This window comes from Bos grunniens, chromosome 15, assembly GCF_055505025.1.
Source record: "Bos grunniens cultivar Pamir isolate PY7600 chromosome 15, Bosgru_T2T1.0, whole genome shotgun sequence".
In the NCBI taxonomy this organism is placed as follows: Eukaryota; Metazoa; Chordata; class Mammalia; order Artiodactyla; family Bovidae; genus Bos; species Bos grunniens.
Window position 1 is genome coordinate 31,289,725 of NC_141179.1, and position 70,493 is coordinate 31,360,217.

Consider the following 70,493-nt stretch of genomic DNA (forward strand, 5'->3'; position numbering starts at 1 on the left):
ATCTTACCCCCAGTAAGCCTTCCTTGAGCACTTACTCTGTGCCTGGCATGGGCAGAGCAAGTGGGAGGCACAGGGCTGGAAGAGAAGCTTTCTCTACCCTTGGGGAGCTCACCACTCAACAGCAAATGGGGCGTGGGCTGTACTGAAGCCACCAGACACCCTGCCAGGAAGGGAGATAAAGTCCAGAGGTAGGAGAGAAGGCTGCCAGCTCCCCAAGACAGGCAGGCTTCCTGAGGGAGTGGTTTGTGGGCAGGCCTCCACCTCTGGGCTGCATTTACCTCTGTCCGTGTAGGAGTAGGTCAAGAAATCTGGCCTCAATCCCAACCCACATCTCTAGCACATCATCCTGTTTACTGAATGCATAGCACTTATCTAAATTCACTGTGTGTATCTGAATATCTGTTTTTATCTGTGTCCATCCTGTAATATAAGCTAAGAGAAGGCAAATCCATTGCACTTAGGAAGGGGTCTGTGTGTGTGCATGCTAAGTCGCTTCAGTCATGTCTAACTCTTTGTGACCCCGTCGACTGTAACCTGCCAGCCTCCTCTGTCCATGGGATTCTTCAGGCAAGAATACTGGAGTGGGTTGCCATTTCCTTCTCCAGGGGATCTTCCCGACCCAGGGATTGAACCTATGTCTCTTATAGCTCCAGCATTACAGATGGATTCTTTACCACTAGCACCACCTAGGAAGCCCAGGAATGGATCTGGTGCTCTTTAAGTGAAGGAAAGTGAAAGTGAAGTTGCTCAGTTCTGTCCAACTCTTTGCGACCCCATAGACGGTAGCCTACCAGGCTCCTCAGTCCATGGAATTTTCCAGGCAAGAGTACTGGAGTGGGTTGCCATTTCCTTCTCCAGGGGATCTTCCCGACCCAGGGATCGATCCCAGGTCTCCCGAATTGCAGGCAGACACTTTACCATCTGAACCACCAGGGAAGCTAAGTGAAGGAAGGGAGATAGAAAGGGAGGGAGAGAGCTTGGTGTCCCAGTGCCAGGGGACATGGAACGCACAGTGTTGCAGGAGGAGACGGTTCTGGGCCTTGAAGGCCAAGCTGAGGAAGCTGTTAGGTTTGGAGCAGGGCATTGATAAGAACAGACCAGTGAGCCCCTGAATTACCGAAAATGGAATCCAGCTGCTCGCCACTCCAAAGCCAATAAAGAGGCAAGTTTGGAGGAAAGGAAAGTTTGCTTTATTTCAGAGGCAGGCAACCTGAGGGGGAGAGCAGACTCTTATCCAAAGACTAACTCTCCCCCACTGACAGTCAGTGGGCAAGAGCTTTTATAGGCGGAGAGAGGGAGCTACATACAGAAGCAGCACAGTCAGCTCTGACAGTCATCTTGAAATTCATCATAGGATGACTTGACCAGCATCTTCTCGATTGTCTTAAGCACAGTTAGTCCTCAGTTCCAGGGCTGGTTTTTTCCTATTTCTTTGAGACCAGTTATTAGAACTGTGGCAGCTTATTAGAATTGTGGCATGCTAATAAGTGCCCCCTGGCACTGGGACACCAATCTGCGGTCTGGTCATCATACAGTTAACTTCTTCCACCTGGTGGGGGTTTCAGTATTTACAAGACAGCCCACAGGATGTGGCTCAGAACATTATCTATAGCCCTGAACGAGGAATCAAAGGTCCTTGACTTTACTTAATGACTAAACTATTATTATTTAGTCTTGTTGGACTGTTTCCTTTGTTTCTGCATTTTCTCACTTCTCTGATTAAACTGGTTCTTTAGCTAAAGTTTTTCCATAGACATAAGGCAGGCTGAGGGCATGGCGGGGGTGGGGGGACTGCAGGGAAGGAGCATAGGGTCCTGCTCCGTTTCACCTGGGCCAGCTATTTGAGAGTGCAAAATGCTTTTGACTGGGGGGCATCAGGGTCTCAGAGGCAGCAGATTGATAGATAAACTCCACGTAGTAGCAGGATTCAAGTAGAATGGCCTTTCGCTTTATAGGGTTCTATATAAACCTATTATAGTGTTAGATTTACATTATAGGAGTGGAACAGACAAAAATAGAGCTTCAAACTAACAAGATAAAGTCAGATAAACCTTCTCTCCTTAGCTTCTCCCTCAGACCAGCCAACAGGAATCAGTCCTAGGTGGAGACGGGTTATGATGCAAAAGTTCTGTCTCTGAGAAAACACATTTCTATGGAGCAACCCTATCACTGCCTTCATCTAGAACACTGAAGGAATTTGGGCACAGTAGACCTGAGAGGTGGAGAAGGCAATGGCAAGCCACTCCAGTACTCTTGCCGAGAAAATCCCATGGATGGAGGAGCCTGGTGGGCTTCAGTCCATGGGGTCGCTACCAGTCGGACACAACTGAGCGACTTCACTTTCACTTTTCACTTTCACGCAATGGAGAAGGAAATGGCAACCCACTCCAGTGTTCTTGCCTGGAGAATCCCAGGGATGGCAGAGCCTGATGGGCTGCTGTCTATGGGGTCACACAGAGTCGGACACTGAAGCGACTTAGCAGCAGCAGCAGCAGCAGCAGACCTGAGAGGAGAGTGGCTTGGTCACTCATCCTGTCTTAGGGGCCCCCTTCCACCCTTAGAGTGTGGACCAAGCTAGTACTCAGGGTCTCACTCTCCCTGGGGAACAGTTCACTTGATTATTTTATTATTTTTTAAAAAATAGTATTTATTTGGCTCTGCTGGGTCTCAGTTGCAGCTCTCAGGATCTTTAGTTGTGGCATGTAAACTCTTCATTGCAGCATGTGGGATCTAGTTCCCTGACCAAAGATCATACCCAGGCCCCCTGCATTAGGAGCATGGAGTCTTAGCCACTGGATCATCAGAGAAGTCTCAATTTTAAGAACCAAAAAGATCAGTGGGAGCTGAAAGCAAATCCTTTTGTGAGCAACCTGCCCACTTTCCCAAGCAGGGCAGGACAAATGCTATAGGGAGGTTTCATCCTAAACATTCTCCCTTTGGAGGGAGGTTTTATCTCAGCAAACATCAGCCAGGAGGGCCTGGAGGTGCAGGAGGGGCACCCCGTGGTATCAGCATGCTGTCCTGTGTACTGAAGACTCCCCAGGCCTCCAGCTCCGCATCCTACAGCTGAGAGCTCCAGGACTGTGTGCAGAGCCGGGGCTGGGAGGGATCCTGGGTTCTGGTCTTGACTCCCAGGACAACCCTCTGAAGTGGGGCATCTCGCATCTCTGTTGGAGCCAGGTCAAGTCAGAGAAGCCAGGGTCCTGGAGGGAAGGGACAGAGCAGCAGGACAGACCTGACCAGGAGAGACAGAGTGGGTGGGGGGCACAGGCACTGGACTTGTCAGAGAAATAGAACCCCAACCCTGACTCTGCACACTGATCTGCTCCGCTCTCTTGGTCAGGTCAGTTCCACTTTCTGCACACAGTTTCCTCATCTGTAACATGGAGACAACCGTCACCACCCAGTTTGCTGAAGAGAGATGCTTGCGGATCAAAGGGACAGGAGAAGAAAGGTACTTGTGATCCTCACAGGGGGCAGATGAGGCTGCTCCCTGCTCCCTTCAGCACCAGAGGTGGTAGCAGGACAGACTAGAAGGCCCCCCACCCAGAAAGGGCAAAAGCAGAAGGGAGCCACCGAGGATGAGACGGTTAGATATCACCACTGACTCAATGGACATGAGCTTGAGCAAACTCCAGGAGATGGTGAAGGACAGGGAGGCCTGGTATGCTACAGTCAATGGGGTCCCAAAGAGCCGGATATTACTGAACACCACCACCACCCAGAATTAATTAAGAGGCTCTTGTTTCTCAACACCTGCCTGGAGACTGAGTCCCAGCACCACCACTCACTGGCTGGGGAAACTTGGACCAGACAGCTCAGCTCTCCGGACATTATCTTTGACCTGGGAGAGGGGGTGCTGCTGCTGGATGACTGCTAAGCTCTGCCTTTGTCCTCTGGTCCCTCCATCCCAGGCTCCCAGTGAAGGTGCCAGCTGGCTGGCAGCTGAGAATGGCTGCAGGTGGGACAGAGGATGGGGGGCTGAGCTAGGGGCCAAAGGGGAGCCCCATTTGTTCCCCTGGCACCTTGGCTGAGCATCCTTTCTTTTTATTTTATGTATTTATTTACTTATTGGCTGTGCTGGCCTTCATGGCTGCATGAGGGCTTTCTGTAGTTGTGGCAAGCGGGGGCGGCCCTTCATTGTGGTGCTCAAGGGCTACTCTTCTCATTGCGGTGGCTTCTATCATCGCAGAGCACGGGCTCTAGGCGTGTGGGCTCAGTAGCTGTGGCACAGGCATAGATGCCCCACGGCATGTGGAATCTTCCCAGACCAGGGATCAAACCCGTGTCCCCTGTGTTGGCAGGTGGATTCCTAATCACTGGATTACAGGGAAGTCCCCATTCTTCCTATTTTCAGCCTTCCATGTTCGTTCATTCACCTGCTTCTGCAGCAAACATTTATACAACGTGCCAGGCACCATCCTGGGTGTGGGGAAACAGAAGTGAGTTTGTTCACAGCCTGGTGGAAGACCACACGAGATGTAAACAGATGGTTCCCAGCCAGCCTGGAGCATGGGGAGGGCCCCCATCCGGGAGGGCCCCTATCCACGAGGGACAGCTCTCTCTCAGACACTCAGTCAGCTTGCTGCAATGATGGGAAAACACAGAAATTCCTCGGCACCGAACAGCTTAGGAGTGGTAAAAAAGAAAAAACAAAACAAAAAACATGCCAGAAAGGTTACTGGGTGGGATAATTAATGTTTTGCTGAGAAGAAAAATATTAGTGTGTGTTTCTCGGCATGCAAACACCTCAGCCAACAAGACGACTCAAAGAAAACAAGTGGAACCATGGGGTTTTTCTCACAAAGGCTTAAAAAATAAAAGGGAAAAGAAACAGACAGTAGCCACAGACACACCTCCTCTGGTGGCTGAAAGAACACTCCCTACCAGGTGAGAAAACCAAGAGCCAGCGCTGGGCAGGGCAGGGCCCAGCTGCTGCTCCTTCCTGGGTGAAGCCTGACCAGCACCCACACCCCACCCTACAGCTCCTGATCCAGGCTGCCTTCTCATTTCAAGGCACTCATTTCCATTGCCGGGGCAAGGGCAGTGTCTGCCCACACTAGTCAAGCATCTTAAGGAACCAGAGATTTCTAACTCCCGAGGGGGCATTCAGGGTTTCCCAGGTGGCTCAGTGGTAAAGAATCCACTTTGCCAGTGCAGGAGACACAGGAGACATGGGTTCGATCCCTGGGCTGGGAAGATCCCCTGGAGGAGGAAATGGCAACCCACTCCAGTGTTCTTGCCTGGGGAATCCCATGGACAGAGGAGTCTAGAAGGCTACAGTCCATGGGGTCACAAAGAGCTGGACATGACTGAGCACAGCACAGCACAGAGGGGAAATTCAGCAGGGGTCACTTTCATTCACCGGGAGTCCCACCTTCGAACAAAGGATTGCCTTGTCTGCAGCTCATGTTCACAGTGGAAAGACTTGGTTAATAGGAGGGGATAAACTATTTTTATTTCTACTCACATGAACTATAAAAAAAAAGAAATGTTCAGAATCCCCAGGCAAAAGGATGGGCCCAAATGAGCCTCTCTCTAGTTTGATGCCAAAGCTGACAAGGGCTGCCAATAAGTGCCAAGAAAATCCTCCAGAACCAAGGTGCCTGTTCTCTTCCCCAAGTGCAATTCCAGAGCTGTGGACCCTCAGGAGGATGGCTGTAGAGGGACCCCTTTAGGGGATCCTCTAGATCTAGCTTTAGGCCTCCCTCTAGAATCCAGAAACTTCCCTGGTGGTCCAGCGGCTAAGACTCCATGCTCCCAATGCAGGCGACCAGGTTCAGTCCCTGGTTGGGAAGCTAGATCCCACATGCCGCAACTATGACCCAGCACAGCCAAATCAATAAATCAATCAATAAAATACTACTACTACTACTAATAAACAAGTAGAATCAAGTCCAGGCCTCAAGAAACACGAGTTCAGGAAGGGTCCTCTTCCCACTGTGTCTCCAAGATGCCCAGGGACTACGGCTCGAAGGGAAATTTGTAAGACAGGGTTGTTGCTGCAACTCCCTCTTCTGCCCCTGCCTACAACCAGATTGGCCCCAGAGTCCAGGCAAGAGTGAGCTCTCGGCCATGTGTGGGCCAGGGAGAGCAATGAACAGCCAGAGAAGCCCAGGGCACCCCCGCCTTCCACTGGGACAGGATCAGGCCTGGGTCTTGCCATCCAGTTTGGGCATCAGTGACCCCTTTCTGTAAGCCCAGGGCAGATGCAGAGCCGGTGGCCCCTACCACACCCAGCCACTGGCAGGGGCTTGCTGAAGTCTGTGGCTCGGCTCTGGGACCAATGGTCAGCCTGAGGTCGTCCTCCACCGGGGTGCCTGCTGCCCCCTTGGCCATCAGAGACTCTCACATACGGTCACTGTTCTCCCTCCCTTACTTCCCCCCAACCACTACGTTTAAAATGGATAATGGACAAGGACTTGCTGTATAACACACAGCTGCTGCTAAGCTACTTCAGTTATGTCTGACTCTTTGAGACGCTTTGGACTGTAGCCCACCAGAATCCTCTGTCCATGGGATTCTCCAGGCAAGAATACTGGAGTGGGTTGCCATGTCCTCCTCCAGGGGATCTTCCACACCCAGGGATCGAACCCACGTCTCTTATGTCTCCTGCGTTGGCAGGAAGGTTCTTTACCACTAGCACCACATGGGCAGCCCATAACACATAGACCGCTGCTCAGTATTATGTAATGACCTAAATGGGGACAGAGTTTGAAAAAACAACAGATATTTTGAATCACTTTGCTGTATATCTGAAACTATCACAACATTGTTAATCAATTCTACTCCAATATAAAATGAAAAGTTTAAAAAGAAAAAAAAGAAGACTGGTTGTAATGCTTTTCCTTTCCAGTGATTGTACTTGTACTGGACTCCTCCATCTAAACCATTTTACTGAATTTAGTTCCTACATTTTTTCTCTCTTCATCCCCTTTTTCTTTAACTCTTTTTGGTGGGGAGAAGTGATGAGGACCCTGCAAGGACACCGAATTTCCAATGCCAGTGCCCTCTGTGGCTGCGGGGCTTGTTAAAGGTACAGAATGGCTGTCCCACTAAGCACTCCACACCTGCTCTTTGCATCTGTGAAGACTGGCCTCAGAGGGGCCCAGGTGACTCTGAAAGCCTGCACACTGGCATCCAGAGTCTGCCTAAGTTGCCAGTTTGCTTCAGCTGCAGGTCTGCAAGAAGAGAGGAAAGGGGAACTTCCCCGGTGGTCCGGTGGCTGAGAGGGCTTCCCAGGTGGTACTAGCAGCAAAGAACCTGCCTGCCAATGCAGGAGACATAAGAGACATGGGTTCGATCTCTGGGTCCGGAAGATCCCCTGGAGAAGGAAATGGCAACCCACTCCAGTATTCTTGCCTGGAGAATCCCATGGACCGAGAAGCCTGGTGGGCTACAGTCCACAGGGTCACAGAGTCAGACATGACTGAAGCGACTTAGCATGCACACGCACAATTGGTTGGGAATCAGTCTGCCAATGCAGAGGGCATGGGTTCGATCCCTGGTCTAGGATGATCCCACGTGCCCTGGGGCAACCAAGCCTGTGCATCACGACTCCTGAAGCCCGCACACCTAGAGCTCATGCTCAGCAAGAAGAGAAGCCTGCATGCTGCAAAGAAGAGTAGCCCCTGCTCACCGCGACTGGAGAGAGTCCATGCGCAGCGTCAGAAACCCAGCACAGCCTTAAATAAATAAATAAGTTTTTAAAAAGAGAGAGAGAGAGGAAAGGTATTCTGAATTCTGGCACGACCACTCTAATTAGCAACAGCAGCAGCTCACCTGAGAACTTGTTAAAATTCTCAGGCCCCACCTGAAACCTGCTGAAACAAAACCTGGGTAGGGGGACCCCACCACCTGTCACTGACGTGGCGGCCCTCCAGGTGACTCTGACGGCGTCAGCCTCCAGAGAGCCTGGCTGGCCTTGATCCTTCCTGAGAATAGGCCTGCCACCAGCACTGGAGAGCAAAGGTGGATGCGGCTTCCTAGAAGACAGCCTGAGGTTCCTGATGCAGGTGGTGAGGCGGGAGCCTAGGGGAAGGTTCTGGAAAGCAGCCCGACATTCATAAGGACCTGGAGACCTGGGCCATTCCACAGATCCCCAAGGTAGCATCATCCACCGAAGAGTCAGTCTCCTAAATCCCTTTCACTTCCCAGGAAAAAAACCCAAACCTTAGAAAGTTAGGTCATTTGCTCAAAGTCTTTCAGAAAACCAGTGGCTGAACCCATACTCAAGCAAGAAGGAAACTGACCTGAAAGCCAAACCCAGCATCTGAGGCTACAAGGATTTGCTGGTTCATTGAGACATTTGATAAACAGCACAGACTGCCTGACACAGTACAAGCTTATTTACATCCAAGCCTGTGTGGTAGGGGTGACCACTTTCATTTTTCTGATGGAGGGAAATTGAGGCTTCCAAGGGCAAAGCCACTCTTGGAAGCAAGGAGCTGAGTCAAACTAGAACCCAGATGGCCAGCTACAAGCCCAGAGCTTGACTCTGGACTGATTTCTCCCTTAAAAAAACCCTAATGGCCAATGCCAGCAGCTCGTCTTGTCCCTGAGAAAGCCCATGAACAGTGATGGGTCCCCAGCAGTTCTGCCAGGAACACACGCCAACTCTGCTCCCAGCACCAGCCTGGTGTCTCCGAAGATAGAGAATCCGCCTGCAACACCAGCGACTTGGGTTCAATCCCTCTGTCGGGAAGATCCCCTGGAGAAGGGAATGGTTGCATATTTCAGTATTCTTATCTGGAGAATCCCATAGACAGGGGAGCCTGGCGGGCTACAGTCCACAGGGTCCCAAAGAGTCGGACACGACTGAGCGACTAAGCACACACATATCACACTTCGCAAGGCTGAGCACCCACCTCATGACCCCCACCCCTTCCTTGGGCCCCAAAGTCTCTCCCCATCCCCAGGTGTGCACAGCCTTGGGCAGGGAGGGCCCCACCATTAGGTCCAGACATCACGTCTCCTCTATTTCTTTGCTCCTGCGGTTCTCCCTGGATGAATGCCCCCTTTCCCTGGATTTACAGCATCCTCCTGCGGTGGGGTTGATGTCACTTTAATGAGAGTTACAGCTGCCTTCAACTGTGACTGCTGCATTCCAATTTATGGCCAGGCCTCCGGGAGCCCAGCAGGACTTCTCCCTGGCAGGGAGGGGCGGTGTCCTGGACTGGGGTGGAGAGTGGAGGACTGCAGTCTCCTGCTTGAGCCTGGGGACAGCCAGCCCAGCTCTGAACTAGGGCCCCAGGCTCGAACTGGGGCAGCAGGGAACACTAAGAATGGGGGGGCGAAGGAAGAGGAGTCATGTGCCTCAGCTTTTCTGGCCTCTCTCCTGCCATGCCTGTGAGAAGCACAGCTCTGAACTGGAGGACCCAGGGCAGAGGAAGGTAGAGGCATTCACAGAAAGCCTGTTGTTCTCTAGTTGAATCCAGATGTGGAGGGAGGGAGGGGGAGAGAGGGAGGGACCCTGGAGCAACCCTGGAGGGAGGAGGGGAGGGGAGAAGGGGAACTGGGAAAGCAGACCGCCTGGCAGGAGTGCCAGAGATGTCCTGGGATTATTTCCGGATCTCAGTGTCCTCTGACGAGGGTCTAAGAGTGTTGCCCCAAATCGGTCTCCGTTGTCTCCAGAAAATGGATAAGAGGCGACATTGCCAGTGGGCTCGAGCACCTGTTGAAAACCCGCTGCCATGTATGGAGAACATGTGGACTTGCCCTCTGCCCAGCATCTCTCTGCTACGGGCCCAAGGGTGGAGGTGAATGCCTAGGCATTGAACACAGTGCTTCATTTAATTATCACAACAACTGATGAGATGGTAATTATCACTTCCTTTTTTATTATTGCCTTATTTTTGGCTGCCTTGGGTCTTTCGTTGCTGTGCGCAGGCCTTCTCTAGTTGAGGTGAGTGGGGGCTGCTCTCTAGTTGCTGCTGGAGTGCTTAGGCCGCAGCTCAGGCTCGGGGCTGTCTGATTCCACTGCTCACGCTCTACCACCCATTTTGGAACCACTGCATTTGCCCAAGACCCACCTGTTTCTAGAAATCTGAAGTTGGCTCAAAGTTGTCCTAAAGCCATGCTGGAGACAGGCTCCTGGGGGCAAGACCTTGGCCATGCGTTTATAATACTGCAGCCAGCTATGCCTGCCTCTGCGCCCTCCTGGGAGGAGGAGTCTGCTCTTCAGCGGCCTTAGAGAGGGAGGCTGCGGTGCCTGAGAAGGCCCAGGGTGCAGAGTCCCCTAGAGGCCACTGATCCCTGGGAGAGGAAGGGCCTGTCCCCCACCCCACCACACCTGCCGGTGGCCTCATCCTCCCCAGGAACAGGAAATCCGTGATCAGGTCCAAAGGCTCAGCTGGGAGTGGGAGCCAAGAGCAGCATCAGCGAGGACATCACCCCTGCCCGCCCCATGTGGGACCAAGCACAGAGGCAACATCTGAGCCCTGAGTGAGAGGCCGTGGCTTGGACGGGACCCAGGACTGTGCGGCACAGAAGGCCCTGGGGAACAGGCATGGGAGCCCAGACTTTGGAGTCAGGTGGTCTGCGTGTGGCCCTGGTCCTGCTGCACTGGCTGCATGACTTTGACAGAGCACTGTGTCTCATTGTACCCTCCTGTAAAGTGGCGGGCATCATAGCTCCTATCTCCTAGGGTGCAAGTGGGTATTAAGTGAGAAGTGAGTAAAGTGAGTCACTCAGTCATATCCAACTCTTTGTGACACCATGGACTATACAGTCCGTGGAATTCTCCAGGCCAGAATGCTGGAGTGGGTAGCCTTTCCCTTCTCCAGGGGATCTTCCCAACCCAGGGATCGAATCCAGGTCTCCCGCATTGCAGGTGGTTTCTTTACCAGCTGAGTCACAAGGGAAGCCCAAGAATACTGGAGTGGATAGCCTATCCCTTCTCCAGGGGATCTTCCCAACCCAGGAATCGAACCAGGGTCTCCTGCATGGCAGGCAGATTCTTTACTAACAGGGGAAGCCCTGTTAAGTGGGAAGCTGACTTTTATTTCACTTTGTGTATTTATTTATTTAGTTAATTAGTTAGTTAGTTAGTTATTTTTTGGCCACATGGTATGGCTTGCAGGATCTCAGTTCCCCGACCAGGGATTGAACCCAGAGCACGACAGTGAAAGCCCGGAATCCTAACAGGAGGCCATTGGGGAGCTCCCTGTGCACTTTTAGCATTTATAGTGAGTGCTCCCGAAATGTTCGCTGGTACATTTCTAGATTCCATTTCTTATACCACTGCTGACTCCCGTCTCAGTCTCCTTATGCTTATTATAGGTAGGACGATCCTTTTGGATGAAACCATTTAGTTTCCCCAGTATCCCCAAACGTCTCATCCCAGGGACCCAAGGGCCTATCAAGGTACTAATTAGCAAAGCCTCAGGACAGGCCCAGGCGGGGAGGGAGCCTTATTGACGTTAACTGGTACTATCAGATCTTTGCCCAGTCAGGATGGAGCAGCGCAGGCTGTGACAGTGTCTCTGCCCTTGGGGTTCACAATCTGTCCAAGACTGCACCGCCCCCGGTGGCTGTGGTGGGTGGCTGGGTAGGCAGCTCCTCCCCTCTCTCCCCTTCACAGGGCCCAGCATGTGAGAAGGGCAGGGGTGAAGCAGGGATAGAACTACCGTCTACCATACCGTCTCCTACGAAAGGGTAGGGACCAGGGTCTCAGACCAGCCAACACTCCAAGTGCAACCATGATGTCTACCCTGTGAGAGACGCCAGCCTCTGCCAATGGCTCCCAGCTAATTTAATGAACCCAGGGAGCTTGTTTGAAGTCCAGAGTCCCAGGCCATGCCCGCTATGGTTGAGGTCCCGGCACCTGTATTTTTAATTTTCTTTCTTTTTTTTTATTGGCTGCACCTTGAGGCCAGAACTTCCCAGACCAGGGATGGAACCTGTGCCCCTTGCTGTGGAAGCACAGAGTTTTAACCCCTGAACCACCAGGGAAGTCCCGGGGACCTATATTTTCAACAAGCATCCAGGGGATTCTAATAAGGCTGGTCTGCAGGACCTCATTTTAGAGAAGACTGGTCTGATGTTCGTGTGTCCAATATTACTTAGTGCAAAGTCAGGTGCACAGTACTCAACAACAATAAATGCTGATTGATGAAAAAAATGAATGAGTGAGCAAGTGGGCAGAATAGAGACTGAATAACTGTAGGGTCTAAATCAAAGATCCACCTTCCTTTAGGAATTCCCTTCCTTGGGGAAACTTAAGCCCTTCCTCCCTGGCTCACTCTTTTGTGGTTGGGACCAGATTTCTTCTGCTGAAATTGCAAGTGGCTGTCTAAGTGCTAAGGAAAGTTCTAGGCCACGCAGAAGAAACCCCACAGAGTCCCTTTCTCCACTTCATATCTAACCAGAGAGGTCAGGGATCCCTGAGGTTTCTATTTCCAGAAAAACTGCAAGTGCACACAAAGGTTTGCCTTTCGTTTCCAGAGTTCTGGGCCCTGAAGCTATTTGTGATTAAGGATCCTTGATGAAGTGTCCTTTGATCTGTGAGTCATCTTAACTGCGGGAAGCTGGGCAAAGGTGAAGGGAGGACCCAGAGGAGTGTCTGGGCAGAGGGAGAGGCAGCCAGGGCTCCATGGGCACCCCCCAACCTAGGAGAAGAGGGGCCTGGAAGCCGAGGTTAGGCCTGGATTTCTTTGCTCCTTTCTCCGTCTCTCTAGAAGAGTGAGGGGAACAGGGGACAGGGCTGGGGGTCTGACAGACATGGGGCAAGAAGCACTGATCTGACCAAGGAGTACCACCGGGAAGGCAGTGAGGGAAGGAGAAGAAAAGAAGTTTTTCCTTCTTTTTTTTTTTAAATCTTTTTCCCTTCCCAATTTTTTCTTTTCTCTTTTCTGTCACCACCATGCATTTGGAGCTGATGCGATGAGTCTGTGAATACACTCACTATACCATTTTCCTTTTTTGACCATACTACAAGGCATGCAGGATGCTCTTTCCTCAACCAGGGATTGAACCTGTGCCCCCTGCATTGGAGCCTGGGAAGTCCCAAGAAGCTTTCCTAAACTCCATTTGCTGCAGGCATCAAGCTAATTGTGCATCTCATCACATTTAGTCCTCGGTATAACCCGCCTGCAGGAATTCACATCTGCTTTTCACACAGGGCACGGAGCCTCACTGGGCGGGGGAGGGGTGTCACCCACTCAGCTTCTCACAGCCAGTAAAAGGCAGGGCCAAGATTTCAAAACCGGGATCCTCCCTAAACTATGAGACTGGGACGGGTTCAAACTGCAAACTCAAGGGACAGTTTTTACTCTATCCTCCTCGGGCACCACGACAGCTCTTTCTCCGCTTCCCTTCTGTTATTTGCAGGGAATGAGAGGGAGGTTCCAAGTGAACGGTGAGAATCGGATGCCTTTCCCTCTGCCTTCACCCTGAGGGCCCTGACCCCCACCCCCACCCAGGCAAGGTCTAGCATTTGAAAGCTGGCTTGGTCTGATTTGTTCAAGGGCATCAGGGCAACCACACACACGGGGGCGGGGTGGGGGGCGACTTTCAGATCCCTGATTTCCAGGAGGAAGCAAAAAGTTACAAACAAAATGGAGAGCTAGTCCCTGTGTAGATGAGACAGACGCTGGGGCATTTAGGTAGAACTTGAAGCCCAAGGCCTTGGAGCTGGACTTGGCTTCCAGGTGGAGCCCCACTCCTTTCTGGTGTGACCTTGGGCAAGTACTTTGACTTCTCTGAGCATCCATTTCCTCACCTATTAAATTAGTAGTAACACCTGCCTCCCAGAAATACCCTAAGAATTAAGTAAGAAAATGAACCCAAAGTTCCCAGGCTCACAGTAAGCACTCCATGGATAGTCACAGGACTTTTCACTTCATTTTTTAATAAGTGGGGTATTTGGGGGAAGTAATTTGAAATTCCAAAGAGGAGGCATTTAAAATGAGAAATTATTTGTAAAAGCTAGGAGATGATTAAATCATCTCCTTTTCTCATCTGTAAAATGGAAATCATAATAGTACTTACCTCAAAGGGTTGTTCAGGATTTAATGAAAATTCATGAAAAGTCTTTGACATTCTCCGGCAGAATATTAGCATGTATCAATGATTCCTATTACTGATCAGACTCTCCTGATTTGCACAGGGGTGCTATACGCAGGTCAGAGAAGTTGTCCACACTGAGGAAAAGGTAGAACGCTTAAATTCAAGTCAAGGAGATTTGTGTTATAAATTCGAAAGAAGTTTCTAGTTGAAAGCTGGCTAAGATCCCCTTAAGACAATATGGGATCCTCTCCCCTCACAGACATTTATAGAGAGATGGAACACTGTTTCAGAGGCTGCTAGACATGGCCCTGGCTGGAAGTGTGAATTAAAGTTTATGTCCAGGGAGTCAATCTTTGCAAAAAGCTCTGTTATTATTCATATTATATTGATGCATCTTAGAATCATATTCATGTCTTCTTGTAAATCTTTTCTATAAGATCATATAGGAGAAAATGATAACAAATGAATAATGAGAGTGAGCTATCAACTATTTAGACACAGTATGCTCCATAACTACTAAGAATGACATGAACGGCATTAATATATGGAAATATATGTATGAAATAATGTTGAGAAAAGCAGAACAGGAAACACAGAGCTTGGTCTGAGAACTTAATTGAAGACCTAAAACTCAGAAGATAACTTGAAATAAATATTGATCAAATTTTATTTTCTCTCAAATGGCCTAAAACGACGATATGTATATATGTGTATATGCTCATTCACTCAGTTGACTCTTTGCAACCCCATGGACTGTAGCCTGTCAGGCTCCTCTGTCCATGGAATTTTCCAGGCTAGAATACTGTTTGTTTCGATGCTGTTAAGCATCATGAGCTGCTTGTAAATTTTGGAGACTAATCCCTTTTAGGTCACATCATTTGCAAATATTTTCTCCCAACCTGTGGGTTGTCTTTTTGATTTGTTTATTGTTGCCTTTGCTATGCAAAAACTTTTGAGTTTAAGTAGGTCCCATTAGGGGCTTCCCTGGTGGCTCAGCTGGTAAATAATCCTCCTGCAATGAGGGAGACCTGGGTTCAGTCCCTGGGTTGGGAAGATCCCCTGGAGGAGGGCATGGCAACCTACTCCAGTATTCTTGCCTGGAGAATCCCCATGGGACAGAGGAGCCTGATGGACTACAGTCTATGGGGTTGCAAAGAGTCAGACAAGACTGAGTAACCAAGCACAGCACAGCACAGGTCCCCTTAAATGGGGAAAAAGTGAAAATAGTGGCATATTTTATTTTCTTGGGCTCCAAAATCCCTGCAGACAGTGACTGCTGCCATGAAATTAAAAGGCACTTGCTCTTTGGAAGAAAAGCTAAGATAAACTTAGCGTATGAAAAAGCAGACATCACTTTGCCTACAAAAGTCCATCAGTTCCGTACAGTCAAAGCTATGGTTTCTCCAGTAGTTATGCACAGGTCGGAGAGTTGAACCATAAAGAAGACTGAGCACTGAAGAATTGATGCTTTTGAACTGTGATGCTGGAGAGACTCGAGAGTCCCTTGGGTAGCAAAGAGATCAAACCCATCAATTGTAAAGGAAATCAGTCCTGAATATTCATCGGAAGGGCTGATGATGAAGCTGAAGCTCAAATACGTTGGCCCCCTGATGGGAAGAGCGACTTATTAGAAAAGATCCTGATGTTGGGAAAGATTGAGGGCAGGAGGAGAAGGGGGCGACAGAGGAAGAGATGGTTGGATGGCATCACTGATTCAATGGACATGAGTTTAAGCAAAACTTTGGGAGATAGTTTAGGACAAGGAAGCCTGGCATGCCGCAGTCCATGGGGTTGCAAAGAGTCGGACAGGACTCAGAGAGGAAAGAGCAACAACAATTTGCAAATATTTTCTCCCAATCTGTGGATTGTCTTTTTGCATTGCTTATTGTTTCCTTTGTTGTGCAAAAACTTTTGAGTTTAAGTAGGTCCCATTTGTTAATTTTTGGATTTATGTCCATTACTCTGGGAAATGACTCGAAAAAGATATCGCTGTGATTTATGTCAGAGTGTTCTTTGCCTGTGTTTTCTCTAGGAGTTTTATAGTGTCCAGTCTCACATTTAGGTCTTTTAATCCATTTCAAGTTTATTTCTGTGTATGTTGTTAAAGAATGGTCTAATTTCTTTTTTTTTTAACATGTATCTCTCCAGTTTTCCCAACACCATTTGTTGAAGAGACTGTCTTTCCAACGTTGTATAGTCTTGCCTCCTTCATCACAGATTGATGGACCACAGGTGCATGGGTTTATTTCTGAGTTTTCTATCCTGTTCCATTGGTCTATATTTCTATTTTTGTGCCCTTGAAAAAATGAAATAATGCCATTTGCAGCAACACGGATGGACCTAGAGATTGTCATACTGAAGTCAGTAAGTCAGAGAAGAAGAAATATCGGATGACATCCCTTATACGTGAGATCTAAAAAGAAAGGATACAAATGAACAGACTTAGGGAACTTACAGTTGCCAAGGGGAAGGGGATAATAAGGGAGTTTGGGATGGACATGTGCACACTGCTAAATTTAAAACGGATAACCAACAAGGGCATACTGTCTGGCACAGGGAACTCTGCTCAATGTTATGTGGCAGCCTGGATGGGAGGGGTATTGAGGAGAGAATGGATACATGTACATGTATGGCTGAGTCTCTTCATTCTTTACCTGAAAACTATCACAACACTGTTAATTGGCTATACCCAAATGGACACGGCTGAAGTGACTTAGCAGCAGTAGCAGCAGCAAATACAAACTTAAAAGTTTAAAAAAAAATCGTGACAGTGATGGTGGTTCTGAGATCCCCAGTCTGGGGGAGGAGGAGGTTCTTCTTCTATTAGATAAGGAAGAGATGTGACTCCCTCCCTCCACATTCTGCCCCCAACTAGGACCTGACTCTCCCTTTCTCTGATCTAATAGAAGCCAGATACTATTTTTCTATTTGAAAAACAGATGCTAAAGGCCCTGAGCAGTACCTGTGATGGGAAAGCTGACGGCTGTGTTCAGTTATGGCCCCTGTCCACGCCCAATATGCTCATATTCACTCAGCTCCCTGACGAGAAAGAAGCAGGTCTTCTCATCCGAAGCCTTAATAGGTACGTTCATTCTGTGAGAGCAGTAAAAAGCCTGGCTAAAATATCTGTTTTTTTTTTCTTTTTAGTAATAAATTTCCTCAGGGTTTTGCATAAAGAAAAGGATATTTACTCCTGAAAAATGTAGTAAACATGAAGCATACCGCGTTGCTGGGGCCCCTGACTTTCCTGCAGGCTTTTTGCCTAAGGTCTCTGCTGAAACTGAGCAGGTGGCTCTGCAGGGCAGGGGCAAGACCCCTCTTCTCCAAGGTCTCCAAGCCTGCCCCACGGTGATGGGATTACTGAGGCTTGAAGGGACCAGATGCTCTCCAGGACACACATCTATTTCTTTCTCCGTCTGTGCTATATTCATCTTTTGTGGTTTTCCAGCCCTAGGGAGCCACACTAGCCTCTGCAAATGACCTGTGGGCTTCCATTTTGATGAGGTGGCCCAGCCTGTTTCCCCTGGAGACCCTGTTTTCTGTGGACCAAACAGCCAGTGAGATTCTTAAGGGCAGACTATGCCTAAGATGCTCACCCGCAAAGCACAGTGCCAGGTACACAGGGCTACAGAAAACCTCATTATTGAAACCCTCTGTGTACCAGGTGCTATGCTGGTGAATACAAAGATGAGCCCCCTACCCCCAGCCATGAAAGGAAAGCCCTATGTAGTGTCACAGAGGAGGCTAAAGACGGCTTCTAACCTGAGCAAAGCCACTAATAGCGGGGCCGGCTTCCCAGGTGGCTCAGTGGTAAAGAATCTGCCTGCCAATGCAGGAGACACAAGAGACTTGGGTTTGATCCATGGGTGAGGAAGATCCCCTAGACTAGGAAATGGCAACCCACTTTAGTATTCTTACCTGGAAAATGCCATGGACAGAGGAGCCTGGCATTCTATAGATCATGGGGTCGAACAGAGTTAGACACAACTGAACACTCATGCCTTAGCCCTTATTTATTTATTTTTTGGGGGCATGGGGAGCCTTGCCTCATGGCATATGTGATCTAGTTCCCTGACTAGGAACTGAACCCATGTCCCCTGTAGTAGCAGCATGGAGCCCTAACCACCAGACTTCACTTCCATTCTTTTATACCTTCTGGTTCAAGCACAAAGGCTATGGAATCATTAAAACAAAAGGCAGAAGGTGAAAAGTACCTGTAGAGCTACCAAAAAGTAACCTAAGGGCCTCTTCCCCAGGCTTCCCAATCTGAACCCATGGTGACGCCCAATGGCCCGAGCCAAATGTCCTTGACCCCTCCCTCTCCCTCACCCCCAAGTCCAAAGAAACGTCAAATCCTATACCCAAATTCTACTTCCAACATGCAGCTGAAGTCCAACACCTCTCACCTGCTGCTGCCACCGTGCTCCAAGCCATCATGATCTGTCCTCTGGACCTCTTCCACAGTGATCTCTTCAAAATAGAAGTCTGATCATGCCATTCCCTTATAAGATAGCTTTCAGTGACTGCCCCCTTGTACTTAGGAAGAGAAAACAAAACAATACTCACATCCTACCATTGCCTGCAAGGGCCCGCGTTATTTCCAGTAGCTCTCCTCCCCTCAGCTCACCTCAGGCACTTGGCAAAATTTCTGGGAAGTCCACCAGGCTCAGGCTGGTTCATATGTTATTTCCTTTGCCTAGAACATTATCTTTTCATATCAAGCCTGATTCATCTTTTTAAATCAACCTAGACATTGCGGGTCTAGGCTAGAGTTTCCTCCAATTCTTCACACTACCAGTTACAATGATAATCTTTAAAATATTTTTTTTTTATTTATTTTTGGCTATGCTGGGTCTTCTTTGCTGTGTGGGCTTTTCTCTAGTTGTGGCAAGTGGGAGGCTACTCTCCAGTTGCAGTATGCGGGCTTCTCATGGCTGTGGCTCCTCTGGTTGCAGAGCATGGGCTCTAGGGTGCATGAGCTTCGGTGGTTGTGGCTCCTGGCCTCTAGAGCACAAGTTCAATAGTTGCGGCACATGGGCTTAGTCGCTTTGTGGCATGTGGGATCCTCCTGGATCAGGGATCGAACCCAAGTCTCCTGCATTGGCAGACGGGTTCTTTACCACTGAGCCATCAGGGAAGCACTACAATTATCATTTAAGTATTTGTTTCTTGGAATTCCCTGGCTGTCCAGTGATTAGGACTCGGTACTCTTACTGATGAAGGCCCCAGCTCAATCCCTGGTTGGGGAACTAAGATCCTACAAGCTGCTCACAGTGCAGCATATATCTACACACATACATGCTGCTGCTGCTGCTAAGTCGTTTCAGTCGTGTCCGACTCTGTGCGACCCCATAGACGGCAGCCCACCAGGCTCCCCCCTCCCTGGGATTCTCTAGGCAAGAACACTGGAGTGGGTTGCCATTTCCTTCTCCAATGCATGAAAGTGAAATTGAAAGTGAAGTCGCTCAGTCATGTCCGACCCTCAGCGACCCCATGGACTGCAGCCTTCCATGCTCCTCCATCCATGGGATTTTCCAGGCAAGAGTACTGGAGTGGGGTGCCATTGCTTCTGCACTTCTTTTTTTTAATGCTCACTTCTCTTGCAGCTGTAGGTTCCATCTCAGGATAAGGAAATGCTGCATCTACATCACTGCTTTGACTGCAGCATCTAGCAGAGTCTCTGACTAGATGACTAACTGGTGAATGAATGGATAGATGGATGATGAACGGGTGGACAGATGGACAGATGTGTGTTGGATGTATGGATGCATGAACATCCAGTTAGGAGAGCAGGAACAGCCTCCTGAAAGAACTATCATGGAGAAGAAGAGGATTATGTTTGGGAACTTCAAGAGTCTGAGTCTGAAATCAATGAGCTGAGATGTACCTTCTCTTGCAATTCTGATCATGGAGGCTTCCTTTTCCTTCCTAAAAGTCATCAATTCAGTCCAATTCCATCTAAACTTCCCCTCAGCCCAGTTTTCTGCCGGGGAAGAATGGCTTCTCACCCAGCGGTCCCAGTATCTCTCTCCTTTCTGCTCTCTACCCTGGCCCGCTGCTTCTCCAATTCACTTTCCCACCACGCCCTTGGATTTATGTAACTGAGTAACTGTAATTTGCACTTGTGCTTGGGCAGGGAAGTGACGAGAGCTTTGCGGTGGCCTTGAGGGGCAGAAATCTCCCTCGCCCCATCTCTACACACCCTTCTCAGGCTCAAAGCGCCAGTGGCCAACTCCATCCACACAGGCCCAGCACCAAGCCAGTCACAGAAAGAAATTAAAAGAAAAATCCTTCCATTACTGCAAAGTCAAGCTCCCAATGGCATTCTCCCCATCTCCAGGCAGAGATCACTGGTTCAGTCTTTCCGCCTTCTACAGGGCTCTGTGAGCACCTGTTCCCTTGGTCACAGACTGGGAGCTGATGTGGCGTGTCTCTTCCTGCCAAATCGAGGCACACTAAGACCAAACAGCAAAGGGGAGGTGCTTGCTCGGGTTGGGCTGCCCTCTTCCCAGTTTCAGCGGTCTTCATAGCTGAAACTGGAAGACCTAAAGAGAATAAACAGAAAAGGTATTCTGGAAGGAGTTGTATGTACGTATGTGTAGAGGGTGGGCCAGGGGAAGGGGGAAGCCTGTGCAGGTCAATCAGAGACTTAATAGTTGATATAAGAGGAGTGAATAAACAGTTTAAAATATTGGGTCAGCTGAAAAGTTGGTTGGGTTTTCTGTAAAATCTTATGGAAAACCTAATGGCCAACCTAATGATAACAGCCACCATTTCTTGGGCCTCTGAAAGTGAGTGTTGGTCATTCAGTCACATCGGACTCTTTGCCACCCCATGGACTGTAGCCCACCGGGCTCCTCTGTCTGTGGAATTCTCCAGGCAAGAATACTGGAGTGGATAGCCATTCTCTTCTCCAGGGAATCTTCCCAACCCTGGAATCAAACCCAGGTCTCCCACGTTGCAGGTGGATTCTTTACCATCTGAGCCAGCAGGGAAGCCATCTTGGGCCTCTACTACCTGTCAAACATGATGTGAAGTGTTTTGTACATAATGTTCCATTTAATTTTCAAAATGACCTAGCGATGGAAGCACTTAGGCACCCATTTTATAAGTGAAGAAAAAAGCTCACTGAGTCACAATGCTCCTGAGTGGTTAAGCTCTAGGGCTGAGATGCTGATGTCTTGCTTTGAACTACAACTTATAACTGCTTTCCTAGGGCTAGAGATTATGAAGGAAACTGGTTTATAGTGTGGCAGAGGACTCAAGATTAGACGTAAAGAACATTCTGACAATGAGAGCTCTCGGTTATAGTCAGAGTAATTGGGCTCATTAGAGCTCTTCCTCCAAGGGCCTTTACATTTAGATGAATGGAGGCTTCTATGCCTGGCTGGTTTAAGGGAAGCAGTCTCCGTTCCCAGCATGGGACTGGCTTGTTTGAACTGACAGCCTCACTGGGGTACAAGATTGCCACACACAGAACCGTTAGATGAGAGGAGAAGATAGCACAGGATGTGTGCCTGAATGCGGCTGGAAGAAAGCAAGGGCTACAGGCAGGCAGATGCTATTGTGGTTAAAAGCAAGGACTTTGTGGTCAGGCGGCCTCATGTTTGAGTCCCTTCTGGTTCCCCTACTTGTGTGACCCTGGGCATGTTACTTAACCTCTGGACGCCTCGGTTTCCTAGTCAGTAAAAAGAGGCTAAGAATAGAACACACTTTGGAGTGTTGCCATGAAAATTAAATAAGATGATACATGTAAAGTGCTTGGCACAGAACTTGGACACAATAAGAACATAATGAATGGTAGCTGCTATAATCATTGTTATTGTTGGAGTTCAGAGTAGGGAGAGAATAGAGCAGAGCTATAGGTCAGTAGCCTGGGAAACTTCCTGGCAAACTTCAGCTTTTTGTCCTAGTCTTGAAGAGTTGGTCAGATAAAATCCAAAGAAAGGCGATGGACAGAAGTAGGGCTTGCAAAATGGAGTGAGACTTCAAATTCTCTATTTTAAAAGAAAAATCTAGTGTGATCTGTGGTTGAATTCAAGGACACTGATTATGCAGAAGAGGTGGCAGAAAGAGATGAGGTTTCCATAATTCAAATAGTGACATAGATTCTTTCGAATTGTGGTGCTGGAAAAGACTCTTGAGAGCCCCTTGGACAGCAAGGAGATCAAACCAGTCAACCCTAAAGGAAATCAACCCTAAATATTCATTGGAAGGACTAACGCTGAAGCTGAAGCTCCAATAATTTGGCCACCTGATTCAAAGAGCCAATTCATTGGAAGAGACCCTGATGCTGGGAAAGATTGAGGGAAAAAGGAGAAGGGGGTGGCAGAGGTTAGGTAGCACCACCGACTCAATGGATATGAGTTTGAGCAAATTCCAGGAGATAGTGAAGGACAGAGGAGCCTGGCGTGCTGCAGTTCATGGGGTCACAAAGAGTTGGACACAACTTAGTGACTGAACAAAAACAGCAAAAGACAGTCTTAAAAACCTAGAAAAGAAACCAGACACACAGGGCTTCTTTGCTTACTTCTTCCGGGATCTCACTGGGGTGAAGAGGAAGGGGCCTGGGAATATGGCTGGGGGCAGAGCCTGATGATGGATGGGGGACAGGACCTGAAACAGGAAGTTAGGAAATGTGGGTGAGGCCCTAATGACTCATGTGAGAAGACCTAATTCTAAGGCTGGATTGAGATGAGTGTCCTGTCAGGCAGGAGGCCAGTTTTGAGACCCTGGGCATCCCTCCAGCCCTGCCAGCTCAGGGTGGGAGGCCCTCGGGGGGCATTCTGTGCTACTTCACTGTTCTCTTGACAGCCCGCCTTATCTCTCTAATGGGAAGATAAACTCCTTAGGGACCAGGATGTTTCCTCAGGAAAGATGCTGTTTGTTTTAGATCCACTAAGCTTAACCCTCTGTCAGGTTGTCAGCTATCAACCCCTGAGATCAAGCATCACTGGGCGTTTGTTAAAAATGCAGATTTTCAGTTCTTTTTCTTAAGAAGTCAGGTTGACTAGATTTAGGGATCTAGGTATCTGTGTTTTTAATAGGCACCTAGGTGATTCTTTTGATAAAACAAATTTGGAAAACATCGAATTAGATAATCCTCTGAATCCCTTTCAGTCTTAAATTTATGCCGCAGAGTGTAGTAAGAAGTCCAGTTCAGATGCTCAGTCGTGTCTGACTCTTTGCGACCCCACGAACTGCAGCATGCCAGGTTTCCCTGTCCATCACCAACTCCCAGAGCTTGCTCAAACTCGTGTCCATCAAGTAGGTGATGCCATCCAACCAACTCAACCTCTATCGTCCCCTTCTCCTCCTGCCTTCAATCCTTCCCAGCATCAGGGTCTTTTTCAATGAGTCAGTTCTTCGCATCAGGTGGCCAAAGTAAACTGGAGTTTCGGCTTCAGCATCAGTCCTTCCAATGAATATTCAGGACTGATTTCCTTTAGGATGGACTGGTTGGATCTCCTTGCAGTCCAAGGGACTCTCAAGAGTCTCCTCCAGCATCACAGTTCAAAGGCATCAATTCTTCAGTGCTCAGCTTTCTTTATGGTCCAACTCTCACATTCATACATGAGTACTGGAAAAAACGTAACTTTGACTAGATGGACCTTTGTCAGCAAAGTAATGCCTCTACTTTCTAATATGCTGTCTAGGTTGGTTATAGCTTTTCTTCCAAGGAGCAAGCTTCTTTTAATTTCATGACTTCAGTAGTAAGAAGAGCTCTGGGCTAGTAGTAAGGAAGTGGTTCTGGGCACCCCCTGCAGTTCAAGACACCTAACTCTGCTGGCACCCTCACGGTCCCTGGGTGCTTGGGTACCTGTTGTCATCGTTACTAACCTGTGCTGGGGAAAACCTAGATGGGAAGAAGGCTGAAGAGAAGGGTATTCAACATCTGTGATTAAGATCTGGGAAAAAATAGGGGAACACAGAATAAAGAGAAGTGAAATGAATATCAAGGAACAATAGGTTCTGAACATCCCTCTGGCATTTTCTCTTCTGGAACTGGCAGGACTTTGTAGGTGTCAGCAAATAGGTGTCACCCACTATACCCAGGGGACACTTAGGCCCAAAGAACTTTTCAAATGTTTCCAAAGCACACAGCTAATCAGAGGAAGCAGGAATCCACATCCCTCCTGCCTTCACCAATTCACTGTTGGAGTGCATGGCAAGGCACCCATTTCTGTGGGTTTGTGGGACAGCCTCTGATGGTCAAGCGCATCTTGAGTCCCTGGACATCCTCCAGAATGGTCTGCAATCTACTGTTTTCCTGAATTTGCTCAGACTATCTGTGGGATAGTGAACAGGGGTCTGGGGAGGTGGGCAAGACTGGGGAGAAGTCGTGAACGGGGAAAGTAAGGGCGACCAGACCGAAAAGAACCTGCGCAGGGGCTCAGAAAATGTGGGCACTTCAAGGGCCATGTCCAGAGAGGCGGCCTGACTGATCAAGATTTCACACCTGACGGATGTCAATGCCAGCAGAACCTCAGCCCCTGTCTCCTGATCTATGGCAGTCAAAAGGCTGAACGCGAGGTGAGGTCCGATTTTGCAGAAGCAGCGCAGAAATTCGCCGTCTCAGAGAAACTGAAAAGACCAAACAAAACCCCTAAAACACCAAGCCCGATTCTTTCATCCACGTGGCACAAGACCGGGCCAAAAAAGAAGGACGGGGCGGGGGGAAGGGGGCGGGGGAAGAGTCAGCCGTCCCGCCCCTGCTGGGAGGAAGGGATCTGCCAGAAGAGTCAACTCCCGGGCCAGCCCGGTCGCTGCCGGGGCGCGACGGGGAGGGAGCGCGGTTGAGAAACTCAGTTCCCACCAGGCCGCCGCGCGCGGATACGCCCCGCCCGCCGCCGAGCGCTGGAAGAGCCGCGGCGGGCCCTTTAAGGGCCGAGAGGTGCGCGGTCTCTTTAAGGCAGGTCCTGGTGGTTTCTGTTTTCTGAAGGAAGTGACGGGGGGTGGGATTGAATGAAAAGTGCAAAACAGAGTCTCGGAGCTCCGGAGTCGGGGGCCGCGGGAGGCGCCGCGCTCGGACTGGGAGGTGGACGGGCCCCGGGAGCGCGGCGTCCGCCTCGGAGCCGCCGGGGGGCGCGCGGCGGAGCGCAGCCCACGTGCCTCGGCGCCACGTCGCTGGCGCCCCGCGGCTGAGCCCCCCGCCCCAGGGGGAGCCGCGCCCCCGTGCCGTGAACTAGCCTCCAAGTTCGGGCGAAGTTTGGCCCCGCAGCTCCCTGCCTGCTCGCGGCGCACCGGGACCGCGAGGGCGGCGGCGGCTCCCGGGGATGCGCCCGCCCGGCCGCTGCGGGGTCCCCCGGGCGTCCCCCGCGCTGCTGCTCCTGACGCTGCTCGTGCCACTGCTGTGGGCGCCGCGCGGCGTGGGCGCGGGGGCCGGGGCTGGCGCGCCGTCGGAGCTGCGGGTGCGGGTGCGGCTGCCTGACGGCCAGGTGACCGAGGAGAGCCTGCAAGCGGACAGCGACGCCGACAGTATCAGCCTGGAGCTGCGCAAGCCCGACGGCACTCTCATTTCCTTCACCGCAGACTTTAAGAAGGTGAGGCACCGTCCGTTGCCTGGCGGTGGGACGGAGGGGGGAAATCTGCGTGCCTGAGAGGGTCCCGTCTGCTGGCCGGAGGACTGGGCCAGGAGAGGGACAGGGACGCGACTTAGACAAGTCACGCGGGCTCTTCTCCACACCTCTTTGCCCTGCTCCCCAGCGCCCATCATTCTCCCCCACGAACTGCTCTGCTGCCCTTCAGACTCTCCCTTGCGGCCTTTCACCTTTTTACTCTGGGCGCCCAGGCGCCCTGACCAGCTAGTTCCGCACTTTCATCTTCCAGGTCTTCCAACGCCCTCCAGGCGCTGACCCTACTAGAGTCAATGTTAATAACCCCGTCTCCCTTTCTGGAGTAATTCCTTCAGGCTCTATCAGGAAAAAGTCCTGGGCCACGCATCACAGGTCCTGGGTTCTCACTGTGACCTAGGGCAAGTCCCTTTCCTTCTCTAGGCCGCCTTTCACACCTCTGTACCGGAACAAGAGGGTGACCCCAGCCCTGACTTCTTGGAGTCTATGTACCACCTCTCCTTGTTCACTTCCTTGGGCTGGGGAAGGGGGTTCCTGGGCGGAGCTACGTGTCCCCCAGGCCAAGGAGAAGCCACCTCTTCTCTTTGGAATGTAAGTCTGGGAACTTGTAGTGAAGGACCTGGGGAGAGGCCCTGGGTGAGGTCCCCAGGCTCTGGGAGAGGTGTCACCTCTTACCCTGCTTGGCAGAAGGGCTGACCAACCCTCAGTTTTGGCTCAGATTCTGGGGAAGCGGGTAAAGACCAGCCTCTCATGTGTGTGTGTGTGTGTGTGTGTGTGTGTGTGTGTACAAGTAGGTGGGAAGGGGGTAAAGACCAGCCTCTCGTGTGTGTGTGTGTGTGTGTGTGTGTGTGTGTGTGTGTGTGTGTGTACGTACAAGTAGGTGGGAAGGGGGTAAAGACCAGCCTCTCGTGTGTGTGTGTGTGTGTGTGTGTGTGTGTGTGTGTGTACAAGTGGGTGGGAAGGGGGTAAAGACCAGCCTCTCCTCTGTGTGTGTGTGTGTGTGTGTTTGGTGAAGAGAACAAGTAGGTGGGCCTGGCCCCCTGGATTGCGAGGTGGAGTAGAGAATGGAGGTGCTTGGGGTTATCAGGAAGCAGGCCTGGAAGGGCAGTGAGTAACGGTGACCCAGGGGCGGGAACCCTGGCGGGAAAGAAGGTGGGTGAGGTGTGGTACTCAAGGGAGTCTGCTGGTCAACTGAAGCATCCTCCCCACCTCCCTCTCCTGTAGAAAGAGGCCCTGGGAGGCTCTGGGGAAGGGGAGAGGGGAGGCCGATGAGTCAGCCAGCAGTGGGGAAAGCCCAGGGCTCTGGGGCAGCTATCTGAGCCTCCTCTCTCTCCTTCCTCTTGGAGACCAGAACTTGAGAGGACTCAGGGCAGAGTTTGCAGAGTCACCTAGGGACCCAGCCACATTGCCATAGATGGTATATCCAGGTTGGGGGCCAGTGATCCCATGGACAGTGGAGGTGGGGCTTGACAGCTGATCTGTCCCTGGACTATTGGGCTGTCACTGACCAGGGATGCAGAGAGACCAGTTGAGGGGGTGGGGTGGGGGTAGGGGTGCTTGAGTGTTGCAATCGGGAGGACTGTGCGATCCCTTCCTTACTCAGCAGGCCTAAGCTAGGTTCTCAATTCAGGCAGGGGCAGGTGAGTGTGTGTGTGGAGAGAGGGAAGCTGACAGGGCAGGAACATCTCCTGCCTCCCCACTTAAACTCCAGGGGAATTTTGTCAAGTCTGTTCTTTTCCTGGAAAACCCCCAAATAGGGGAAGCAGGAGGCTAAGCGTCCCCTCCAACCTTCCATTGAAACCCTTTGTCCTTGAGAGTGAGCCTCAGGCCAGCCCAGGAGTCTCCCACCTTCCTGCCCCACTGCCCATTGTTCTGTGGCCTTTCTGGAACCCTCGAGAGACTTCCCCATCCCTGGGACCACTCCAGCAGCCAAGACTGTGGGTAGGACACCGGTCAGAGAGTCAACGAGTAGGGCTCAGCTTTTATAGCCTCTCGCTGCAGCTTGGAAGGTTTTATTGCTCTATCCTGAGGGCAAGGGTAGGGGAGAGGCCAGTGGCAGTGGGGTGCAGGCCAGGGGCTTGGGGCTGAGGGTAGAGTGAGGGGCCAACTGCCCAGTTAGAGAATCCATTTGGAACTGATTGTAAGAGCCTCATTTTAATCCCCGCAGCAGTTCACACCTCCCTGCAGCAGTTAAAACCTCCACCCAGGCTTCCAAAGACTGCTTTTCAGAGTAACCTCTGACCCAGAAGCTGGCATTTCACACCTGCCCTCTGGCATCTCCAGTTTCATTAGCAAGGGAGGGAATTGCGAGTGAAAATTACCAAAGGAAACCAGCTTTCCAAGGTCCCTTCCTACTCTGGATTTCTCAGCTGGCCTGGGGTGGGGTGGAGTTGGGGAAGGCTGGGAGTGGAGTGGAATAGCCTTTAACTCCACCCTAGTCCATGGTCTGCATTGGCCAGAGCAGCTTTTATAATGGATCTTTCTGGGGTGGGTCACCTCTCTTGTTGCTCGCCCAGTCCTCAAGGTCTCCGGCAGATTTCCAAGAGAAGCTTCTATCTAGAAGTAATGACTTTTCTTGTAGGAAAAAATCCTGGACCTGGTGTTTCTTTTATACCATGTACCAAATCCGTTTGGGGGTGGTTTGGGAACAGTCCCTAGTCCATTTGAGGATAGTAACATTGGCTGTTTTGTCACCTTTGGGAAGTAGTCCAAACTGAAAGGAGACAGACGTAGTTTAACCCTGGGCAAGCTACTTGATCTCTCTAAGGCTTCATTTTTCCATCTGTAAAATGGGGATGATAATGCTACTGTTCCCATGGCCATTGTGAGAACTAAACTGAGTGACATATATGAAATACTCACTGTGTATCATCTGCCGTACCCAATGTTCCAGAAATAGAAGCCACTGACTTTCATAATTATCACTGGCTCACGTCACATCTCAGCAGGGACCCTCTGTGCTAAGCTCGGGTGCAACGATGTTGAACAACAGAGCCAAAGTCACACGGAAAGACAGCACTGAGCCTGGAAGAGCCTTAGTCCCTCATCAGAACCTTCTCTCTGAAGCTCCATGTATTAGAGTTCCCCTGCAGAACAGAAATAATAAAAGAGAAATGCACCCAGGCCCGCAGAACAGAAATAATAGGAGGGAAATACACCCAGGTGGCTCAGTGGTAAAGAACCCGCCTGCTGAGCAGGAGACACGGGTTAAATCCCTGGGCGGGGAAGATCTCCCTATGAGAAGGAAATGGCAACCCACTCTGGTTTATTCTTGCCTGGGAAATCCCTTGGACAGAGGAGCCTGGTGGGCTACAGTCCATTGGAGTTGCAAAAGAGTCGAACACGACTTAGTGACTAAACCACCACCACAGAGCTGTAGAAGAGATTTTATTTGAGGGGTGGTTGGCTCACACGATTATGAAGGCAGAGAAGTCTGTGGTCTGTCAGCTGGAGGTCCAGAAAGGCCTGTGTCGTTCCAGTGTGAGTGCAGAGGCCTGAGAACCAAGAGCATTGACGTCTAAGGGCAGGAGAAGATGGATGTCCGGCTCACGCAGAGAGAGCAAATTTGCCCTTCTCCACCCTTTTTGTTCTTATCGTGCCCTCAATGGATTGGATGATGCCCACCCACTCTGGCGAGGGCCACCTTCCACTCAGGCTCCTGTTTCACATGCTAGTATCTTCCCGAGACACCCTCACGGACACACCCAGAAAAGATGTTTTATCAGCTCTGTGGGCATCTCTTATCCCAGTGATAGGTACATGGGAAGTTACTTAAGAGTTGCTGGCCAGCCCCTCCGCAGGGAGCAGTCATTCCTGCTGTGTCCTGCTCCCCAGGGCAGCAGCAAGGCCCCCTGTGCTGGATGTAATATAGACCTCCTCCAGCCGGTCGCACCCCTGCCCCAGCGCCCTCTCCACACCCCTCCAACCCTCTGCCTCTGCCAGGAGACAGGGCTCCAGCACTGCCTGGCCCTCCCCACACTGCCACGCTGGACCTGAAGCCAGTAAAGCTGTCACAGTGATCAGCCCACTGTAGGACATGGAGCCCGGGCAAGGATCACACACTCCACAAGGCCCTCAAAGCTACCAAATCACCATCGTGCATGACTGTAAGCCCTACCCACAGGCTGCTGACCATCAGTTCAGGGCGCAGCTTTCAAAAACCATGCTGCAGCTCGGTGGCTCCCAAACTTCGCTGCACATTTGAATCGCCTGGGGAGCTTTAGAAAACCCAATGCCTCGCCTGCACTCCAGACCAATTAAGTCCAAATGTCTGAGGGTGGGAACCAGACAGCAGGGTTTTTAAAGAGCCGCTGGTGATTCCAATGAGCAGCAAAGCTTGGGAAGCCCTGGCAGACTGGCAGAGTTGCTTCAGGGATGGAGGGACTTGGAGGAGGCACAGGGTTAGACTGTGAAATGAAGGTCAAGCCCCAACTCAGTCATTTAGTTGAAACCTGTTGTTCTATCCACAATAACCCTAATGTGTTTAAACAGCATGTAGACCCGAGGCTGCGTACTTGGTGCCCTCAGCACAAGAACGCTGATTCATCATACGGTCTCAGTAGGCAGTGCCCTTCTTTATAATTCAAAGCCTATGCATGTAATCATACCCAGATGTACAGACTCACTGGGCATGTCACCGTCCTGACTCTCCAGCCTGGCTTTTGATCTGACAGTCGTCTTGGTCCCCTTCCCCCAGGTTGCTGTCCCCATCCAAGTTCTCTTTCCCTCTGAGTATCTCTTATCCTCTGAGCGTCCAGAATCTGAGGGAGGGGGATGAGTCATGTTCAAGCGGTGTGGTTTGGTGCTGACGGGGCAGGGAGGGTGGGACTGAAAGATAAGAGAAAGTCATGTGCAGCTACAAAGGGCAGGTGGGGGTGGTGGTGGGCCATGGCTGCAACAGGAGCAGGGAGAAAGGAGCCAGACTCCAAATGTGGGGAGGATGGTGGCCAAGAGGGGCCACGGGCTGGACCCAGGATGTGTGTGTGTGTGTGTGTGTTAGTTGCTCAGTCATGTTGGACTCTTTGCGACCCCATGAACTGTAGCCCACCAGGCTCCTCTGTCTGTGGAATTCCCCAGGCAAGAAACTGGAGTGGGTTGCCATGCCCTTTTCCAGGGGATCTTCCCGACCCAAGGACTGCACCTGGGTCTCCCGAATTGCAGACAGATTCTTTCCTGTTTGAGCCACCAAGGAAGCCCAGAGCCAAGATAAAGGGGTCCATATAACAGGGCGGATCAGCTCGAGGTCACTCCAAGGGACCCATGCCCTGGGGGGTGGGGGTCAGAGGAAGAAGCAGTCCAGAGAGCACAGTCATCCATGCCTTGGGGGCTCCCCGTCGGGGTAGGGGAAGCAGCTCCAGGCTGTGAGAGAGTCAGCAAAGATAGGGAATGTGCAAATGGCCAGACTGATGCCTGCGGCTGTTTGTTCTAACAGGATATCACATCATGGGGATGTCAGACATGACGGGCCTGAGGGTGCAGTGTCCGCCTCCCCAGCTTATGTTGGGTCCCTGCAGTTTGTTGGTCTGTAGTGGAGGCACGTGATGGAGAGGGTGACTTTCGGGGAACAGATTACGGTAGAGGTGCTTTCAGCAGAGGCCCAGAGCTTTGTGGTGCCCAGCACATTTCCCCACGGGAGTTCATGAGACGTCATCAGAGAGAACCACCCGGCTTGTGCCTGTGGGGCCCCGGGTTCTAACGCAGTCCCTCTGCCGTGTCTGAGGAAGCCCTCCCTGTGTTAGGGATCAGCAGCCCTGCCCCAAGGTGCAGCCTGGCCTGTACCTCCCACTCCCTGAATACCCACATCCAGGTGGAGTCCTGGGAAAGGATCCCGGGTTGTGCAGTGAGGACTGCCACCTCGGACAAGTCAGTGACCTGTTGTTGACCGGGGAGAAACGGAAGTGAGGGTCTTCCTGTGAGGCTTCCCACGGGTCACAGGGGTGGTGCCGGTGAGACCGAGGCCAGCTTTGAGGTAAGAATCACAGCTGTCTGGGTCTCACACACTGAGTGGTCACTCAGATCACACACTGACAGTGGCGTTCACACACCTGGCCTCATTTGACCCTCACCACTACATCGAATGGCGGGTATTGCATCCATTTCACAGATGTGCAAACTGAGACTCAAGCCTGTGTAGTGACTTGGACAAGATCAGTAGCTAACGATCCAGGATGGGGACCCAGGGATTCTCCCACTGTGTTCTGACTGCCTGTGCTTGCTGTGACATATAAATGGGCTCCTTCCTGGAGGCTGAAGAAACCCGAACAGGGGAGGGGAGAGGAAGAAGGAGGCTGAAAAAAGCCTTGGTGCCGAGGGACACATCTACGGAGAAACTTTCCTGCTTACAGACTTGGGCTGGACCCCTCCCCCCAAGCTCACCACATGCCCCACCATGAATTTTGAGTTTCAACCTCTTCACTGAGCCTGGGATATTCCTCTTTGCCCTTCCCCCGTGGCTCCTGGAGAGACCATGGGAGTGAGGGGACCATTTTTTAAATAGCTCATAGATACTTCTGAGCACTCACTGTACATTTTTCTGCGCTTGACCAGCCGTGTGGCTTGACAAGTCACTTAACCTCTCTGAGCCCGAGGCTCAGACACAACACAAATACCATATGACGGCTTGGAGACATGTTGTGAGGAGTGAGTGAGAGGCCTCAGCAAAGCAGAGACCAGCGGAGGCAGGTGGGAAGAGAACTAGAAGTTCCAGCCGGGGCCCCAGCCCTCCTTCCTGACCCAGCCAAACAGATTGTTCCTGTTCTGGGGACCCAGGCATCATTAGGACTCCCATCCTTTCAGTTGGCAAGTGTTGAAGTGGCTGCCCCCCCCCTGGGGGGGCAGGGGGAGATTCTGATGAAGGGCTGGGGGTGAGGGAGGGAGGCGCTGGGGCTGGGAATGGGAGTGAGCGGGAAGTGAGCTCCCATCTCAGGAGCCCTGAGTCAGCGGGACATTGGGGTGCATTTGATCCACATAAAGCCGCACATTGTTCCTGGAGCAGTTGGGACAGTGGTGACCTTTGGGATTTGGCTGACAGAACGCTGGGGGCCTGGGGGAGGGCAGGGGGCACTGCCCTCAGCACGTGGTTGCACAGATGACCTGTAACAAGAAGTCTCTGTGTAGGCGTAGCCCCTGGGGTCTGCAGGCATCTCATAAAGGGGCAGCCTGCCTCCCCAGGCACCAGCCGGGGAGTGTGCTTGGCTTGGCTTTGGGTTGATTCTGTTTGCCTCTGTGCCTCTCCAGGGGTCCGGCCAGAGCAGCCCAGGTGCTCCTGTGCCTGTCCTGGGGCGGCCAGTGCAGGGTGAGGAGGGCCCTGCTCCCTGGCTGCCCCCTAGGCTGACCTCTCACCTCCAGCACAGGGAAGCCAGCCCCTCTCTATCTATAAAGCGGCTCCAGCCAGGAGCCGAGCAGTAAATATTTGGGTTGGCTCAGGACGGTCCTCAAAACCTCATACTCTGGTGTGCCAGGAAGGAGAGCGAGATGGCAGAGGAAGCTCCCGGGAGATGGTGTGCGCCGTCCGAGGGCCAGGGGGAGAGAGGAGCAGGCACTTTGCGGGGACCTGGAGCATGGCCTCCAGCCTGGGCTGTGTAACCACGGTGGCCCAGAGGTGGGCTGGGAGAGGGCTTTTGAGGGAAGATCAGTTCCACCATGGGCTTTCCTGGTAGATTGGCTGGTAAAGAATCTACCTGCAATGCAGGAGTCCCCAGTTTGATTTCTGGGTGGAGAAGTTTCCCTGGAGAAGGGATTGGCTACCTACTCTAGTATTCTTGGATTTCCTTGGTGGCTCAGATGATAAAGAATCCGCCTGCAATGCGGGAGACCTGGATTCAATCCCTGGGTTGGGAAGATTCCCCTGGAGGAGGGCATAGCAACCCACTCCAGTATTCTTGCCTGGAAAATCCCCATGGACAGAGGAGCCTGGTGGGCTACAGTCCATGGGGTAGGTAGCAAAGAGCTGGACATGACTGAGCAGCCCAGCACAGCACAGCAGCTCCACCATCTGACCCTCTTCGTTTTCAGTTCCCCCGTGGTCCAGGGCTGGGTGGGCAGCGAGGTCTGAGATCAGAGAGCCTCCCCGCACTTCCCCATGGTGGGCTTTCTGGAAAAGGGGGCTGAGGAAGGGCGCTTGGAGTCAGGGGCAGGGGGGCAGTTGGAGCTGGGAGCTGGTGGTGGGAAGGAGGGCAGAGGAGGAGGTGGGGTTGGCCAGGCTAGGCTGGGGAGGTGAACTGGGAGAGGCGGGTGTAAGTGCCTGGATGTAGGTGAGTGTAACAGCCTGTGTGCGGTGGGTGCAGAGACTGGTGTGTGAGAAGGCATGGAAGACACTGTGTGTGTGTGTGTGTGTGTATGTGTGAGAGAGACTTTGGGGGAAGAAGGGAGGGCGGGAGAAGAGTGTGGAGAGACTGTCGGGAGAAGATGGGTGTGTGTGACTACACGCGAGGGGTGCTGCGGTGATCAAGAGAAAGCGGGTGACGTGGAGACTCCTGGGAGAGGCCACGAGGGCAGAAACGTGCTCCTAGGAGCAGGGGTGCGAGAAAGGAGGGGCCCACGGCCGAGCGGAAGTGTGGGCCTCAGCACAAGGGGCATGGGGGGCCTGGGTGCCACTGGGTGAAGGGTGGGAGATCGTTCAAGAATCAGCACCTCTGGATGAAAGCTTGGCCACGTGGCCCCTGAATGGGGGCAAGCAGGTGTCTGTCTGTGTGTACAGTTACGATTCGACTTGGCTGTAATATAAAACCCCACAGCAGTTAAAACAAGAGAGGTTTGTTTCCCCCTTTCATTCTGGAAGCTGGCAGTTGGGCTTGTGTGACAGCGCTAGGGTCATGGGTGCTCCTGTGGCCTGTCTCCGGGGTCTCCTCCTGTCCCCAACACCGAGCTTTCCCTGGAGCCTCTCCCCCGGAAGGCAGCCATAGGGGCCTGGCACAGGCTGTCTGCTCTTGTAAGTGCGGAGGGCTACCCCCTGCTTTTCCCAGAACAGCCTTCTATGAGATACAGAGGGTCTAGGGCAGGGAGTGAACGCAGAGAAGAATAGAATATCTGGGAGAGGGCTCAGCGGGGAGCTGGGAAGAGCAGAAAGATCTCGGGAGTTGAGTTAGAAAATATGGGCGCCTGGGGCTGGCCCTGCAGCTGGATGACCTTGAAGGTCACGTCCCCTGCTGGAACCTCACTGGAGCATGAAAAAGCTCCCCTGAACCTCTAGAAGCCAAAAGCGCAGCTGTAGGACTGCCAGTGGGCAGGAGCCTGGGTACAAGGAAGCCCAAGAAGAACCGTCTTCTTGTTGGGGGCAAGAGGTTTCGATGGAGGCCCCAGAGCATGGGTGCCTTCACTCAGCTTTGTGTCAGGCTGAGGACACTGCATAGATAAGGTGGAGCCGCTGTCCTGAGCCAGGGGCACAGCGTGGAGGGCCTGGGAGACTTGTTGCCCAGGCAGAAGACGCTACACGAGGACTGGGGCCCTTCCGAGGTGTTTAGATAAAATGCACGCTGGCCTAGCACAACTCAAGTTTCTGATTCAGCTCTGAGCCAGAGATTCGTGCATGTCACCTCCAGGCTGAAAATCCAGTGATGACTTCCAGTGGTCTGCTAGATGAAGCTCAGACTCTTTGACTGGGCTCTCAGACCCTGTCCCTGCCCTCCCACCAGCCTCTTCCTTCCACTCTCACTGCCGTCCCCTCCCTCCCTCCCCTCCCTGGTACTCCCATCACTTTGCTTAGGACCCTGGCCTGCTCTTGTTTGTCCAGTCCATCCTTCATTTATTCATTTCTAGATATGTACTGAACACAACACCTGTTGTGTTCTAGTAGGTGGGGATACACTGCAAATAATATACTATCCTGGCCTCAAGGAGTTGAATCTGGAAGGAAAGACAAGGAAAGAGGTCATTCCAGACACAGTGGGAGGAAGGTAGGGATTGGACCTGGCCAACTCTGCTGGAGGGTTGGTGGGGGTGGATGGATGCATGTGAACTGAGTCCTGAAGGATGCTGGGCAGGATGGGACTGGATATCCCCGCCAGGCATCAACTCATAGACAGGCACCTGGCCTCGCTTACTCTGGAAACCGCCACCTCTTTGGTTCAGTGCTTAGAACTGTCAGCAAAGATGTGGATGCCAGCCTCTGGGGGGTACACTTTATGGTGAGGACAAAATAAGCCTTGGAAGGGCATTAGGCAGATCATAAGACGGTAGCGTGAAGAGATGGATGGGTGGGGGCATTAAGATGCCTTTGTACCTCCCCGGCTTCTGTAATGGGGCTTCCCAGGTGGCGCTCGTGGTAAAGAACCTGCCTGCCGATGCAGGAGGTGCAAGAGATGCGAGTTCGATCCCTGGGTCGAGATGAGCCCATGGAGGAGGAAATGGCAACCCACTGCAGTATTATTGCCTGGGAAATCCCACGGACAGAGGAGCCTGGTGGGCTGCAGTCCACGGAACGACTGAGCACACAGCACACACACACACGTTTTCTGTAATTGCCTCTCTCTTGGCTAGAAAGCCCCCTATCCTCTCATTGTCCAGAACCAGTGAAGTACCCTTCAGTCTAGTACAGGGGTTCCCAGCCTCCAGGATCTAGTGCCTGATGATCTGAGGCGAAGCTGATATAACAATAGAAATAAAGCACACAGCAAATGAAACGCGCTTGAATCATCCCCCAACCGTCCGTCCATGCCTGCTCCCACCCCCCAGCCTGATTCGTGGGGACATTGTCTTCTACGAAACCTGTCTCTGGTGCCAAAAAGGTTGAGGACCTCTGCTCCAGTAAGTCTTCCCTCCCTCCCAGCCCCATGCTTAAAGGGACCGGAGCACTAGAGTCGGACACGACTTTCACTTTCATCTTTACCCTATAGCTCTCTGCATAAGCCTCAACCCTAGGCCTCATCATGGGCGCTGACTTCAGTTGTAGGTCAGCTTCCCCTATGAGCCCCTTGAAGACTGGGGCCCTGACCTTGGTGTTGCCCACTGCCCTGCCCCGCCGCCTGTGAAGGACCTGCCCCAGGTGATGCTAGTCAGCACTCTCCCACCGATTTGCTGATTACCTGCAAGCTCCAGCAGAGTCAGCTGACTTCTCTGGGGCTCTGGTGTGTCTCTGGAAGAAAGCTCTGTTTTCTTGCCTCTGCAGGTCTGGAGTTGATCACAGTTGGAGCTAGGCCAGGGATTGCAACAATTCTAGAGAAAAGCTGAAGGAGTCCAGCCCGTGCTGTTCTGAGACCTTTCACTCATTTTTCCTCTCAGGAATTCCTTGAGGTGTAGGTATTGTTGCCTGTACTCATTTTACACATGTGGAAACTAAGATACAGACAGGTCAAGTGAATCCCCCAGGATGACATGGCGCATATCAGCAAAGCCAGGATCTGAATGCAGGCAGCACTGGCTCCAGAGCCTTTGCTCTTAACTATCCTGCTCTCTGAGAACCTTTAAACCACCCACAAAGGACTTCAGCAAATCCTCACTACAGTAAGTTCCCTATATACAAATGAGTTCCCTTCTGGGAGTACGTTCATATGTCCAGTTTGTTCGTTAAGTCCATCAAGGTTAGCCCAGGTACCCAACTAACACAGTTGCCTATATAGTACTGTACTGTCATGGGTTTATACTTTTCACACAAAGAATACATTTAAAAAAACACAAAATAAAACATTTTTAATCTTACAATACAGTACTTTGAAAAGTACAGTAGTACTGTACAATAGCTGGCATACAGGGGCTGGCATCGAGTGAACAAGCAAGAAGAGTTACCAACTGGAGGAGGGAGAGGAGGTGGGAGATGGTAGAGCTGAAGGATCATCAGCAATAGGAGACGGAGGGCAAGCTGCAATTTCATTCACGCTTGACGTTGATGGCTCAGGTTCTGGTTCCTTGCTGGAACCAGATGCACGTTGGCATCTTTGAACGTTCGCAACTTGAAAGTTCGTATAGGGGACTTGGTGTATCTCTGTGACCATCCCCTCTGTATGGCCCAGTTTCAGCCCTGGTACCGTCCCCTCCTCTTCTTCCTGGTGGCCTGCTCCTGGGGGGGCTGCAGGTTCCTAGGAACCTGTGGGAGAAGGAGCCTTATAGAAACTGCCCATCTTAGACATCCTAGCCTGAGACCTGGGCCTGAAAAGCCTGCCATATGCTCTTCCCAGCTGTGTCGTCTGCCTTGGGCGTTAGGCCACATCTGGGTGGATCATCCCAGGGGATTCTTGGGCAAGGAGAAAAGCTGGGAGCTTAGCACCTGGTCAGATGTTCCCTGAAGCAGGGGGCCCTCTCCCCCTGCCCTGTCCTCTGTGTTGAAGGGAAAGGGGGCCCTGGTAGTGAGTCTGAGGTGTGGGGAGTAGAAGGTAGGAGAGACACTGGTCATGATGATGGAGCCACAAAGATCCAGCTGCTTGGACTGCTGTCTCCCTCCTGGGCTCAGCACAGGGAACTTGGTTTCCTGGAGATACAGATTAAGAAGGTTGGAAAATTCAGGGTTTACAGAGGCCCTGGGCAGAGCAGGCAGAGGGATTAGAAAGGTGATCCTGCGTCATCTTACCCTGATGTTTGCATCAGATGCTGTTGACTGTTAGTCACACACAGCCTTGAATGGGAGCCACTGTAGTCCTGGGCAGGTCTGCAGAGGACACGCAGACCACATGGCGGGAAGAGGGCCCTGCATTCTCTTCTGTCTCTCACTGGCTGTGTGGCTGCAGGCAGACCGCGCTCTATCTCTGGGCCTGAGCTTTAGTTTCTTTAGAAAGTGAAAGTGGTGGTTGCTCAGTCATGTCCGACTGTTTGCACCCCCAGGGACTATAGCCCACCAGGCTGCTCTGTCCATGAAACTCTCCAGCCAAGAACACTGAAGTGGGTTGCTGTCTCCTTCTCTAGGAAATCCTCTTGACCCAGGGATCGAACCTGAATCTCCTGCACCATCTGGTCTGTAACTGGGCATCAGAGACATTGGATTAGTTGACCTAGAAGCAGTTGTTCATTATGGTTGCGAGAGTTTGGATTTTGGAGGCAGGCTGCCTGGGTTAAAAATTTTGGCTGCATTTCCTCTTGGTCTCATGACCTTGAGCAAGTTATCCATTCCAAACACAGTAATAATCATAGTTCCTACCTCCTGTTGTTGTGCAGATTTGAATGGGGCAGTATATCCTTTTTGACTCATGGTAACAGTGACTTGTCCCTTCCAGTTATAAACTTCAATAAATCGTTGTCCTACAAAAATAAATGAGAGACATAGAGGAAATCTATCTCAACAAAAAATTCTCATCCCCTCGCTTCACCCGCAGTCACATTCCCATTTTGGTAGCATTTTGCTGTTGTCATTGACTTTGTTATTTAATCTAGAAGCAGGGAAAATATTCTGACAGATTTCGTTCACCCCCTGGTCTGGTCTAGAATTTTAAATACTTTCTCTGGCTAGTGGTAGATGGGTAGTGTCCAAGCCAGGAGGCCAGCTCGGGGCAGCCCATAGACCACAGGCTATGGCACGTGCCTGTGGTATCGGAGAAGATGCTGTGAATATCCCAGATGGCATTCCCTTCAAGGGTCACGGCTGAAAATATGCGGACTTTGGATCCTGCCTGGGGGTCCTGCCAGGGACATCCGCCTAACACAGCCCCAGGAGGGGAAATCTGGTATCAAGTCTCACCTGGCAAAAACTGAGCGGAAAATGCACCCATGTACCAACTCCAGTCTCCCCTCAGCCGACCTGAGGGTGTGGAAGATTGGATGACCGAGGCTTGGCGGGGCAAGGACAGCCTAGCCTCGTGACCCAAGAGCGGATTTCCTGCTGAGAGGAAGCTGAGGTTACCCGAGCTGTGATTCACCTTCCCTCCAAGTCTGGGACCAGGAGGAACCTAACATAACCTTTCTCACCAGCTGGGCCTCAGTCTCCCTTTCTACGGTCTTGGTGGAAAATCTCCCTGGACACTCCCACCCCTCAATGTTCCAGAGACCATTTATAGTGAAGGGAAGTAGGGAAAGTCCTTGGAGAGTCAGAGAAATTCCAAAGGGCATGGGGTGGTGGGGTGGGGAGATACTTCCCTGGTGGTCCAGTGGTTAAGATTTTGCTTGCTAATGTAGAGGGTACCAGTTTGATCCCTGGTCAGGAAACTAAGATAAGATCCCACATGCCTTGGGACCCAAAAACCAAAAGATAAGACTGAAGCAATGTTGTAACAAATTCAATAAAGACTTTAAAAAGGGTCCACATCAAAAGACTCTAAAACAAACAACGAAAACGACAGAAAGATCATGGGGATTTGTGGGATGATAGCACTGGAAAATCCCTGGACGGAAGAGCCTGGTAGGCTGCAGTCCATGGGGTCGCGAAGAATCGAACACAACTGAGCGACCTCACTTTCACTTTTCACTTTTCATGCACTGGAGAAGGAAATGGCAACCCACTCCAGTGTTCTTGCCTGGAGAAACCCAGGGACAGGGGAGCCTGGTGGGCTGCTGTCTCAGGGGTCGCACAGAGTCGGACACGACTGAAGCGACTTAGCAGCAGCAGCACTGGCCAGTCACTTGCAGTGGGCCAGTGGCCCCAGCCAGCACCGCTGAGCACTTAACTCAGGGCAGGCATTCTCTGTGTTTCCCTTCACACCAGCCTGTTCTGTCCTCACCACAACCTCCAGGTAAAAGTGGCATCATCCCTTTATAAACAAGGCTTAGAGAAACTGGGAGATGAGCTGAACGCCACTAATACACTGCAGACTTGGAGGGGAACCCTGGGCCCCTCAGTGCCTACACTGGAATCCAGGGGGGCCCCTCAGACCCTGTTCTCAGAGCATTTCACTTGGCAGGAAGCACTCAGTGAACCGGGATGTTTGGTGAATGAGCCCAGGGCACGGTCATTGAAGGATTCATATCTATATAGGCTCTATACCCTCTGTGTTGGTACAGGACCACTAGGGTTCCTGGAGGAACCATCAGTGTGACCAGGGTCCCTCCCAGGCAGGGGGGATCTTCCCACACTTAGACCACTGCTGACTGGGACCTGCTGATGTCTCATCGGGAGCCATTAGCCAAGGCACAGAGCTGGGTGAGAGCAAGGGATACCTCAGGTGCCCAGGGTTTCAGCAGCCAGTTTGGAAAGGGAACCCCATCCCACAGCCCCTTCCCCTTCTTCCTCTGCCCCTCTCTGGCCTCCCTGATTCACACAGTCAGTCAGTGACAGGAAGGAGCCCTTGGCCTGCTGGCCAGGCCATTAGTAACCCCATGGGGAAAGGGGAAGTGGGGAGGGAAGGGGAAAGGTGAGCCATCGCAGCGCCCTTGGCAACAGCTGCTGCTGTGTCTGCCCTTAACCCCATCCTGACCCCGCCACCTTCATCTGAGATGCTGGTGTCTAGAAGCCTGGATGACCAGAAGCACTGGGGGCCTTCTCCCCAAACCTACTGAATGGGAAAGTCAGCAAGAGGAACTCTGAAATCTGTGCTTGTAAAAAGTGCAGCCTCTGCCTTGTGACACCCTGGTCAGGCGGTCGTAGGGGCCCCGACTCACCCTGATGAGGGAACACAGGGGTGCCCCAGAAGGGAAGTATCGGCTATGAGTGGACCAGGTGCCAAAAGCGGTGGTTTCCTTTAAGGTGAAGTTCTGTACTTTTAAACAGCCTTGTTTTTGGAAAGCTTTCTAGCAGTTCACTATGTGAATTTTCCAGAAGGCTTTGGAACATCTGGGGTGTGTTCTTTTAAGTCACGGGTTTAAATGGGAAAGAAAAAAATTCCCAGGACAGCAGGAGGGAGGTGTCCATTGCAGGACAGTGTCCAGGCCTGTGTTCTCTGAGGGGGGGGTGGTCTGAGCTGAGCATTGTGTGTTGGGGGGGGACTGGTGAGGAGATCTCACCCCCTCCAACCAGCCCCCGTCCTTCTGCCCTTCCCCATCAGGATGTGAAGATCTTCCGGGCCTTGATTCTGGGGGAGCTGGAGAAGGGGCAGAGTCAGTTCCAGGCTCTCTGCTTTGTCACCCGGCTGCACCACAATGAGATCATTCCCAGCGAGGCCATGGCCAAGCTCCGGCAGGTGAGTGCCCACCCCAGGCTTGCCCCAGAGCCTGCACGCACCCCTGCAGCTGAGCCCTGGCCTGGACCCCACACACCCCAGCCTCAGTGTCCCACCCCGCCCCGATCCACCTAATCCCTGGCCCCACACTCAGCCTCTAATCCTGAGCCCCCTGATTATGCCCCAGGCCACACCTGATCCCATAACCCCAGATCCCTAATCTGCACCGAACCCCCATCTCTCAAATTCTTCCTGCCCCCAACCTCAGCCCCTCCCCGTTTATGATGGAGGCAAGTCAGATCTGCCTTCAGCTGTGGCAACGCCACTCATCATCTGGGTGACTCTAGACGTGTCACCTCCCTTCCAAGTCCCTATTTTCTTTGTTTTTTGGCCACGCCACAGGGCATGTGGAATTTTAGTTTTCCCAACCCGGGATGGAATCCGCCGCAGCCCCTGCATTTGAAGCCCAGTCTTAACCACTAGCCCTCCAGGAAAGTCCCTCAAAGCCCCTATTTTCTTACTGAGAGACGGGTTACAGTGAGAATTAAGTGGGACAGAGCATGTAAAGCATTCAACGCAGCTTTGGAACCCCTCAGCTTTTTGCCCACTCCCAGTCCCTTCCCCTACCCCAGGCCTCTCCCTGGCCTCATGTAAGCTCCCTAAACTCTTCAGCAGGACCTGTCCTAGGTCCCACCCTTCTGTCTGCTTTTCCCAGAGAGACTCAGTTACCTGGATGTTGGCAAGTACAGGACCCCAGCGGTCACTGACCCTGGGACAACTGGCCTGGCTTGCCCACCTCCAATACCACCCCCACCCCCACCCCCCCAGCAACATGTCAGAATTTTCCCTAAGGTCTCAGAGGTCAGCCCAGTGGCCAGCTGAAAAGAATTGACGGTGCCCTGGGTATCAGTTTTTCCACCAGTTGGAGGGGGGCTGGTTCCCCCTGACTGTCACCCTGCAGGTGGCCCCAAGGATCTGAAGGCAGCCAGCCTGGGTTTGTCTGACAATCAGCGATCAGGGAAAGAGTGGGCAGGGGGCTGACTGAGGCCGGGTAGGAACAACTCTTCTCTTCCACTCAGAAAAACCCACGGGCAGTGCGGCAGGCTGAGGAGGTGCGGGGCCCAGAGCAGATGCACATGGACATCGCCGTCAACTTCAGCCAGGGGGCGCTGCTGAGCCCCCATCTCCGCAACGTGTGTGCCGAGGCCGTGGATGCCATCTACACCCGCCAGGAAGACGTCCGGTTCTGGCTGGAGCAAGGTCAGCTGGGTGCGGCCCACTGCTATATCACCTCAAATATGATGGGGAGCAATGATGAGATATGGGAGTTCTCCACCCAGCTGGGACTGGTCAGGGAGGGCTTCCTGGAGGAAGTGATGCCTGCGTGGCACTGGCAGGGGCAAGTGGAGGACTTGAAGTCAGACAGTCCTGAATCCCTACTTACTGTGTGACGTCAGCCAGGCCGATAACCTCTCTGGGCCAGTTTTCTCATCTGTAAAACAAGGATGGTAACACTTAGCTCATGGGAGCACTAGGATGCCTGAAGGGGCCATGTGGGGAGGCCCCCGCCCCCGCCCTGACCCCCGCCTTCTCTCCCAGGTGTGGATGGCTCCGTGTTCGAGGCTCTCCCCAAGGCTTCAGAGCAGGTGTTGCTGCCTCGCTGCGGGCAGGTGGGGGACCGCGGGAAGCCCTGCATCTGCCGCTATGGTCTGAGCCTGGCCTGGTACCCCTGCCTGCTCAAGTACTGCCACGGCCGCGACCGCCCAGCGCCCTACAAGTGCGGCATCCGCAGCTGCCAGAAGAACTACAGCTTCGACTTCTACGTGCCCCAGAAGCAGCTGTGCCTCTGGGATGAGGACCCCTAGCCAGGCTGGGACGAGGGGTGGTCCCCGAGGCAGCTGCCCGGGACCCACTGCCCCTCCCCCAGCCGCCAGAGGGGGTGCCCCCCACCCCCGACAACGGAGGCCTTAGCGCTCTTCCTTCCCATCACCTAATCCCGGAGCCTCTGGCTCCCTCACCCGTGACTGTGAAAGGGGTGTGGTGTGGCAAGGTTTAACTCATGAAGGCAGCCCCCACTCCTGCCCTGTGCGTCTTCCTTGGGGACCCAGGGAGAAGGGGGGGTTCTCCAAGCTTGCCTCCCCTCCTTCATCTCCCCAAAGTGTTCACTTTCAAGCACCCAAAATGTGACGGCCTGTGACTCTCCTATTTAACTCTTCAAAGGTTTAGACCCTGAAGGGTGTCTGTGCCTGTCGTACCCACCTCCCCACACACAACTCCTGCCCCACCGTTGGGAAGGACCTGGCCCCTGTGCACCGTCCCACTGCGCAGCAAGGAGGGGAAGAATCATTGCACCAGAGGGGGCGCAGCCCCTAGCACGGATCTCAGTGCCTTCCTCTCGTTCTGGCCTCGGAGGCCACCGTCCCCACCCTGACACAGAATACGTGCCTTTCTGCAAACCTGGACTTTGCCGAGGGAGCAGGTGCTGGCTTGCTCCCTCTAAACAGAAATATTTTTGTAAGGTTCTGGGACAGGGAGGGAGCATGAAGTATGAGGAAAACTTGAATTCCAGATTTTTAATGCAAAATATTTATCATTTGTACCAGAAATAAAAGTTTAAATTTTTACTTGACTGACAGCTCTAGACGCAGAGTTCTGAGAGAATTTTTGGCCAATGCTGCCACCTGGTGTCAGGAGACGTGTCCCTGTCTAGGGAACACGTCTTGGGGACAGCCAGCCTAGGGACAACTCCTGAAGCACCTACTGTGTGCTCAATCTTGGGGTGGGGGGAGGATGTAGCTGGGGTGGGCATTACTAGGAAAAGCTATGACAAAACTTCTGCACTTAAGATGAGACAGACACAGGTGGGTAAGCAGTAAAAGACACCGTGAGACAGATGAAAATTCTGAGCCAGACTTCTCCAGGGATCAAATCCTGGAAATAGGTTTGTTGTTGTTTTTTCCTATTTTAGGGCTTCCCAGGTGGTGTTAATGGTAAAGAATAATGCAGGAGACATAAGAGACCTGGGTTCGATCCCTGGTTTGGGAAGATCCCCTGGAGGAGGGCATGGCAACCCACTCCAGTATTCTTGCCTGGAGAATTCCATGGACAGAGGAGCCTGGCAGGCTACAGTCTGTGCTGTCACAAAGAGGCAGACATGAATGCAGCACACTATAATTGATTTACAATGTTGAGTTTCTGTTGAACAGCAAAGTGATTCAGTTGCGCACAGGCACACACATATATATATTGGTTTGCATTTGTTAATCTCAAACTCCCAATCTATTCTTCCCCACCATCCCTGCTCCCGTGGCAACCACAAGTCTGTTCTGTATGTCTGTGAGTCTGTTTCTATTTTGTAGATAATTTCATTTGTGTTATATTTTAGATTCTACATGTAAGTGATATTATATGGTATTTGTCTTTCTGATTTACTTAGTGTGATCATCTCTAGGTTCATTCATGTTGCTGCAAATGGCATTTTAATTCTTTTTTCTGACTGAGTAGTAGTGCACTGATACATGTACCACTTTTTTTTTTTTATCCATTCACCTGTCAGTGGACATTTAGGCTGTTTCCATATCTTGGCTATTGTAAATAGTGCTTCTATGAACATAGGGGTACATGTATCTTTTTAAATTAGAGTTTTGTCTGGATACATGGCCAGGAATGGGATTTCTGGATCATATGGCAATTATATTTTTTAGATTTTTGAGGAAACTCCATCTTGTTTTCCATAATGGCTGTACCGATTTATATTCCCACCAGCAGTGTAGGAGGATTCCCTTTTCTCCACACCTTCTCCAGCATGTTATTTGTAGACTTTTAAATGATGGCTATTCTGACTGGTATCTCCAATTTTCTTGAAGAGATCTCTAGACTTTCCCATTCTCTTGATGAAAGTGAAAGAGGAGAGTGAAAAAGTTGGCTTAAAGCTCAACATTCAGAAAACTTAAGATCATGGCATCTGGTCCCATCACTTCATGGCAAATAGATGGGGAAACAGTGGAAACAATGACAGACTTTATTTTTGGGGGCTCCAAAATCACTGCAGATGGTGATTGCAGCCATGAAATTAAAAGATGCTTGCTCCTTGGAAGAAAAGTTATGACCAACCTAGACAGCATATTAAAAACCAGAGACATTATTTTGCCAACAACGGTCTGTCTAGTCAAATCTATGGTTTTTTCCAGTGGTCATGTATGGATGTGAGAGTTGGACTATAAAGTGAAAGTGCAAGTGAAGTGCTCAGTCGTGTCCAACTCTTTGCGACCCCGTGGACTGTAACCTACCAGGGTCCTCCATCCATGGGATTCTCCAGGCAAGAGTACTGGAGTGGGGTGCCATTTCCTTCTCCAGGGGATCTTCCTGACCCAGGGATTGAACCCGGGTCTCCCGCCTTGCAGGCAGATGCTTTAACCTCTGAGCCACCAGGGAGATCTGGACTATAAAGCTGAGCACTAAAGAATTGATGTTTTTGAACTGTGGTGTTGGAGAAGAGACTCTTGAGAGTCCCTTGGACTGCAAGGAGATCCAACCAATCTATCCTAAAGGAAATCAGTCCTGAATATTCATTGGAAGGACTAATGCTGAAGCTGAAAGTCCCATAGTTTGGCCACCTGATTAGAAGAACTGACTCATTGGAAAAGACCCTGATGCTGGGAAAGATTGAAGGCAGGAGGAGAAGGGGACGACAGAGGAAGAGATGGCTGGATGGCATCACCGACTCAGTGGACATGAGTTTGAGTGAACTCCGGGAGTTGGTGATGGACAGGAAGGCTTGGCATGCTGCAGTCCATGGGGTCGCAAAGAGTCGGATACGACTGAGCGACTGAACTGAACTGATTCTGACTAAAGTGAGGTGGTACCTCATGGTAGTTTTGATTTGCAGTTCTCAAACAATTAGCGAGGTTGAACATCTTTTCATGGGCCTACTGCTGGCCATGATTCTTATTTGCTGTGCAGTCTTGATTTGTTACTTTACCTCTCTGTACCTCAGCTCTCTCAGCTACAAAATGGGCTTAATTGTGAGACTCCAGTGGATTTATATGTGTTAAGTGCCCTTCACAGAGAGAATGCTCACTGTGCTAGCTGCCATTAATATTATTACTGTTCATGAGAAGAGCAGCTATTTCCTCATTTATAAACCCAAGACAACTAAGCCAGGCATCTTTTTAAAAGTCATTTACTTTTAAAAAAATATTTATTACATATTTTGGCTGTGCTGGGTCTTAGTTGTGGTATGCAGGATTTTTTTGTTTTTTTAAGTTGCAGCATGTGAATTCTTAGTTGCAGCACATGGGATCTAGTTCCCTGATGAGGGATCAAACCTGGGTCTCTTGCATTGGGAGCGTGAAGTCATAGCCACTGGACCACCAGGCAAGTCCCAGCCAAGGATCTTGAAGGACGTCTTCACTTCCAGAGTATCTCCTAGTATAAAGAGGCTGTAATATGAAGTGCTGGGCCAGATACTGAGGACTTCCAAGGAGGAGGGATGTGCGTGGCTGAGTTGATTAGGGAAGGTTTCCTGGGATGGGATGGGATAGGAAGAGGTTGAGACCGCAGGCTGATCAGGATTTGGCAAGGTAGAGGGGACCATGTGAGCACAGGGAAGAGACTGGAGTGTTTCAGGGTTGGGCAAGTTCCAGGCGTCACCACTCCTTAGAGGGAGGCACCTTCCCCACAGACTTTGCAGAGGGAAAGGGGCTTGCTGGGTTGCCCCATTATTCTCCCCAGCACCCCCAGAACAGTCTGCTGCTGCTCCTTGAATTGTGCTGGTCAGAGAGTTGTGCAGGGAGCCAGGTGTGCTTGGCCATGGTCAAGTTAGGGGCTGAGGGGTGGGGAGATATCCTTTTCAAGTGGACATGCCTCTTTCTGTACCTGTTTTCAAGGACCAGCTTCAGTCCTGCCGGGGGACAAGCAGGGGAGGTGTTCTTCCCAAAGCCTTTTCCTCTGCCCAGGGTCTTCAAGGCACCTGGATAGGGTGGGTGGAGCCACAGAGGAATCTGGCCAAAAGTGGGGCTGGGAATGCTCACCAGAAGCAAAGCTTGAGGCTAACAATGCATATGAGGAATGTGGGTACCGGCCCAGTCCCATCTCTGGATGACTTCACCACCTTCCAAGACCCCAGTTCCATTGCTCACTAACAGAGAGGGCCTCTCTAGGGCATCTTCCCAAACACTGGCATTCACCATGTAGTGGCTGCTGGGCATCCTACTGTAAATTGTTGGCCCTTTGACTTGTTACTGAGTTGCTAAGTTGTGTCCCACTCTTCTGAGACCCCATGAACTGTAGCCCACCAGGCTCTCCTGTCCACGGAATTTCCAGGCAAGGATACTGGAGTGGGTTGCTATGCCCTTCTCCAGGGGACTTTCTTGACCCAGGGATCGAACCCCTGTCTCCTGCATTTCAAGGAGATTCTTTTTCCTTCTGAGCCACCAGAGAAGCTGGGCAATTGAATTGCTTCCTGTGACTGGTTCCTATGGCCAGTATTCGGTAGATACTGTACCATCACCTCCAGATGGCGCTGTTCCAGTTTATTCTACATTACCACTAGCAGTGTGTGAAAGGCCCCGTTTCCCCACATTGCTGCTCTATCAGGATTCTTCAGAGAAAGAGAACAGATTATATATGTGTATACATGCAAACATATATACATATATAGGTAAATATATAAACATATACACACACACACATAAATATATACATACAGTTGATATATATATGTATGTGATACAGTTGATATATGTGTATATATATATATATATATACACATATACACACACATACAGTTGATATATACACATATATATACAGTTGATACACACACACACACAACTGAACTCATTTCATATGCTAGCAAGGTAATGCTTAAAATCCTTCAAGCTAGGCTTCAACAGTGGAGAAGGCAATGGCAACCCACTCCAGTACCCTCACCTGGAAAATCCCATGGATGTGGGAGCCTGGTAGGCTGCAGTCCATGGGGTTGCTAAGAGTCAGGTACAACTGAGCGACTTCATTTTCACTTTTCACTTTCATGCATTGGAGAAGGAAATGGCAACCCACTCCAGTATTCTTGCCTGGAGAATCCCAGGGACGGCGGAGCCTGGTGGGCTGCCGTGTATGGGGTCACACAGAGTCAGACACGACTGAAGCAACTTAGCAGCAGCAGCAGCAGCAGCAGCAGGCTTCAACAGTATGTCAACCAAGAACTTCCAGATGTACAAGCTGTATTGAGAAAAGGCAGAGGAACCAGAGATCGAATTGCCAACATCCATTGGATCATAGAAAAAGCAAGAGAATTCCAGAAAAACATCTATTTCTGTTTCATTGACTGCACTAAAGCCTTTGACTATGTGGATCATAACAAACTGTGGAAAATTCTTAAAGAGATGGGAATACCAGTCCACCTGACCTGGCTCCTGAGAAACCTGTAGGCGGGTCAAGAAGCAACAGTTATGGATAGGGAACAATGGACTGGTTCCAAATTGGGAAAGGAGTATGTCAAGGCTGTATATTGTCAACTCTCTTATTTAACTTATATTCAGAGTACATCATGCGAAATCCTGGGCTGGATGAAGCACAACCTGGAATCAAGATTGCTGGGAGAAATATCAATAACCTCAGATATGCAGATGAGACCATCCTAATGGCAAAAAGTGTAGAGGAACTAAAGAGCCGCTTGATGAAGGTGAAGGAGGAGAATGAAAAAGTTGGCTTAAAATTCAACATTCAAAAAACTAAGATCATAGCATCTGGTCCCCATCATTTCATGGCAAATATATGGAGAAATAATGGAAACAGGGACAGATTTTATTTTCTTGGGCTCCAAAATCACTGTGGATGGTGACTGCACCCATGGAATTAAAAGACACTTATTCCTTGGAAGAAAAGCTATGACACAGCTAGACAGCCTATTAAAAAGCAGAGACATCACTTTGCCAACAAAGGTCCATATAGTCAAAGCTATGGTTTTTCCAGTAGTCGTGTATGGATGTGACAGCTGGACATTAAAAAAGGCTGAGTGAAGAATTGATGCCTTTGAACTGTGGTTTTGGAGAGGACTCTTGAGAGTGCCTTGGACAGCAAGAAAATCAAATCATTCAATCCTAAAGGAAATCAGTCCTGAATATTCATTGGAAGGACTGATGCTGAAGCTGAAGCACCAGTACTTTGGCCACCTGATATGAAGAACTGACTCATTGGAAAAGACCCTGTTGCTGGGAAAGATTGAAGGCGGAAGGAGAAGGGGATGAAAGAGGGACGAGATGATTGGTTGGCATCACTGACTCAATGGACACAAGTTTGAGCAAACTCCTGGAGATGGTGGTGGACAGGGAAGCCTGGCATGCTGCAGTCCGTGGGGTTGCAAAGAGTCGGACAATGACTGAGCACCTGAACAACAACAAATATACAGCTAAGCCTTGAACAAGGCAAGGGCTAGGAGAGTGACCTTTTACAGAATCAAAAATCTAAGTATGGGGGACTTTCCTGGTGGTCCAGTAGTTACAAATCCACCTTGCAATGCAGGGAACACAGGTTCAATCCTTGGTCGGGGAGTAAGATCCCACATGCCGCCACCAAAGACCCCTCATGCTGAAACTAATACCCGGTGCAGTCAAATAAATAGATAAATAAACATTTTTTTAAAAAATCTGAGTATGATTTATAGTTGGCCCTCCATACCCATGGTTCCTTAGTATCCGCAGCTCTGCATCCTCACATTCAACTGTGGATCGTGTGGCACTACAGTATTTACTATTGAAAAAATCCCCAGACAACTGTACTCAGGCTCTTTAAATCCATCTTGTTCAAGGGTAAACACACACACACTAATTGGTTTTAGCTCATGAGACTGGGGATCTGGCCAGTCAAGTCCTGGCAGCTGGCAGATTAGGCAAAAGTTGATGTGGCAGCCTTGAGTCTGAAATCTGGAGGGCAGGTCAGCCGCTGGAAACTCAACTCAATTTCCATGTTGAGTCTTGAGGCAGAATTCCTTCTCCAGGAAACCTGTCTTTGCTCTTAAGGCTTTCAACTGATTGGATGAGGCCCACCCACATTATCAAGGATCATCTCCTTTACTGAAAGGCAACTGACTGTACAATAGACATTAATCATTTCTACAAAATACCTTCACAGCAACACCTACTCTAATATTAGACCAAACAACTAGCAAGGTAGCCTAGCCAAGCTGACACAGAAAATTCACCACCACATCTGCTATCACTTTGTATTATCACCAAGTGTTGGTGTTTTGACTATGAGAAGCATCAGAGTATTCTACAAGTTTATTCTCCTATATGAACAAGTGACCATAGAGAGGTGACTGGCCATGCTGGCTCCCTGTTTGTTCCTGGGCCCGGGCATTCTCTACCTCCCGCTGCCCTGCTTTGTGTCCCAGGACTCCAACCTCTGGATCAGCCTGACCTAGGTTCCCTCACCTGTGGCTCAGCCAGGAGAAGCAGCAGAGGTCATAGGGCAGGATGAGAGCTTTGAGACCTGGATTCCCTGCCCCTGGCTTCCTTGGTACCATAGCTCTGGCCCCTGGCTTTCTCCCTCCAAGGCTCCAGACCTCCTTGGGCTCCTAGATCACCATTCCTCCTTGGTCCTCTTCAGCCCTAGCTTCTCAGTGTCCCTTAACCCCACGGTTGTTGTTCAATCACCAAATCGTGTCCAACTCTTTGCAATCCCATAGACTGCAGCACGCCAGGCCTCCCTGTCCCTCATTATCCCACGGGGTTTGCCCAAGTTCATGTCCATTGAATCGATGATGCCATCCAACCATCTCATCCTCTGTCACCCTCTTCTCCTCCGCCCTCAATCTTTCTCAGCATTAGGGTTTTTTTCAATGAGTCAGCTGTTCACATCAGGTGGCCAAAGTTTTGGAGCTTCAGCTTCAGCATCAGTCCTTCCAATGAATATTCAGGATTGAATTCCTTTAGGACTGACTGGTTTGATCTCCTTGCTGTCCAAGGGACTCTCAAGAGTCTTCTCCAGCACCACAGTTTGAAAGCAGCAATTCTTCGGCGCTCAGCCTTCTTTATGGTCCAACTCTCACGACCGTAAATGACTACTGGAAAGACCATAGGCCACTGGCACCTCTGTAAATAAGCACTCCTTCATCAAAGGACCTCTGAGTCAGGCTGACTGTTTTCCTGTAGAGATCCTGACGACAATAGCTGTCCCAGATGGGGACCCAGAAAAAATGGACAGTGGATGGGAAGAGGGCCAAAGTAACATGGATGGCACAGGCCTATTTGATCCTTGGGAGAAAGCCCAGACCTCAGGGGGGCTTCCAGTGAAGCTAGGGAGAGAAGGCAGATCACCAGCTACCTTAGGGCCCAGAGCTTTTCTGGGGTGGCATCTGCATGCCTGGAGACGGTGGTCTCACTGTCTGGGTCCTGGCTCCTGCCTTGTGTCTCCTGCTGGGAGAATGTGTGGACTCCCAGGGGTAGCGGGTGGGGTGAAGGGACCCTGCACTCACAGCCCCCTCTTCTCCTGCACTCCAGAAGCAGAAGCCTCTCTAGCCGCTGCCTCTACATTGGCCTCTCAGGATTCCCGCCTGTCCTGATGGTGGGGACATGTCCCTTCTCCCCCGACTCCATGGCTCTGAATCCCAGGCTCCCCCTGCCTGTCTGAAGAACTCCCCTCTCTTCCCCTTGCATCTCCCTCTTTCCCGCCTCCTGCCCGTCTGCCCTGAGAAGGTTTTTAACTCTTCCCCATTTAAAAAAGAAATCAAAACCACCCCAAGCCCCAGTCCCGCTCCACCTCTGCCCTATTTCTCCTTGTGCCCTCATAGTCAACCTTCTTGCCAGACTCCTCCTCCGCTCCCGCCCCGTGCCGTGGCATTCAAGCCTAGGCTGTGTTGCAATCAGCAGAAGTCACCTGCTCCTGAAACCAGTGGATTATTTCCACCTAAGTTAGGCCCGATTCAAAGTTCTCCCTGTGCAAATATCATCGCCATCCCTTGCCTGTGGTTTTCCACCTCTTGTCCTCTGTGATCCAGCCGGCTTGTACTGTGTGGGCTCCTCCAGGGTGCCACGCACTCTCCTGGCATATGCTGTTCCTTTTGCTTGTACTGCTTATACTCCATTCCTCCTCCTTCCTCTTTGCCGGGGGTGTCTGCTTAGATGTCCCTGCCTCAGAGAAGGCTTTCCTGATGCCTACCGGCAGATTCAGGTAAGGTGTGCCCCTCTGTGGGCCCCATGTGCGTGCTAAGTCGCTTCAGGCATGTCCAACTCTTTGCAACCCTATGAACCATAGCGTGCCAGGCTCCTCTGTCCATGGGATTCTCCAGGCAAAAACACTGGAGTGGGTTGCCACGCCCACCTTCAGGGGATCTTCCTGATCCAAGGATCTAACCCATGTCTCTTACATCTCCTGTCTTGGCTGCGGGTGGTTCTTTACCTCTAGCACCACCTGGGAAGCCCTGTGGGCCCTATAGTCCCCTCTGTTTCCCTGAGACACAGGTCCCAGGATGAGGGACTTGCCCCAGGATGGTCCGCAAGCATCACCAGGCCATGAACTTCCTGAGGTCAGGGACACTGCCTGGTCTCTATTGCATTCCCAGCCCCTAGCCTAATGCATAGCTCCAGGGGGTACTCAATTCTCAGCTCTAGATGGACGGGTACACAAAGGGCTCTGACCTCCTATGTGCGTGGGTGGCATGGAGCTCAGATGCTCCAGAGGGCAGTGTGGGAGGTGGGACGTTTTAACCTGCAGAGCTGTCCAGCAAAAGGACTGACAGCCCAAGGCAGTGACTGGATGATTCCAGCTGGGCTTTCCATGGTGAAGTCTGGCCTTTGATGGGAAGCATGGACTAGAAGACCCTACAGCGGCCCGAAACTAACACTCAATATCTCCAACTGGTGTGGAACTGGGGCCCTTGCCTGTGGTTCCCCCAGACATGGACAGGCACCACAGGAGACACTGGGGAGACCTCTCCAGAATCCTGGAAGAGCAGGTGGGGTGAGGGCTCGAGTCAGGATCACACTCCCATCACCACAAGAGGGCGCCTTGGGCTTAGACTTGCCCTGAGTCTGCAGGGGGACTGGGAAACTTACTGGTGGGTTCACTGAGGCATGGCTCTGCAGAAGATGTGATTAGAGTGGCCAGACCTTGGACCAATGCTGGCCCCAAGGTCAAAAGAGTTCATTGGACATCAGAGTTGTTAGGCTGTTTTAAAATTAAATACATATATTATGATCTATTATTTAAGAACTTCGAGAGCAAAGCGGGCAAGTTTGTGTGTACTCCCCCTAGTCGGGGGTGGGGGTAGGGGGTGAGGGGGTGGGGCTCAGCACTGGGGTTGGGGGTCAGCACTGCGGATATCAGGGGCAGGGAACAGCTATGTCCTGACCACCACGGCCTCTCCTGTCCACTTCCCGAGAAAGCTGCTTTACTCTGGTTCCCAGAGCACCTCTCACTCTGTCATCCCGACACTAACCCCCTCCAGTCCCATTCTGCCAATACGCCTCCTGGCAATGGTGCCATCAGATGGACTCTAGGTCTGATTTTAAAAGAGGCCCAGGATTTCTTCCTGGCCTCTGTCTTCCTTCCATCTGCTCCTGTGGGAAGCCTGAGCTGAATCTCATTCCCTGTGGTCACCCCAAGGCAGGGGGCTGACCCCCCACCCCACACCCCTACACTCTGGGCCCTACAGCCCATCTGGCAGACAGAAAGAACAAGATGAGACTTGTTACTTGGTGGCCTTCCAGGCTGCCTGGCTTCTCCACCCTTCTCCCAGTCCTGACAACTCAATCCAGCTGACATGACAGGAAATGAGAGTGAGCCCGAGGGCCTGCAGCCAAGGAGTCCACTTTGCTGAGGTGGGGAACAGGGCTGTGGCCCCACCTCCCTGCCCGAACATCTTCTCCAGGGGTAAAGCTTGTTTCCAGAAATGTGTCTGGAAGGGTAGACTTAACTCCCAGAGCCTTCTGTCCTTGAAGCAAAAGAAGTTGACAGCTTGCTCAAGTAGAAATGGGGCTGGGGGGCTAGTGACTTCCTAGAGGTGCGGCCGAGGGGATCAGATGTCACTACAGGAGGACCAGAAGGACCCCAGGAGGGATCCAAGTTGATCACAATCTGGGGACAACAGGATCTTGGAGCAAAGATTTGGCTGCTTTCTGAAAAAGCCCTCCAGCTGTTGAGGGGGTGGGGGTAGAGGAGGAAGGGGTCATTTGCATAAAATTTACATGTGATTTGCATGTGGTGCTTTTGATGTCCAAAGGCACTGAAATTTCCTGTCCTTGCTTCTTTTCTCTTTTCTTCTCTCTGTTCCTTTCCAACCTCCAGGCAATTCCCTATCTCTCTCCTCTCCCCACAGCTTTTTCTCTTCCACACTAAACAGAGGAATGGAGTGAGTATTAAGCCCCAGGGGTTGGGGCCTACCACCTGCCATCTGCCCAGAACTCAGAGAGCTGATTTCAGGGAGACTCTTGAGTGTTCCATAGAAGCACTCACAGTCTCCATGAAGGAGGGAGGGACAAAGGGTCTTTTGCACACCTGTTCCAGTTCATCTAGTGGAAATGATCATCAAGCAAGTCAGAAAGAAGGAACAAAAAGTGTCCAACATTGCCCCTCGCCCCACCCAACTTTCAAAGACCCAGGAAGAACATATGACGAAGGAGCAGAGAGAATAGGGTCTCCTCCTACACTTGCTGTGTGACCTTGGCAAGTCCTGTGTGTGTGCGTGCCCAGTTGCACAGCTAAGTCCACCTCTTTGCCACCCTATGGAATGTAGCCTGCCAGGCTCCTCTGTCCATGGGATTTCCCAGGCAAGAGAATAGAGGGTAGCCATTTCCTTCTCCAAGGGACCTTCCCAACCCAGGGATTGAATTTGGGTCTCCTGCGTCTCCTGCATGGGCAGGTGGATTCTTTATCACTGAGCCACCTGGAAAGCCGGGGCAAGTCTTCCCTGCTTGTGGACCTCGGTGAGGTCCCTCAAAGTCCCTCGTATGATTGTTTCTAGGTTCCTTCTACTTCAAGTGATAAGATCATAGAAAGGAAAAGAAGAGAAGAGGAGACAGGCTCAGACGTTGGACAGCAGGATTAAAAGCACCAGCTTTGGAGTCAGGCAGACCTAGTCTAAATTTCAACTCTCCCATCTCCTAGCTATATTAATCCCCCTGAACTTCAGTTTCCTCATCCATAAAAGAAATCTAAAAATTGTATGCTTCTCCTAAAGGTGTGCGGATGAAGTAAGAAGGCATATGCCCAGCATGGAGAACTTCCTTGATATATAGGAAGTGCTCAGTCAATATTTATTGAATGAATGGGTAAATGAATGAAGGTGAAGTCCTGTCTACCACCTCTCCCCCAACCTCCCATCCTCCATCCAATCTCCCTTCCTGCACACAATCTCCCCTCCTGTGGTCTGGAACCCACAGCTGTCCTTCCAACTATGAACCTATAAGGCCCCATAAGGCCCCATCTCTTCCCCAGTGGCCCCATCCCCAGGAGTTCCACCCCCTCCCAACCCCAGGACCCGAGAATCCTAGGCTACTAGAGCTGGAAGTCCCTTAGAAGTCATTAGGTACATGCTCCTCTGGCTTCTGGAAAAGTAAAGCCCCAGAAAGAAATGTAATTTTGCACATAGAAAAGAGACAGAGGTTCCAGATAATGGTGGTCAGAGAATCAGACCCCTGGTGCACATGGCTATGCAAATAGTATGCAAATAGAGATATGGAAATTGCAAGCACACAGGGGTATATAAACTATGTGCAGGCATTTTTCTAGGATGATGGTAGGTGAAGTGCAGTTGTAGATAAGCAATGGCCTCAGATTTGGGGCAAACCTGAAGTGGAGGAGGGAAAGAAAAGGAGAGGAAAGAGAAGGGAAGGAAGGGACAGCCTGGCAGTGTCCTGAGGCAGATGGGGGAGGGGACATCCCTGGGTTCACTAGGCCTCCAAAAAGCTACTGGTCTCTTTCCTCTGCCAGAAGAAATAGGAAGAAAGTCTCCTGCCTTCTTGCCAAGGGTGGGGAGAGGAGCGGAAGGTGAGACAGGGGGTGAGTGGTTGTATGGACCCGAAGAGGTGCTTATTAAACACTTTTTATCCTTGCAGGGCTACTGTGGCCCCCACTGAGCCCTTTCTGACACCTGACATGTACCCTACATGGTATTTGGTGCAGTGGGGAAGACAATCAGTTAACAGCCAGGAGGAAGAATAAGAAAAGTCCTACAGAACAGGCCACAAGGGCTATTAGGAACATTAAAGTGTTACAGTAATTTAATAACAGATCATGTAACTTCTAACTTCAGAAAGGAGGTGGCATCTTAATTATGTACAGAGGGAACAGAGTGTAGAGCTTTCAAATAGGAGCCCTGTTACTTACTGCTGGGTAACTTTGGCAAGCTAAACCCTCTAAACCTCACTTTCCCCATCTGTAAAACGGAAATATAACAGTCCAATGTGTAGTTGTTATGAGGACTAAACAAGATCAAGTGACTTTAAAGTGCTGGTTAGCACACTGCCTGACACACACTGAAAGCTCAATAAATTCTGGATGTTATGACGGGGATTATGGGAGTGGATGGTGAGTGGATATACCACCTGGAAAAAAATACTGCAAACAATGCACAGAGGCAGAAAAGTCCAAGATCTGTTCTGTAAGCAGCTTGATAGGGAGACCTGCCTGGAAAGCAAGGCGAGAGCTGCTTCTGCTGGGGGCACCCAGCTTCCTAGGCTTATAGGCAGGTCGTCTCTTGACCTTGGCACCTCTTACTGGGACCTGAAGAGTGGAGCAGAAGAGTAGGGGAGCTCAGAGGATGAGTCTATGATGGGTGCTGGAGAGAGCATGGAGTGGGAGTCCAGAGACCTACCCCTGGCCAGGATCCTACCCCCAGCCAGGCTCCTTCCATCACTAGGGTACTGTGTTGCCTTTGGACAAGTCACTTCCCAGCTCTGTACATGAGGGAGGTGGCTGCTCCCACAGCCCCTGTCACTCAATAAATAACTTTCACATCATTCTCTCAAAGAGCCTCACAGCAATCTGGAACCTGATAGAGCAGGCAAGAGACAGAATCTTCACCTAGAAAACGTGATAATTAGCTGGGACCCATCCAGGTCCCAGGAGGAGATGAGGATGCATGGGGACTTAGGTGAGCTTGGCCACCTGCTAGGTTCCTATCATTAGATGCAGTTAAGATTAGCACCTGTCCCATTTTATGGATGAGTAAACTGAGTTCAGGGAGGTGATGAGCTTCCTCTCGTGTTACACAGCCGGCAAGCGGCTGAGAGGTAGAATTCCAACTCTAGATTCTTGCCAGCACACTCTCGTGGCTTCTCCAGACACACCAGAACTCCTCCAAGAGCTGGGGCATCTGTCCAGAGGAAAGCTCAGGCCCCCGCTGGTTAATCCTCCAGGGGTTCCTCAATAGGACGAGCCAGACCAGGAGCCTGGGTGCGGTGGGAAGAGGCCGCCGGCCGGTCTGGGGCGGACAGGTGTTCCGCAGGGTCGGGACCCGCCCCGGCAGCACGGACTGCCCCCTCCGCCAGCCCCCGGCTCCCCAAATGCAAATCGCTGCTTTGCCTGGGCCTGGGGCCAGGCGCGGGGGCCCTGCCAGGGGGCGTGGCCCGCGGCCCCCGCCCGCCGCGCGGCGTGCTCACCTGGGGAGTGTGGCAATCCCGCCGCGCCGAGTGCTGCCCGGGCGGCCGCGAGCGAGCAGCGGAGCGCGCGACGGCGGCGGCGACGGCTCCGGCGGCGGCTCCCGCGGCGGTGGCGGCCGGGGACAGAAGGCAGGAGACCCTGGCTTCCCCTGGGGCCCGGCTGGGGCAGACGCGAGGGGCCTGGGGGGAAGCTGGCTTTGGCCCCGCCTGGGGCAGGATGGTGAATCTGGAACCCATGCACCCAGGTGAGGGGCGGAGGGCGCGAGCTCTGACAGGTGTCCCTGCGTGCGGGAGGGGACGAAGGACAGGGGCCCCGCTCTCAGGGGTGTTGTTCCCCTGCGGCCAGGTGAGGGCGGTGTGGACAGCGGGTCACCCGGGGCGGGCGGGCGCCTGGAACGTCTGGGGGATTGGGGGGAAGAATGCGGGTAGAAGCTACAGCCTAGGGGTGTCAGGGCTTCTGAAGGCTCGCAGCACCCCAAGAGCCACAGCTATGTGGGACCTGAGCGTGCTGGGCTGTCCTAGGCTCGGGGAAGTTGCCTTACTGTTCACTTACTGCAGAAGGGTGGCTCACTGGCTTAACCACGGGTGTGGACCTGGGAGTGCAAAAGTGAGGGAAGTACTTGTATCCACATGTTGGTGTTTGGTGTCCCCGGCATTTATATGAAGTAGAGGCCAAATGGACATTTGTGCCGTCTAGGGGTGCCTAGGAGAAGCGAACAGAGCTGGGCATTTACACAGGCACAACCCGGGCAGCTGGTACAACGCACCTATATTGATTAGGGCTTACGGAAGTACGTCTGGTGAATATCAGAGGGGAGTCTACCTGTCCTCAGGTATGTTGGGAGAGGAGGTGGAGCAGACCCCATGAAGGTGTGCCTGCTCCCCAGCTCTGTGGATCTAGGTGGTGTTACAGGCTGGTGCACGGCGGGGTTGGGGAGTCCATGTGCAGGGGCTGGGCCGGAGCTCTGTGGGACCCCACCGGAGAAGTAGCCTGCTCAGGGGCCTGTGGGAAGTCCTTCCATCTCTCTGTCTGAGAGGGGACGTGAGAGATACATCAGCAGTGGGTGCATGGCAGCGGAGACCCAGGGGTACCCAGTTCCTGTGTTCTTTGTTCCATGTCCCATAGATTTAGATTCCAAGCTCTCCTCTCCCCAGGGGTGGGAACCTAGGCCATAGAAATACTCTTCTGGGAGTCAGTTTCCCCTGCATGAAAGGTCTGTGAGCACGGAGTGAACCAGGGCCCTCTCCATTCACCCTGCTGATCCCTCCTTCCCCATCCGGGGGAGGACAGGGGCTCCTAATACCAGAGGCTGGACTTGGTGTTGGAGTGGGGCTTCTGGAGGTCTGAGGGCCTGAGCAGAGAAGGACTCCAGGTGAAGAAAGCTGAGCCTGGTTTGGCCATTTCAAACCAGCGACTTGCCTCTTAAAGGGGGCAGCACCCAATGCATGGCCTTTATTAAGGACTTCAGGGCTGTTGGTGGAATTTTGTTACCTGCTCTTCTTTCTGGAGGAAGCAATTTTCAAGACCCAACCCAAGGAGCACGGCAGGCTAGAGTCTGGCCTTTTCCTGGAGCGGCCAGTCCTGAAATCAAGCAGCAGTGGATGCACAGGGGAGACCCAGGGACCCCAGTTTCCCCAGACGTAGTCCTGATGTGGCTGAGAGAAAGCCAGCTGACAGGGAGGTGTTAACTCTGAGTGGATCCCTGGGCACCAGGACGTGCCAGGAAGGGCTCAGTGAGGCGGAAGGAGCCATCCAACTGGGTATCATCCAATGTTTGGGGAAAGTCCATTTCCAGATCCTGAAGCACCAGTACGGAGCTGGACGTGGCCAGGAGCCTATCCTGGGCTCTCGTTCCTCCACTTCCCACCAAGAAGGCCTCAGCACACATGGGGAGCAAGACCTCAGGAAGATCAGAGACTTCCTGGGGGTTTTCCACCTCGTTGTCTTCTAGAGGCTCCTTCTCTGGGGGAAGTGGGAGAAGGGGGGACCCTGCAACCCAGCAGGGAGGCCGTCTGAGGGTGAAGAGGATCTTGCCGAGAGCCCTAGAGGGTGAGGCTGAGGTGAGGAGGCCGAGCCCTCCTTGCCTGGCCTGGGAGAAAGCTCCAGGCTGATGCTTATCAGAAGCCCGGCACCTCCCCCAGCCCTGTCCTCTGCAGGCAGACACCGAAGGGTGATTAAGCTAAACCTGAGGGGCACTGCCTCCTCAGGTGGGGTCTGCGTCTACTCGGTGTGGGCAACCTGAGTCATCTCTCTACAGCTGCTTGCTGCCACTCCCCAGCCCACTTCTTCAGCCTGTCTCCCCTTGGGGCTGTCCAGCCTCCCTGTGAGGTTTCTTGGCCCCTCTGTGGTGTCCGGTTCCCCTTCGACAGCACCTCAAAGGGATCGCTCAGTTTGGGACTTTCTGTGAAGCCTCTCTGAGTGGGTCTCCATTTGAGGGTTCCCTTTGCTGGGTCTTCTCAGTGGGCTTCTTCCTCCAAGGTCATCTTTTTAGGGTCCTTCAATGAGGGCCCTGCTGTGGGGTCTCTGAGGGAGGGTCCGTCTATGGAGTGTCTCCTTGTGGGACCCTCTCTCGGGTCTCTCAGTTCAGGATCCTCTTTGCGGAGACTTGGTCTCTCTCTCTCTTTTTTAAAATTATTTATATATTTATTTGGCTGCATTGGGTCTTAGTTGTGGCACTCAGGGCCTTTCATTGCAGAACATGGACTCTCTAGTCGTGTGCAGGCTTAGTTGCTCCACCGCATGTGGGATCTTAGTTCCCTGGCCAGGGATCGAACTCGTGCTCCCTGCATTGCAAGGTGGATTCTTTTATTTATATATATATATATATATATATATATATATACATATATATATATACATACACACACACATGCATACACACACACAATAAATTTATATGTAATGAATAAATATATAATAAATTATATATATAAATATATAATATAATGTTTAATATAAATATATTATATATATATATAGTTCCACCTAAAACTATCACAACATTTTTAATTGTCTATACTCCTATATATATATCTAGGAGTATAGACAATTAAAAATGTGATAGTTTCAGGTGGACAGCAGAGGTTCAGCATGCATACACATGTATCCATTGCTCCCCTCCCATCCAGGCTGGCAAGACGGATTCTTAACCACTGGACCACCAGGAAAATCCTGAAATCTGGTCTCTTTTGAACCCTATTTTTCCCCTCCCAGTGGTCCTGTGTCCTGTGGGTACTTTATAAACAGCACTTGCCCTTCGAATCCCCAGTCTGAGCCCTTGTGGATTCCTCCTCCATTGATTTACTACAAGAGTTTGGGGTGGGGTGTGGGCTACCCTGAAGCTCCCCACCTAGCAGCTCCGTTGGCATGTCAGCCCCTGTGCCAGCCCATCTTTTCACTCAGATAACCTGGGTGCCAGCTGTGATCCAGGTCTGCCTGGGGCCTCAGCACTTTGTGTTTTGTAGAGCGCCTCTCCTTCGACTCAAACACTCGAGCATGAATGAGGTCACCAGACAGGGGGGCACCCCAGCCAAAGAGGGGCTCCTCCCTCCCAGGCCCCAAACAGGTGGAGGGGTAGACAAGAGTCAGACAGAAGGCTTCCCTGGGGGTGCAGCTAAGAACCTGCCTGCCAGTGCAGGGGACAGGGATTTGATACCTGGTCCACGAAGATCCGGTAACTAAACTCGTGTACCCCACCCACTGAAGTCCACTCGCCTTAGAGCCTGTGCTCCTCAACAAGAGAAGCCACCACAACGAGAAGCCTGCATAGCCGGCAACTAGAGAGCAGTACCCACTTTCCGAAAGTAGAGAAATTTGATGCGCAGCAACAAAGACCAGTGTAGCCAGAAAAAAAAAAAAAGGAATCAAAAACCTCAGGCAGAAGAGACAGAAGAGACAGTGGAATTCAGCCTAAGGGGGACACTCAGTTAGTCCCAGGGCACCTCTTGTTTTGCCCCTTTTCTCACTGTGAGCTGTTCCCCATCAGGGTTGGGAAAGAAGATTCAAGTCTCACAGACTGATACCAGTTACGGCTCGGGACCCCAGGGTCCTTCCAAGGTCTCATGAGAGGATGTGCATTTCTCCTGAAGTAGAGGTGAGGGTTGACTCCTCCACAGCAGAGTTGGAAACATGGCTAGCTTAGAAGTAGGACGGTGGGCCCCTTGAATTGCCTCTGGGAGAAGTGCCCCCAGCAGTGGGTGTGGGAGGGAGAAGTCAGGAGGAGCTCCAGTCCCTTCTGAAGAGTTGAAAATGAACCGTAGGAGAGAGGGGAGTGGACCTTTTGCTTTCCCAGCATCGCCTGGGCCCGGGATGTCCAGGACACTGTGGGCACTGAGCCTGCAGCCTAGGGAAGTGCTGCCCCTCAGACTCTGCTCCTACAGGTTCACACACACATCCTGGTTCACCAATGTGTCAGGAGGGGCTGCTGCTGGGTCATGCCAGGGCATCAGGAGGGCAAGGCCGGCAGCCAACACCTTGCCCCAGCTTCAGAGAATGACGGCGCCAGTGAGGCAGATGAGGGGCTGTCTGGTATCTGGGTTCTTACACAGAGCAGCTGAGCCTCCCCAGGGAAGGGAGTGATGGCAAGGAGCCTACTCAGTGCCAACTGAGATAAGAACAGCACAGAAGCCCGGCCCCACCCCACACCTCCCCCACTCACCTCCGGCAAGTGTTGTCCGACAGGCAAAGGGTTACGGCGTCTCAGGGAGTTTCGGTGTTGGCCCATTTTTAGGCTGAGACCCAAGAGCTCATTCCGCCCATCAGCCTCAACCTCCTACCCAACAGGAACAGGCTCTCAGTATCTTAGCATCCTATGGCACTCAAGAGCTTTTACAGATCATCTCAGCCTGCCCCTCCATGCAGACCCACATCTCTGTCCGATCCCGAAGTATCACAATGTCGCTCCCATGATGGATACGTTGAACAAGTAGATGTCCTGGTAGAGTGTGGAGCCTTTGACTCCTTCAAAAGTTTTTTTTCGATATGATTAGGACTTCCTTTTATGCTAATTTAAAAGTTCAGAGAGATGGCTTTTGGATAGATTTAAAGATGGTGCAGGGAATGGGTTTTGGAGGAGAGTCTGCGTTATAGGCATAAAATTACGGTTGAGCTAAAAAGTTACCCTTCTTAAATGTCAGAAGTTTGGAATAAGTTGATTCAGAATACTTGGTTATCATCCCAGCCTTACTACTACTTAAACTCTTCCTGTGCCCATGAGCGTTTTTCTAATGAAGTCAGAATTTGGAGAATGCAGATGCCTTCCCAGGTAAAGGACAAATTACGATAATGCTGAGACAGAAAACCAAAGCTGTTTATTGTAATGGGAGAAGGGGACCCCCATTGAAGCTTAAGTATCCAGTTAGTTCACTCATTTATCACAGCTTTCTGTGTGCCAAGTGCTGTGCCAGGCTGTTTTCATTCAAAATCTTACTTGCTCATCACAATAATTCTGGGGAGTATCATTCTTTTCTTTTCTTTTTTAGCTCAGAAAACAGGTTCACATGTGTGGCCAGGGTTCCCCCTGCTAGTTAGGATGGCACTGGGATTAAATCCAGGGCTGTCTGTCTGCTGTCAAAATCTGTGCTCTGAATTCCCAGGACTGCTGAAGCAGGTTTAAAAGCCCAATGAGGGTGAGAACTCACCCCCCTCCCACCCGCTTCCTCGTCAGTCTCTGGTTTGTTCTCAGCACTGTTGAGAATCCCTATGGGGGAGTGTGACTGAGCCTGTCTGTGGTAGGCAATGCCCAGCTCAAGGGTGGGACTTCATTGGTGGGACAAAGCAAAGCCTGTTTCCCACTGGAGCAGAAAATGAGGACTAGCAGAAGTCCTTTGCAGGTGTGTCCAGGTGGCCCACCCTAGTTATGCTGATGCATGGCAGACTATACAGAAAGTTTCAAACTGCAGCAGGAAGAACTTTGGTTAAGCTCGCGAAATGCTTTCTCAAGTGTCATGCGCTGAGAAGGGTGGCCAGTGTGGTTGCAGGGTTTCCCCTAGAGGTCTGTAACCACACAGGACAGCATGGACGTCTGAGGCAGGCTGTACGGAGCTCCACTTATTCATCTGGGAGTGGTCACTTAGGCTGATCTCAAAAATACTCCTCAAACTACAGCAGCTCCTAAGGTTGCTTACCCCCACCCCTGCTGCTGGGGTGTTCCAAGGTCTGGAAAGCCTTGGGACTCCCCATCTCTGTCTTGCTTGGCGTGACAGTCACCCCTTCTACATTGCAGTCACTGCTACCCCTGGGACCACAATTTAAATCTCTGCCAGAGCCACACACGTCATTGCCCTAAACTAAATAAATAAATGAGTTTCTTCCGGCTTTTCCCCCTGGGGGAGGTCCACCCTTCTCCCTCATCCTGATCCTCTCCAGACCTCAGGCATCCAGACTGCCAACTGCTTGATTACCTGATGCAAATGAAGACGGCCTGCTTACCCGACATTGGCTGGGGAGCTGGGTATGCAAATTGGCTCACCCAGACTTTATCAGATTTGAAAGAGTTAAAATGCTGCCCCAGAGAAGAGGGTGGGGGTAAGGTGGGTGGGTGGGTGGGTGGGGAGTCAACCCAATTTGAATAAAATATTCTTCTGTCTTTAAGGGCTTCAGTATTTGAGTGGTTTAATAAGGAGAGGAGTCTAGAGAACGAGAGTTAGTTCAAAGTTACATCTTTCCTTCTCTCTGTGCACCCTGGAGGGGACTTAGGGGCCTCTTAGGTAGTGGCAGCTGTCTGTTGTGGGTAAATGTTTAATTTATTGAAATGAAGCAGGGCAGACAGGCGAGACCAGAAGCACTTGGGGACTGAGACAGGGGGCTTGTGTAGGTCTTCTCTCGCTGTGGGGCACTGACCCAGTCACCACCCCTCTCTTACTAAGAACTGAAAATGCTGAATGAGTAGGAGAGAAGGTAAGGATTCCCAGAGAGGGCCACACAGATACTAGGGTTTGATCCCTAGACAGTGGGCTGGCCTCTGAGAATCAAACAGAGAACAGAGGCAGAAGGGCAGGCCTTGGTTCAAGCGTACTCTTACCTCCCAGGTTAGATTTATTATAGTGGGGGTTGGGGGCAGGATGCGAGATGGATTTCTTATGCTGCTTTAAAAATTACTTACATTCTCCAGATGCCAAATGAAGTGAGGATGAAGAATGGGAGACATTCTCCCCCATGCTCCACCCACCCTCTGTTGTACCCTTCCCCTTGTTTAAATTTTTACCAGCTGAGCCAGGCGATGGAAAGTAGTGGCAACGAATGATACAAAGTGGGAGAGACCCTACAGTAGCCGGAAGAGGGGGGAAAGGAGGCTAGCCTGAGAGAAGAGTATATGTGTCCCCAAGCTTATGAATATTCTAATAGTTGTACGTTCAGGAATCAGGAATTTGAAAGTCTGATGGTTGTTGTAATTACACATTCATCTTCACTGTTTAGTTACAGCCACATATGTCAGAGCGAGAAAAATTGTGACCTGTTATTAAAATCGGTTGTGTTTTCCCTGCAGATATAAAGATGAGTGGGGACGTAGCAGATTCTACAGATGCTCGAAGTGCTCTCAGCCAGGTGGAGACAGGTAAGGGTCTTCTCTTCTGGGGACAGAGACAGAAAAGCAAGGGTGGGAGAGGGTTATTGGAATTCATCGAATAATGAATCTCTTATTCATTTCTTGTATCCTTTCTGGCTTGGTCTTTCAGCCAATCAGACCCAAAGGCTGAGTCAGGAAGCGAAGAGGTTCCCTAGAGATGTGGGTATGACCCTCTGAACAGTAGACATTGGTCTACAGTAGAACAAAGTCTCTGGAATGAGGCCTTAGATCCTTAGAAACAAACAAGTTAGGGAGGAGATTCACTTCTTCTCCCCCCGCCTTTTTTTTGTGCCTGCACCGTGTAGCATATGGGATCATTAGTCCCCGTACCAGGGATCAAACCCACTCTCTGCTGTGGAAGCTTGGCATCAAACCACTGGACTCCCAGGAAAGTTCTGAGATTCACTTCTTCATTTGCCATTCCAAGACCCCTAGAAACAGCAGGCTGTGTTCCCAGCTGCTACTGGCTGACGGAAGGCAGAACCTGTCTTTGGTAAATGGGAACTAAGGCCTTTTAACCCCAGATTTCTCAATAATCCTACTCAAGGATCTAACCAAAGAGGCCCATGTACAAGTGTTCGTCTTCCAAATTACATGCATGTGGGTGGTAAATAGACCCAGAAAGGAAGGCTTAGTGCCTGGAGATGATTTTGCTTTGTGAATAAGAGAAAGAGAACAGAAAAGAATTGAGAAGAAAGTTTCATAGCTCCCTGCTTTTAACTCTGTCATCCTTACTTTGAAAGCTCCGTATAATTAAAAAGAACTTAAAGAAAGATGAGTATAAATTGTAACACCACCAAATAACTTTAATAGCATCCCAACAAGACCTCAATTAGTCTTTCATCTAGATCATTAGAGGCGTAAAAATTAGAAGTGGGAGAGAATCGATGTCCCCCAGAGCTAAAATCTTTTCCCAAGTCTTCAGGTGCAGTCTCATTCCATTCTTTTTTTATTTTTTTAGTATTTATTTATTTGGCTGCACTGGATCTTAGTTGTGGTACATGGATCCCACGGGTTCTGTAGGCTAGGCGGGCTGGCTTAGTGGCCTTGTGGCGTATGAGATCTTAGCTCCCAGACCAGAGATGGAACCCATGTCCCCTGCATTAGAAGGCAGATTCCTAACTACTAGACCACCAGGGAAGTCCCAGTCTAGTTCCATTCTTAAAGCTAAAAGGCTCCGGATCAGGGACAAGAAAACTGAGAGTCTTGTGGAGGCATCTGTAGGATATATTTCCCATAAACTTTCCTGCCCGCCCCGCTCCCCAGTTTAGTATTGATACTGTCTGTCTGCACAGGTGGTGGCACAGGTTTTCTATTTTGCTTTGTGTCTGGGGACAGTTAAGTTAGGAGAGGGTGGGCCAATTGCAACCATTTGCCAATTGATTTATTAGCTGAGAATGTGTTACTATAGGGTCTATGGAATGGGGCATCTTTTCTTCCCAGTTGTGAAGAAAATTGCCTTTTATCTCCAGAACTCAAGCAAGGCTTTCAAATGAGTTCTCCTGAAGAGTATCAGGCCTGTCTCTGTTCTGAACACTTCCCTAGAAAAAGGAGAGTCCAGAAGCCTTGTTTCAGGGAAGCTGGGCCACCCTCCCCCTGTAGCAGGCTGGCTGGAGCCAACTCTGCTCATCTGGGCCGAGTATATTGTCCCAGGTATGTGAGGACACAGTTAAGAGAATGTCCATATGGATGGAAGAATGCACTTAGCAGGCTAGCTCTGGGGCCCTGTTATTAGTTATGGGACCAAGTCAAGGTGCCTGTGTCGGGAGTGAGAAGGACCTATAACAAAACCCTGAAAAGTGAGCCAGGAGGTGGAGGGAGTTCAGATCCTGAGTAGGGATTGGTTGTTTAGTTGTTCAGTTGTGTCTGACTCTTCGCAACCCAGTGGACTGTAGCCCTCCAGGCTTCTCTGTCCACGTGATTTCCCAGGCAAGAATACTGGAGTGGGTTGCCATTTCCTTTTCCAGGGGATCTTCCCAACCCAGAGATCGAACCCAAGGCAAATTCTTTACTGCTGAGCTACCAGGGAAGTAAAGAATCCGCCTGCCAATGCAGGAGCTACAGGAGACGCAGGTTCGATTCCTGGTCAGGAAGATCCCCTGGAGAAGGGAATGGCAACCCACTCCGGTATTCTTGCCAGGATAATTCCGTGGACAGAAGAGCCTGGCAGGCTACAGCCCATAGTGTCCCAAAGAGTCAGACATGACTGAGTGGGGTTAGGAAGGTTTATTTTCTATAGGCCATCTCCATGGTTCTGGCCTCCTGTCTGGGAGTGTAGGAGCTCGCACAGACTAGGTTGTAGGTCCAAGAATCTGAACATAAACTGGATCTTTCAAATACAACTGTCATCCCAGTGACTGTCAGTTCAAAATGTGACCTTAGACCACTTTGCTTCCCCAAGAGGCAGGAACACATGACCTTCGATGAGTATGGATTTAGAATCAAACAGATGTAGGGTAAAGAAAACAGCTTTCCTGCTTACTGGTTGTGTGATCTGATAAGTTAATTTAATTTCATCTTTTTCTCTTTTTTATTAAATTTATTTTTGTCCATTGATTTGGCTGCACTTAGTTGATTAGTTGATTATTGATTAGTTGTAGCATGTGGGATCTAGTTCCCAGGGACTGAACTCAGGCCCCCTGGGTTGGGAACATGGAGTTATAACCACTGGACCACCAGGGAAGTCCCAGTTCATCTCTTTTAAAGGGGACAATTAATGTCCATCCTTAGAGAGTAGGTTGAGAGCTGGGATGTTTAAAGCCATTAGCACAGTTATGACAGCTGTGGCCATCATTTCCTCGAATGGTATCATCAAGGTCTTGTGATTCTGGGGTCTTCCCTGGTAGTTAGCAGTTGGGGCTCTGAGTTTTCACTGCAAGAGGCATGGGTTCAATCTTTGGTGGGGGAACTAAGATCCCACACGCCATGAGCCTGACCAAAAAAAAAAAAAAGATGCAACGTATATAACGAACCTTTCTGCTAAGTGTTTTGGGGCTGCAGGTAGCTCGAGTGCCCTCACCCCTTCACTCAGGCCTCGAGGGTCAACCCTAGATATTGATTTTGCTCCTTTCTTCCACCACTCAGGGAAGAATTCTGTATGGGTCCTACACTCCAAGGAGACCCGTTAGTCCATGTTGTCTGGAACACCTCTAACCCCAGACCCTTCACTTTTAGGGGCTCAGCTTGGTAGCTGGTAGCATCCATACTTGAGTGATTGTCAAATTACTGCATGTCTTTAAGGGCAAGAAAAAAAGAGGTAGCTAATTAAAGTAACCAAACTTCCTGGAAAGTCGTTCTGACTCATTTTTTATGAAGGAAAGCTCATGGTGAGTCACAGTGGTTACCAACCTGGTTTAATGGCTTCCTTTGGATTTTTGAAAGGCGGATTACCCTTCCAGGCAGTGCATGAATTAAGGGGTAGTTTGTCTCTGGGTTTTAAAGGAACTATAAACAAGGGTGACCTAGAAAGCCCCAGCTCCCAGAGAACACCCTTGGTGTTGTGTGAAATCCCCAAGGGGCACATGGTGGGAGCTGAGAAAGGGAAGTGAATTTCCCTTTCACCCTGGCCAGACCGACATAGGAGAGCGTTCTCGGGTCCAGACACAGACCTCCCCGGCTGGTAGAGATCTGGCAAGGCTGCTCATCCTTCTCTTCCCTGCCGTCTGGGCAGACAGGTAAATGCAGAGTGTCTTTGTGACAGCATGAAGGACCAGAGAAAGCTCCCGATCCCTGTCCAGCGCTGTTTCCACACTGCCCAGAAGACCGGAACTGAGCTGTTTCTATGGTAGCTGTTTTGTCCCTCTGTCGTGTCTTGACTCTTTGTGACCCTGTGAACTATAGCCCACTAGTCTCCTTCTGTTCATGGGATCTTCCCAGGCAAGAAATACTGGAGTGGGCTGCTGTTGCCTTCTCCAAAGCTGGTTCTAGACTTCTAAACTTTTCTGAATCCCTCCTTTGAATCCCTGTTTTTACTTTTCCTTCGTTCTTAAGCTGACATCATATACATTTTTTTTTTCTGTTCTCACTTGAGTGGTTGATAAGAAAATAAGATTACCCACACTTCAAAAGCCCCTGGCTCTGTACTGACCAACCCCAAGCACCCACGCAGCTGACCCTCTGACTTTTGACCACACTGATCATGATGTAGCTTCCAACACAGGAGAGGACAGATGGGGTGGTCTTGGGAAGAGGAAGATAAAGGCCAGTCACATCCACGGAGCTTCCTTCCCGTGCCCAGGCCCATGGAGCCAGCTGTAACTACATCACCTCATCTCATTCTTACAATCCACGTTTTTATCAGTGAGGAAATCGTGACTCAGAATGAGAAACTAACTAGCCCAGGATCGCACAGTTTCTAACCAGGAATCAAGTCGGGCCTGCCTGACTCAGGCTATTAACTCCCTGCAGATTACTGGGCAAGTGTTCCCTACCTGGATGTTGATTTTCCTCCCCATTAAGGAGGATTTGGGGGCTTCTCGGTGTAAAGAATCAGACAGGTGAGGAGGGTTGTGGATCCCTGGGATGGGAAGACCCCCTGGAGTAGGAAAAGACACCCCACTGCAGTATTCTTGCCTGGGAAAAATCCCATGGACAGCGGAGCCTAGCAGGGCATAGTCCACAGGGTTGCAAAGAGTCGGACATGACTGAGCGACTAAATAACAGCAACAAAGGAGGGTTCGGGGCTGGATAATCTTTAAGGGCTGGATTTTTAAAGATGTGTACGCAGCTCTGCTTTTCAAAAATCTCATTCATCGGTTCGCACACCCACGTGCTGCGTTTGTGTGTGGGCCT

At 51.1% G+C, this 70,493-nt stretch overlaps 2 protein-coding genes across 4 annotated transcripts in view; both read left to right on the forward strand.

Annotated features, from left to right (window-relative positions):
• Nucleotides 1–24,970: 24,970 nt before the first annotated feature.
• On the forward strand, nt 24,971–44,159 carry OAF (out at first homolog). The gene is made up of 4 exons (XM_086338302.1): nt 24,971–25,550; nt 41,417–41,551; nt 42,610–42,790; nt 43,130–44,159. Exons 1-4 carry the CDS (start codon nt 25,284–25,286, stop codon nt 43,393–43,395), a joined length of 849 nt encoding a protein of 282 aa, XP_086194428.1. The 5' UTR covers nt 24,971–25,283; the 3' UTR covers nt 43,396–44,159.
• Nucleotides 44,160–58,145: 13,986 nt separating this feature from the next.
• POU2F3 (POU class 2 homeobox 3) overlaps nt 58,146–70,493 on the forward strand; it is an 87,658-nt gene continuing 75,310 nt past the window's right edge. Inside the window, exons 1-2 of one of the 3 annotated variants that reach the window (XM_086338309.1) lie at nt 58,146–58,379; nt 65,622–65,690. In XM_086338309.1, coding sequence (XP_086194435.1) covers nt 58,352–58,379; nt 65,622–65,690 — 97 coding nt within the window. In that variant the 5' untranslated portion in view covers nt 58,146–58,351. The remainder of the gene's footprint in view (nt 58,380–65,621; nt 65,691–70,493) is intronic. The other 2 variants (XM_086338311.1, XM_086338310.1) reach the window with 2 other exon arrangements.

Bases quoted from the DNA above. Each gene is read 5' to 3' on its own strand.
- OAF (XM_086338302.1), top strand. From the start codon at position 25,284: ATGCGCCCGCCCGGCCGCTGCGGGGTCCCCCGGGCGTCCCCCGCGCTG. The intron at 25,551-41,416 runs GTGAGGCACCGT...CTTCCCCATCAG, and splicing joins TCACCGCAGACTTTAAGAAG to GATGTGAAGATCTTCCGGGC. The intron at 41,552-42,609 runs GTGAGTGCCCAC...TCTTCCACTCAG, and splicing joins CCATGGCCAAGCTCCGGCAG to AAAAACCCACGGGCAGTGCG.